This window comes from Dermacentor variabilis, chromosome 4, assembly GCF_050947875.1.
Source record: "Dermacentor variabilis isolate Ectoservices chromosome 4, ASM5094787v1, whole genome shotgun sequence".
In the NCBI taxonomy this organism is placed as follows: Eukaryota; Metazoa; Arthropoda; class Arachnida; order Ixodida; family Ixodidae; genus Dermacentor; species Dermacentor variabilis.
Window position 1 is genome coordinate 21,761,194 of NC_134571.1, and position 72,089 is coordinate 21,833,282.

At 45.1% G+C, this 72,089-nt stretch overlaps 2 protein-coding genes across 2 annotated transcripts; both read left to right on the top strand.

Annotated features, from left to right (window-relative positions):
* Positions 1 to 4,044: 4,044 nt before the first annotated feature.
* On the top strand, positions 4,045 to 32,271 carry LOC142578777 (alpha-galactosidase A-like). Its single transcript, XM_075688344.1, has 7 exons — positions 4,045 to 4,340; positions 7,129 to 7,303; positions 9,748 to 9,922; positions 14,996 to 15,090; positions 15,588 to 15,749; positions 28,992 to 29,189; positions 30,573 to 32,271. Exons 1-7 carry the CDS (start codon positions 4,180 to 4,182, stop codon positions 30,870 to 30,872), a joined length of 1,266 nt encoding a protein of 421 aa, XP_075544459.1. The 5' UTR covers positions 4,045 to 4,179; the 3' UTR covers positions 30,873 to 32,271.
* A 25,013-nt stretch (positions 32,272 to 57,284) lies between these two features.
* On the top strand, positions 57,285 to 67,554 carry LOC142577873 (alpha-galactosidase A-like). The gene is made up of 3 exons (XM_075687305.1): positions 57,285 to 57,428; positions 61,514 to 61,648; positions 67,279 to 67,554. Exons 1-3 carry the CDS (start codon positions 57,285 to 57,287, stop codon positions 67,552 to 67,554), a joined length of 555 nt encoding a protein of 184 aa, XP_075543420.1.
* The last annotated feature ends 4,535 nt before the right edge of the window (positions 67,555 to 72,089 follow it).

Below are 72,089 nucleotides of genomic sequence, written 5' to 3' on the forward strand. Positions count from 1 at the left end.
TTAGAAGACACCAGACAGTATGTATTAGTCAGCCCACATTATATTTAATGTCCATTGGCTCTGTTTTCATACGCCACAAGTGGTTTCTGCGTAGGCACTACTCGAGCCCTTGAATGCATAAAAGTCTACTACCGTCTCTCTAGAAATCATTTTTGATAACATCTACCCAAATAATGTAAAATATTTATGTGCACGAGTTCTCAATAACTTACTGGATGATCACGTAAGTCATATTCAGACCAACGCTATAATAACTAGAGATGCCTCACAAAGCAACGAAGAGGTAGGGGCACACATTTTTTCTCATTCGATAGATTGGTCCTATTCGATTAGACTTCCTGATTTTATTTATTTATCTATTTATTTTATTTATTCATTTATTTATTTGTACATACTGCAGCCTCGGTGAGGCTATTGCAGGAGTGGGCAGTGAGGGAGTGAAGAAAAAAAAAAAAGGAAAGCGAGAAAACAAAATACAGGCACAAAAAATATGAATATCAAGTATATGTAATTGTTTTCAAAAATTCTTGCGTAGGTAAAGAGCGGACGCTTCCAGGCGGTGAATTCCAGAGTTCAACGGCCAATGGAAAGAAGCTGTGCTTGAACATCTCCGTTCGGCAAAAGAAAGGGGTAAGGTTGAGATTATGAGAACTCCTAGTGATAGAAGGTGGACCAAAGTTCAAATAATTATTAAGTGTAACAAGGCGCTCAGAATGAATCAGCGTGCCTAAAAATTCCATGCATTCTAAGCGGCGGCGAGATGAAAGAACTGTAAGACCTGTAGCTGTATAATGGGGAGAAAGGGAAAAATCTCGGCTATAGTTGCGAAAAATGAAGCGCACTGATTTCTTTTGGACTGATTCTAATATTTTAATATCGGATTTCTTATGAGGATTCCATAAGATGCAGCTATAATCAAGAATGGGGCGGATAAGTGTTTTATACGTCATTAGTTTGGTATCCTTTGGAGCCTTACGCAATGAACGATGGAGGTAACCGAGACGTCTAAAAGCTTTGTTACCTCTGATGTCAATGTGTTCCGACCATGACATGTCATGGGAGAAATGAAGACCAAGGTATTTAAATTCGGTAACTCTTTTTAAATCTTGACCATGGATAGTGTACGCGAAAAGTGATGGAGATGGGCGTCTGGAGAAGGACATGGAAACAGTTTTAGAGATAATGTTCATTTGCCATTCCTTGCACCACCTACAAAATTTTGCAAAGGAGTCATTAAGTAAATCATGATCCATTGGTGTGTTAATACTATGATAGAGGACGCAGTCATCAGCGTAAAGACGAATATTAACGGACACGCAATGCGCAAGTCATTAATATATAATAAGGAAAGAAGTGGGCCTAAAACGGAACCTTGTGGGACGCCGGATGAAACACTTACAGGAGGGGAAATAGAGCCGTTAATGTGCACAGAGTGAGAACGCTAGGTTAGGAAGCTATGTATCCAACCAACCAGAGCAGGGTTATGTAAAATGCAGTTAAGCTTGTAGAGGAGCTCTGTGTGTGGGACGGCGCCGAAAGCTTTGGATAAGTCAACGAAAATGCCGTCAATCTGTCCGCCTAAATCTAAGGACTGGCAAATATCGTGCGTGAATTCGATTAGTTGGGTAGTGGTGCTATATCCGCGACGGAAACCATGTTGGTAATTGGATAGGGTATTGTGGCTTTCAAGAAATTCCGTGATGTGTTTAAAAATTATACGTTCGAGTAACTTGCATTAATGGGCAGTTAATAAAATGGGTCTGTATTTCTGCAGAAGGTGAGCGTTACCGTATTTGTACGTCGGAATGACCGTAGCAAGCTTCCAGGATTGGGGAATAGTGGAGGTGGATAATGATTTACGAAAGATAACGGAGAGGTATCTGCTTGTCCAAAGGGAGTTTACTCCTATCTACACAGCAGACTTCTTAGCTGTAGCTTTAGCATGGCGCAAATTGAACCCCTCTCATTCATCAGTAGCTATTATCACCGACTCTATGCTCATCGCTTACAATGTGTAGTGACTTTAAAATTTTGCAAGCATTATATCTGTTGGCGCCGTCTCATTTGCGTTTGCTTCATTTAGTTTGGGTGCCTGGGCACAAAGGTTTCTCTTTGAATTAGTGTGCAAAGTCATTAGCAAAGGCTTCCCTGGATGGCCCTTTAGTACCTGCCGTTTCCCCAACCGCCTATATCACTGCTGCTAGGTTTAGGAGATTTACAATGATGAATGAGCTATACATTTAGTGTGGCTTCGCACTCTGACTACCACCACCTACTATTCCTATGGAAAGGTAAGTTCTGACCAACGCGCAAATTAGAGATTACATTAACATGGCTACGCTGCCGCATCCCGACCCTAAATTTCTACGCACGTAGGACTGGTTTGGCGCCATCTCCTTTGTGTATACAGTGCGGGGAACCAGAAACAATTGATCACTTTGTGCTTGCATGCCGACATTTCTCCTCATTAAAAAAAGGGCGCTCGAGGATCCTTTAAACAAGCTTGGCCTCAGCATGAACGTGCGCGTCTTGCTTTCATTTGGAGCTTCCACATTGGGGTACAGCTACCAGAATGTTCGCACTGCTATGAAAAACTTTATCCTTGATTCGAATTGGCTGCCTTCCTAAACCAGTCAATTATGATAATTAATTAGAACACCGAACAGAATACACATTGCCCAATTTACTTTTTTTTCGAAACTTTCTTTATTTTTAGATTTCTCTAAACCGCCCAAGTCTTGGCCGATACCCCACGGTGGGTATGTGCCACTTGTACAGAGGACATTTATCATCATCATTAAACCGACGTTCCGGTGGATGATGGCGCAGCAGTCATCGAAAGCACAGTCGCAAGGCGGAAGCCGCGAGTCCCCGTGGGTCCTCGGCGGTCTGGGTCCCTCCTGCCAAGGATCGCCGTCCACATTTCCTTGGTCATGGAGCTCGCTACCCTACCGTCGTCGCAAGCACCGACCTGTAATGAAAACAGTCAAGAGGCCGTCCTTGCGATCGCCTGCTTTACTCTTCCCCGTCGTATTCTCTTCTAGTGACCCCCGTGCGAGCGCCCAAAATTGAGTACCGCTTTTCTTCCTTGCACTCGGCAGCGATGCGACTTGCCACTACAGGGAGGTGCCGAAGATGGCTCTGGCGGGCGACAGTGGCCGGTGCGCTCTGGCTGTAGATCTCGTAAACGATGCGAATCGTAGCCCAGAAGAACAGCGGCTAGCGACGCGTTCGAGTCGCCACAGCACGACTAAATACCGCGTGCTGCCGTGTCGTTCATGTCTGAAGTTTGCATAAGGGTCATATGCTTTAAAGTTGGTCTCTGGCGCCTCTCTTGCGGTCTCTTGCGGTATTCTCTTGCGTACGTCTCTGGCGCCTCTCTCGCGTCTTGCGCGTCCGTGACCTGTTGAGCATCTTGCGCGTTTTGTTCGTCTTTAGCGTATGCGAAGGCCACCGATCATGATGACCTCAGCCGTGTTAGTCGCCTTCGCTTCCGTCAGCAAGACCTTGCTCAGCGCTGGGGGAACGGTCACACATTCGGCCAATGACTGTCGTGCATTCGGCTGATGAGAGCGGAGCTCCGGACAGGTCAAGAAGCATCTCTCTACTGTTATCCGTGGACAGGTTGGGCTCCTGAAGCGGCTTGAAGCCTGAAGTACTAAAGGAGCTGACGCCTCCATGTTCCCCGGCGTTGATGAGTTTGGGAGCCGCTTCGCTTACTGATGTGGACGGCAAATGGTCTCGGTCTCTGGAAGTGAAGGTGTGGTGTCGGATGCCGACGCCTCCTTCCTGGGAACGCCGTCCACGTTTCCATTGGTAGGGAAGTCCCACCAGAGTCCACTTCCCACCAGAGCCATTGTCCAAGGGGCCAGCGTTTCCCGGTAAACATTACGGTTGCATAAGCTGCAGTTGCCGGGAAGCGCGAGAAGCAATCGGGGACCTTTGAATGCTATCGCGTTCCACTCTTATAGGGGAAGCTTAAGTATCCTCCAAATTGTTTGCTTTGCGATAGCGAGTGAGGCGCTGCTGTCTCGTTCAGCTCGCCGACGTATATCTCGAGCTGCTGGCTCTAACGGATATCGTGCACTCGTACTACAGACATAGTCTCCGCTACAAAGGCATCGGTTCGTCACTACGAGCTTCTTGCAGGTCGATCTAGCTTCTCGCTGGGACTCTCCAATGTCGATCAATGGCGCCATCCTGTTGTGCGCCACTCTGCTGGTGGCGGGAGTGAATTGCCTGGACAACGACCTCGCCCAGACGCCTCCCATGGGCTGGCTCACGTGGAGCCGGTTTATGTGCAACGAGTGCGCGTTGGGTCGCCACGAGAACTGCCTCACGTGAGTGGTTGCATCAGCAGTACAACGTCGTGGGCATTGTTGTCAGTCGACCAGTGTTACCGCAGAGAAATCAAAGGCTTTTCCAGTGTTATTGGGCGCACAAGAGACAGCCTGTGCGCCTGGTATATGTATCTGCCGGCATATTTGTCCCAGTTTGTACCCTTCAGTGACAAGTTGATGCGTTCTAAGAAAAGTATTTGTACGTAGTACTGATAGGCTGAGACATCGGTGCGCGAATAAATAGTAGTCTTGGGAACCAAACTGTGCGACAGGAGATTCTTTCATTGCCCGTGCTACGCATGAAAATAATAATAATGGATTCTGGGATTCGACTTCCAAACGTGCGCAGCGGATTATGAAGGACTCCGTAGGGGGGACCTCCTGAATAATTATGAGCACCTGGAGTTCTTCAACGTGCACACAATGCACGGCGCACGAGCGTTTTTGCATTCCGCACCCATTGCGATGCGGCATCCGCGGCCAGGATAGAACTCAGGACCTATGGCTCAGCACGCGCAACGCCATATCCTTTGAGCCACCTCACCGGGTGACTCATGAAACATGGCTGTTTTCTGTTTTCTTCGAGAAAGTGTGCACTTTTTATAAGGGCTACTCTTGAATCTGACTACGAGATGAGAAGACAAGCCTCTATGGTTATCATTATATTTTTTTATGCCGTGACATGCATTACTTTCACTGTTATTTATCATTTAGGCCGTTGAATTTAATGTATACCAAGGTTTGTGTTCTTAGAATATTGACGAATATAAAGATCGCAGCAGATTCGTGTTTTACAGATAGCGTGAATAACCTGCTACTGCTTTTAAAGTAAAAACGGAAAGGGTTCAACCAGAAGAGAAAATAATACGCAGTGCTCGGAATTCGTGTTTTTGTCTTACGGGCGTAAGACGGAAACTTGCGCGAAGGCTCTCAGCTATGAATGTAGTCACTCGAAACGTTATCAGAGAGTGAGCTATGACGTGAAAGTTGGATAAGTAATGCGTGAAACAGCAGTCCTTCGGAGAATCAGGAGGCCCACGTTGTAAGGTTGCGCCGGATGAATGTGCATACAAATCGCGACTCGAGTATTTGCAAGTACACTTCCAGCTCGAAATATGACGACATTTACTGAGGATAACGCTGTTTGCGTTCTATGCAACTCGCCAAGACTGAACCTGTTGACTGATATGCCACACGCTGCAGAAGTGCGTGCCAACGAAAGTTCTTGTATTTACGATATCAACGTTAATTTCTAATACGAGTATACTTTACGTATCGTGACAACGGATGACGCTATTAAATGTACGTTCATGTAAAGGCTGCGTTTGGCCCAAGAGCTTATATGAGGCAGAACTCTTTCGCCTTACGGTGAGAAAAACTGGGAACATTCGTTAAGAGAATGTTATGCGAATGTCGACTAAAGCTGCCTGCCTTCAAGAATTCGTCATCACCGCTTAGTCACATGTCAGTAAAGTAATCAGTCATTTGCTGATATCTACTTCGTATTCATTATTGTTGTCATGCCTCACCTTGTCATATCATGTAAAATGTCGTCGTTGCTTCTTGTCTCTTTCTCTTGTACTGATCCTGGGTTACTACACGTGACTCCGTGTGTCAAGAAACAATAGGGCAGAACAACATAAAGACTACATCAAAGCCGACCTAAACTATATGGGTAGCTGCAGTCTGGGTGGTTCAGCCTGCATGGGAATTATGGGAAGTGCATGGATTTGTCTAAACTTCGTCCGTCTGGCTTCAAACGGCTCCGCGGCCTTGTAAATTTGTCATTTACAACAAAGTACTGTGTAATTAATAATAAAGCATACGTAATTAAAATTGTCCCACGGCAGGATTCGAAGGCAGTACCTCTAGCACAGAATCCACATATTGAAACCATTACGCCACGGACGCTTCATTTTTTTATTGCATTAGGCCACGGACGCATGCAACGACAAACGGCATAGAACGCTCTTACGAAACTCTTGGCGCGTTTCGACAGGTTGAGCCGCTGTACTTAGTAGTGACTGTACGTGTTCGCAGATTATTCTGCACTTAGAAAAGCATATATCGCTTTGAAGTTTAGGATAATGAAGACAGTAAAGCGCAATAAACAAAGCCACAAGAACGGCTGAATCCATACGAAGATCAAACAAATCCATGTACTTCCCATGATTCCAATGCTAGCTGAACAATTATAGCGCCAGAGTTCCCTCTAGTAATTATTGTATGAAACTATATGGGCCTAAGTCAACAACATCTGCCACTCAGATAGTTGCGTAAGCGACAGGTGTTTTAACGTTACGTGGTAAATGTTGTCTGGCATAAGCACTGTGTGCGTATACGTCATTTAGCGCGGCGTAAAAAAAGTTCGCGCACGCTTTATGTTACGTCTACTTTACTCAATGTTACCTTTTCATCGCTTACCCTTGCACATTTAAAGCTCGTGTCTGGAGAGCACGTACATCGCTTCCCGTGAGATGAGTCCTCAATCATGCAGCTATCCACGGACAATCGCCAATACTTCTTTGGGTTTGAAATGCCCACAGGTGGCGCGAGCTATGTTTCAGCCATTTTTTTTTTCACAGTGTCTCCGGCCTTCAAATTAGTGTGCCTCTAAATGTCACCGACTTTCTTGAAAGCTTAGCTATGCCCAACCAAAACACACGCATATAAAATGCTCCAGTGCTAGCTCCTTTTCTTTTTTTTTTTTGTCTTCAGTTAAGTCATCAAATGCGTGCAAGATTTTTTTTTGACGATTACATGAGAATATTTTGTGTCCGTGTTTCAGTTCTGAGCTCATTCTTCAGATGGCAGACAGGATGGTCGAGGATGGGTATCTGGCTGCCGGTTATGAGTACTTGATAATCGATGACTGCTGGAGCCATACCGACAGGGACCGGGAAGGAAAGCTCTTCGCTGACCCTCGCCGGTTCCCTGAAGGAATGAAGAATCTCGTTGAAAAGGTGGGTAACTTATTGTCTTTGCTGAGGCTGAAGCTCAAGACCAGCGCATGCGCTTAGTAGATGTCCAGCACAACTGCTAAAATACTGATTCCTCGGGATAATTTCCTGAATTTTGCGGTTTTCGTAAAACGCATTTTGATTGTGTGTTCAGAAAGTAGCGCTGACCTTGCAGTGGAATCCTGTATCGTTTGAAGAAGACATAAGTTAAGCTAGATTATTAACCCATACAAGAAAGGAGCATTCGCATGGCAAAAGAAGGTGACAAAACTAAGAGATGACGCCTTGTGATGGCGCTTTGTGATAAGTTTGGTGGGACCTCCTTGGTTGTCTATTATAAAAGAAAACTTATTCGGAGATGAATGGAGACTCAATTTCGCAACTTTCGTAGACTTTTCGTGCAATAATCAAACGTAAGCTGACAAAGTAAAAACGAGCTGTGTTGCTAGGGGTCCTCTGTTTGAATCCTGCCAACGGACAATTTCATTTATGTTTATTGATTGAAGCCAACGTCTTTTAATGACTTTACCACCACTTTGCCGCATCGGGTAATATTTCAAACGTCTTTCCTGGGTCGAGCCCGAACGTAATGCACAGCCGCGGCAATAAAATTGCATCATTTTCAGGTTGAACACTGTTATTGTTTCGCACCTTTAATATTTAAGCCTGAGAAGATTTACGATGAAATACATGCACTGTCGGTGCCTTGTTTGATGATATTTGTTTGTGGACTGCCACTCTCAAACTTCTGAGGAATAATATTGTCAAGAATATAAGACCTGGTATGAGCAACTTTAGTGACATAGAATGATGTGGCAATATAACCCTGACATAGCACATTTCATATAGCATAGTATATCGTATCACATAAATGTACATAAATATATACAGAACCTCACGGTGACGCTGACGGCAAGAATTCGCTTGGAGGGTCCATATAAATTATTATCGCAATAAAACGAACTGCTCAAATAAGTGAAATGGCTTTACCGGATTCGCGGTTTGGGCACGAAATTTAATGCGGGAATTAAGAAATTCCCGCAAGAGTTTAGAAGGAAGACTACATCAGCTATCTCATTACTCACTTTTCTTCGAATCCACGTGAAATAAAGCGACTAACTGTACATAAGCTGTTCGTTATCCTAACGCATTCGTATAAAATTGTCACTCTTTACTCCAGACATGAAGACAAAGATCGTACTGTTGCACCTCTACAAAGAGCGAGATAAGCGCGTTCATGTAGAATAAATATACTATCCTCTTCTGTATCACTGTTTCTCGAGGAGCACAATTTAACAAATCGTCAAAGGGAGGACGGAAGCAGATGTGCCCGAAATTACTTGACAACTATAACCATTGGGCGACGAACAACTAATTTTCGAGACATTGGTGCTGTCCCTGCACGATGTAGAGCTGTCCATAGACTTCCATGGGATTTTATTTTACTTTCTTACAGCGGAGCTGTTTATGGCTAGGGTTCTGCGCATTTTTGTTCTGCGTCAACAAAAATATCGACCGACCCTAGTGACCGTGCAGAAAGGTTCCAAGCGCAATGGCACCCCTGTGGACTCCGAGTAGTGGGCTCCGGGACCTGTAACGCGCCCTTATCTACCATTGTAACACCTGGGATCCAAAGAAGTCCCAGGCACAAACGTAAGAACCGACACTACGATCGGATCTTAGCCCAAAATGCCGACCCGCGTCGGCCATGCCTACGCTCGCACCGCCCTCTCCTTGTCGACGTTGCAAGCGCTTGCGTATCCAGTTCCCTTTCCTTCTGCTCTCACGTGGTGGCGGCGCCGTCGAAACGTCACGCGTGTCTACGTTTCTCCGGCTCCTCGGGGCGGCGGTCCCGTCGCCCGCGCGAATGAACATAAAAACACCAGAAAGACAAATTGCCGTTCTCCATTTTTAATTTCACATTATCTTCTGTAGTCGTAATGGGAAAGCCGCGTATAGTCCGGACTCCCGAGGAGCAACGTGCGTACGAAGAGCGACGTCTCGCATGCGCTCGGCGTTTCGTGCACGATCTTCGACGGTGGTGCTTGCCGCCCGCCGGCGACGATTGCATTCTCGTCTCTGTTCCTGCCGTCGCTCTTCGTAGGCGGGTTGCTCCTCGGGAGTCCAGACTGTGCGCGAATGTGATTGAATTAGTATAATAATAACAGAGGTGATACGAGAATGTGTGTACCTGTCGTCACGATTACCACCGATCAATCAATAAATGTGTTCGTAACCTTGTTCAGAATGATATGTGACCTCTGTGTAGTGTGCTAAACAGCTCCGCCAGTCATCCACTTTCACAGAGTGGAATGACGGATGATTTATTATGTCTTGATGCAAGTCCTCCAAATTAGAAAAAGAAAAAGCAATACTTATTCATTCAATACTTATTCAATACTTCATTCTTATTGGATTTGTCCGCCTTTGCTTTGTGTAACATACAGGTTCACCAGAAGGGGCTGAAATTCGGAATCTACGCTGACATAGGCGTGAAGACATGCGGAGGTTTCCCCGGCAGCTACGGACACTATACGACCGATGCTGAAACCTTCGCTGATTGGGGCGTGGATTACGTCAAGGTGGACGGCTGCAACGCGAAGCCTACAGAACTGGACACGTGTACGTAGAAATCGACTTTGCAATTGTTCCTGAAAGGTTGTGTAATATATGTTCTCGACTATAGTAACGAGTGCAAAATAGAAATAATCAAGTGGAAGGTATACTTCAGAGAAACAATAAGTGACTTTAGACTGATCAATTATCATTTAAAGACTATATTCTTGTTAGGTTGCGGTACGCCGCTGGTCAAGAGGTCAATTAAACGTAGGTCAAAGTTTAATTTTTCTTTAGTTCGCGCCAGGGGGGGGGGGGAAACCTAGCGCCGGTACGTCAGTGTGTCGTAACGGATTTAAAGATATTTTCTGATATTTATGCCGATTACAGCGTAGTAAAAGTTTTCCTAAGTTCAGCCTTTGAATCCTTTATAATAGAAGTCCGCCTTTGCCGATAAAAAGAAAGTAACTACGCCTTAGCGGCTGTCCTGTGTGTGACCTCCCTTTTTTGCCGTGTCTCGTGTTTGCGCCTTAAAAATATCTGTCAAATATAGGCCCACCAACTAGGCCCACAGGAAGTTATTCCAAGCTCTAGCGGTCGCCGTCAAAAACACATGACGTCCCGGTGAGCTGGTGTTGGAACTTGAAAGTGGCCTCTTTTATTGCACCTTTTTTTCCGGCTCGCCACGCGTAAAAGCCACTGTTAACACGAGAGGATTCGCGCATCCTCTCATGTTAACAGTGACTTTCTTTTTGGTACTGAAGATTAATAATATGCGAATGCAGATAAAATTACTGTTACAGCGAAGCTGTTATTACGGATCCTGTGCCGTCGTCGGAATTCGCTAAAAAGGGCCACGTGACCCAGAGAAAGAGGAAAAAAAGAGCTCAACAGGGGGAAAGGGGTTGGAGTGACCCCTTTCCCCCTGGGAGAATGCTGTGTTGTACGCAGATCTTATACGATTGTCACGCGGTTCACATTCGGCGACCCAGCCAGATCGGCATCGAATTTATCGACGAGTGATTCCACCCTGCCGCGAAAGAAACTGTTATGCTGGCGGTTTGTGGGCAACGAAAAATGCCCAGCTATTGAAACCCGATACTAGGATACTGGATACTAGTGCATTGGGCGCAAAGCCCACCACTGGGGATGCGGGCGATTCAATCGTTTTGATGATTAGTTGCATTGGCTTGACGATTGACGTGGCACAACACAGACAGAAACCTTACGCGCGAAAAAAAAAATACACCGAAAGAACTCGCAAAAAAAAAAATGCACTCCTAAAGCACGCTCACCATGCGAAGCCCGCAAAAGTGAAAGTGAAGTGAAAGGATGGCGGAACAGAATATTTGCAATATAGACTGCTTGCGAAGTTTGATTTGCATAGTGCAACATTCGGTGTAACTAAGACAGCTTCGCTGTTCGACCATCTTCACGGCCTGGAGGGGACGGTAATTTTTTGTTTGGCGTCCCTTTAGGTTAGGTTCATAGACCCCACTTCCATGGCGTTGACAAATAGGGCAGTCTTACTGCGAGTAGAGGCCTGTCAACCAAGTGCAAACTCAAAAAACAACAGAAAGAGTCGCTACGCCACCGTTAATCTCACGCACCAGCTTCCCGCGACGTCATAGATTCCTATAGCAGGCACGGCGCAGGTCGGTAACTTAACATATATTAAGTAAGCAATCACCCAACAAAAACAACATGCCTCATCGAACAAGGCAATAAATAAAATAATCATTTTAATACATAATCGGGAAACAAACAAGAAACAACGCAGAAAACAATACTGGCAAAAATTGTGGCACTAAGCCTGACAAAATTTTTTTTATGCATTACAGAGGAGAATTGGGCTACATGTGCAGATTTAACAGGAAATACAGCAGTTTAGCGTGAACAAAAACATATACATTTCAGCAGATATCTCAATGTACTATATAAGTTCAGTGCATGAGTAAAAATATATTGCGACATACAGATTCTTGTTCAGTACTGAATACGTAGCAAAGTACAATGAATCAATCAATTAATTTTATTATCACATAAAACGCTTGATTGACATAAACTTACGTATATAAGCATATACGCACAATATATATATATATATATATATATATATATATATATATATATATATATATATATATATATATATATATATATATATATATATATATATATATATATATATCAAATTCAATTCTATATACATCAAGCTGCTTTGCTGACACAATGGGGATGGGCAATCTCGACTTGTCTGAGGAACACATGGGTAAAAAAACTGGTCTGTCTTACAAAGAATGTCGCAGTTTCACCCGAAAGGCGTAACAGCGATAGCGATAGCAAATTAGTAGATCGCTATACGAAGTAAGGCTAGTGGAATTTTCGGCCATATAAAGTTGTAAACATTCACTTACAAAATAATTAGTAAGCATGGTGTCCCGCGAGCACAGGCAAGCGTGAACACATCTCACTCGAGGACCGCGGCAACTCGCTGTTAAAACGCTGGAGTGAGGTAGCGCGGCAGAAGCAGCGAGCGAATTGACCTTCGCCCTGCCTCTCGCTTCAACGCGAACTAAGCGTAGAAAGCACAGCGCACTTTGTCTACCATCGGCTACCAGCACCGGCGCACTTTGTCCACATCGCAGATGTCGTTGAAGATGACGCCCGCGTGCAAGCGTTCTTTGCCCACATGGCAAATCCATTTCATGATAGGGCGCCCGTGTTTCCATGCTAAAATGTGTGCGTATGAATTCAGTGTACTAAGCTTCAAGCACAAAAGTATATGAGATACTACGGAGCTGGATAAGATACTCGGTTTTAAATTTTGTAAGAGCTCATGAAATTAAGGACATAAAGGCTTTCTTCGCGGATGTTAAAGATCCCTTACTCTCTGCCACATTCAGAATTACTAACCTGTATTAGCAGTTGCATTGACGAGTATGGCGCCATTAGGTTTAGTAAGGAAGCGGTTACACCCATTAAAAGTTCTTTCAGACTTGCTTAGATTTCATTTGTCGTTAACGCTTTCAAAACAATGACGCCCTGTATTTGCAGAAACAAGGAATGTGTATAGGTACTTGCCTAGCACCAATGCTAAGTAATCTGCTTTTAGCCAAAACAAACAGGGACTGGTCAGAGCGCCTTCACAAATCTAACGTTGTAAAAATATTTAGGTATGTTGATGACTTTTCAGAGTTTGTTGGCTGTAGATCTGATTGTATTACTAATCAATGTGCTTCCGTTTTCACCTCTATTCAGGAATGTCTTAACCCACTGAAGTGACCTTTCAAATGCCATGTGACGGGGGATTAAATTCCTCGACCTTAATTTTGTGCTACCCGCCGTGGTTGCTTAGTGGCTATGGTGTTGGACTGCTAAGCTCGTGCTTAGCAGTCCAACGTCGCGGGATCGAATCCCGGCCACGGCGGCCGCATTTCGATGTGGGTGAAATACGAAAACACCCGTGTACTTAGATTTATGTGCACTTTAAAGAACCCCAGGTGGTCGAAATTTCCGGAGTCCCCCACTACGGTGTGCCTCATAATCAGAAAGTGGTTTTGGCACGTAAAACCCCATAATGTAATGTAATTTTGTGCTCACTGATAACAAAACATGCTGGTGTTACGAACCTAGGACAAATAAGTCACTTTTAAAACTTCATTCCGCACAAATTAAACTTGTGAAGAAGGGAATCGCGAAGATGTGCTTCAGCGAAGCGCTGAAGCCATGCCAGCAGAAAATGCACGATAGGTTCGGACGGCAATTCTTAAGTTTAAGCGGTGCTGAATACCTGAGCCACGTGCCCGTGTCAGTCGCAGAAGGATTGCTTAGGAAAGCGCAGAAAAAAGGTTCCGATCAGGTAGATCGTACAAGCACCAACATAAACAAAAGAACGATTGCTGTCATCCCCTACATACAATGCTTCTGGCACAGATTAAAAAAAAAAAAAGATTGCTGGAAAGAGTGACATAAACTTTATTTTTTCGGCGCCTAATAAATCGGTAAACCTGTGTAGGAACACAAGCTCAGAACGAATGACAGATAGTGCATGCGAAAAGAAGCATAAAAGCAAATTCATTGAATGTATCGCATGTGTTGCATACCGCAGTCTTCTCACGTGTGGAAAGTCCGATATTCGTCAAAATGGTAAATGCGTAAATAATAGGCTACGAGAACACAATAACGAAGTAAAAAACGTGGCTGCTCACGGTTTGCTTGCCCTCCATTACCAAAGATGCAACTGCAAACCCATATTTAAAGCAACTGTTATCATGAGTAGAAGCAAGTGAGAGATAAAACGCTTGATAATGGAAGATAGAAACAAACATTTGGTGATGCATGCGTCAGCAAGCCATGGATTTCTTTATCGACAAAAGAGCTCGATTATCTTTCTTCGCCATTAACGTATACCTGTCTAACAATCGTAGGGGGGAAAATGGCTGCGCCTGGTGTCCCGTTTTTTTTTTTTTAGTTTGGTTTTCATGTTTACCGAGCTATTTACACGTGTCGTATGATGTTTCGAGGGTATAAATAGCAACGGGAACTGGAAATAAATCTGTTGCTGAAAGTTAGCGCTGTATGGTGGTCAAATGTGCCTTCCTGTTGTCCCTGTCGTTCAGCTTGCGCGAGTAGAAATTAGGAAATTGCTGGTGCAAGACAGGGGTAATTGGCGATCTGTGTGAGAGGCCTTCGTCTTGGCAGTGGACATAAAGAGATAATGATGACGATGATGATGATGATAATGAGGAGGAGGAGGAGGACGACGAGGACGACGACGACGATGAAGACGACGAATGGCTCTTATATGTTAGTTCGGCTGTTCTATTGGGGTTAAATAGTCCAGAGTTCACATTTCAATTCAGTATAGATGCATTTGCTTTGAATGCATCTAGTTTTCTTCCTGCCAACCATTTATTATAAACATCCATGGCCAGCTTATGCCACATGTGCAAGAAAACGTGCCTTATATAATCGATAAATTATCAGATGTGTGGCCTAGCGTTGGAATACTGTGCTGACAATTCCTGTTTATCGAAATATATGGCAGGCTTTGAGTTGCAATGCGTCATCGCGAACATTTTCACATTGTGAATATTAAGGCGTATAGTAATATATTGTGAAATGCTCTTTGCGCAGTGTACCCCCAAATGGGAGAGGCTCTGCGCTCAACAGGACGCGACATGGTGTACTCTTGCGAGTGGCCCTTGTACCAACTCGTCGCCGGTATACTGGTAAGACTTGCTCACTGATTAAAGTGTGGGCCTCTAAAATATGGAACCAGACTCCTGCGTATACATTTCGGCGGACGCACTTGGCAGTGTCAGCAGTGTCTCGTTTGTAAACTTAATTTTTAATCCTTGTCATTAATAACGCCTATGGTTACAAATAGAAAATAAATTTCCTATATGTTCATGTTATAATGCTTAATCACTTCGATAGCACCGTAGTATTGCCGTCACTGTCGCGAAGGCGTCCCACCCATATAGCTTTGCGCGCACTAGATATATCGCACTACGGCTGTGCAAGTCACATCTGTAAAGAATATTTATAGTTTACAAATATATGATATAGTGTCCAAAGATTAGTACGTTTCATTACTGCGCGTAGATTATAGTTGACAAAAGTGAACACTTTGTGAAAATGCTGGGAGCGCTAGATATATGTTGAAGTTCTGAACTTTTTTGCAGTGGTCCCTTTTAGACTCGATGTCTGCTTTTTTTGCTTCCAGCCTGACTACAAGAACATATCCAAGAACTGCAACTTGTGGAGGAACTACTTTGATGTAAACTACACCTGGGAGAACGTTTATAATATAATTAACTTCGAAGCATCTATACAAGACCTTGTCACGAATGTGTCTGGGCCTGGTGCTTGGACAGATCCTGATATGGTAAGCTGCATGCATCGTCTGGTTTGCCGAAGGTGGGTCCCCGTGCGGGTGCATTAACGTGACAACCCTTTAAAGCGAATAGCTTTCTTTGGCTTTTGCGCCCGTTCGCGTGGTCAGCGGCGGCCGGCCTTTTCTCTGCTGAAGGCGCGTGCTCTCTCGTAGCGAAAGAGCAACGGAGTTGCGACGCGTTCGCTGGCTGTGGCTCGTGAGGTGCTTCTGCGCAAGATCTCTGCGGCGCTTGAGGGTTTAAATGTCGCTGTCGGTCATGGCGCCGTGTCGCGCTTCTCCGCCACCAGGGCTGACGCTTTCGCGGCGCTTTCGTCGCCGAAGTTCGGTGAGCGTCTCTTGTACAGGGATGCGCAGTTTCGTTTTGCCGGCTCGCCACAACTTAGACACACCCACGCAGTGCGTGTCAGCTGCACGACCTTAGAGCGAATGATAGCAGATGTATCTGGCTTTCGTGGAGTAAACGAACGGATCAGGAAACGTGGGTGCGCAGCCGTTGTCGTGCTATCGTCGTCATGCTGTCGACATTCCGTTGTCGCCACACTGTCATGATTCCGTACCACTGTCAAGACGCCATCTTAGTGGAGCTGCCGGTTCCGTCGCACTGCCGCAGCCGTAGTCATGCCGTCTACCAAAACAAGCGGAAGATAATTTGTGTCGACGTAGGGAGCATAATTCGGAAGTATTGCTAGGGTATGCAAATCACTGATGCGGTTGGCATAAGGCCTACTTTGAGAATGATCTGCTGTGGTTTATGCAGTTTCTTTCCTTTTATTTGGTGTGGGTGTGTGGGGGGCGGGGGGGTAGAGGTGCTTTTCATTGGCTTGAGCTTGCCATAACTCTTCGCCATTCGTTCTCGTCGTGACACGTTCACAGGTTTTCTTAAAAACAACGCCGTAGTGATACAGCAAAGGAATCACTCAACAAAGTTCAACAGAAATCATCGACGATGACTGTCAATGCAAACTAAGAGCGGAACGCATTTAGAAAGATATTCGCTTTATTAAAGGAATGATGTGCCTGAAGGCGCATATCTGTTGCAGTGAGGATATCTACGCAGCATTTGTTGCCTCATTGCGTAATTCTGCAGAGGACAGCGCCGTTAACCAGAACATCTGTAGCGGTAGCGTAGGTGACTACACATATAATTTCAATCGCAAGCAATACGTGTGTTATTTCCATTCTCTTGCGCTTCTGCTAGAGAGGGAAAAGGACGCTCTCGCACGTACTTGGCGCTCTTGTATCGGGGCTTCGTTCAAAGCGGCAGACATTTTGGCCCGTTCGGCGCCGCCGCTACGCCTCCCCGCCAAGCGCGTCCAGGCATGTTCCAATGCCACGTGTCTTCATGTGCGTGTGTGTGTGTATGTGCATGTTGGTGCCCACGCTTGTCGAAGCGCGGCAGCCGGGGAGAGGAGCTCCCCCAACTGTGAAGCGAGGGGGTCTGACCGGCGCCGACACGACGTATGCGCCACCTTCTCTTCCCATTGTGCCCGAACGGCGCCGGCACGACGGCTGCGCCACCTTCTCATCCCATTGTGCCCGAGCGGCACAGTCACGTGCTCGTCTATAGAGGGGTTCCTTCTTGCCCTCAACTGAGAGAGTATAAAAGCAGCTGCCCCCGGACGCCAAGAGAGGCTCCGATTTCTTCTGTTGAGTAACGTGCACTCCCGTCTCTCTACTTCGGTCGACCTGACCGCCAACTCTTTGCGATGTTAGAATAAACAAGTTGTTTTGTTGTTACCTGTCGACTCATGCTTTGCCGGGACCTTCGGATGCTTCCAGTTGTGCCCCAGGCCGCCAGGCCAACGCTACCCTTGGGGCTTGCGACCCAGGTGCAACAACGGGCGTCAGCGCCGAGTTCCCAACAACTCGTCCTAGCGGTGCGATTCCAACAACTGTCTGCCAGCGGTGAGATCGCGACAACGGAGGCCAGCAGCGAAGATATGCAGTTGACTGTATGCTGAGCAGCACAACGACCATCCGGGAGCAGTGCAACGAGCCCTGTGTGATGACTGGTTGCCTGCAGCGGAACGACTGCGCTGAATTCTTGGCTGCGAGGTTTGGTGAGTGCGGGACTTTCTTCTTCTGAGCTTTGCCAGGCTTTTGTTAGTGTCAGAAACAGAGCTGGTAATTGTGGTTGTCGTTGCTGCCGGGTTAGTTTGCGGCAAGACAATAGTAGGCAGTAGAGAAAGCAGCATTCAGAGCAGCCATGGATTTGAAGTCGTTGCGCAAACCGAAATTGTTGGAGCTTGCAAGAGAGTTGGGTCTGGATGTCTCGGACAAACTCAGAAAACCAGAACTGCTAAGGGCTATTCTTGAGTTAGAAGCTGAGGATGACGAGCTGTCGGAATGCCTTGAGACCATTGAGGAGAGGGAGACTGCAAAAAGACAGGAGCGCGAACTTAAAGAACAGAAAGAGAAAGAAGAGCGTGAACGTAAAGAAGAGAAAGAAAAAGAAGAGCGTCAACACGCTTTGGAAATGAAGCGTCTCGAGATAGAGATGGAACGCGCTCGTAATGGAAGTCAGGCACACGGTGCAGGAGAACGAGTATTGCTCAAAATGACTGACCTGATGCGGCCGTTTAAGCTTGGAGAGGACATTGGTTTGTTCCTGGTTAACTTTGAGCGAACGTGCGAGAAGCAGGGGTTCTCTCGGGAAACGTGGCCACAGCGCTTGCTCACTTTGTTACCCGGCGAGGCGGCCGACGTAGTCGCTCGCTTGAATAGAGAGGAGGCAGAGGATTTCGACAAAGTGAAATCGAGTCTGCTAAAGAAGTACAGGCTGTCAGCGGAGGCGTTCCGTCGGAAGTTCGGGAAAATGAGAAAGGCAGAAGTGAGTCATACACAGAGTTTGCGTACAGGCTTATGTCAAACATGCAGGAGTGGCTCAAAGAAGAGAAAGCGTTTGGTGACCACGATAAAGTTCTGCAGTGCTTCGGGCTGGAACAGTTTTATAGTCGGTTACCTGAGAACGTGCGGTACTGGGTCTTGGATAGGCCAGACGTTTGTACGGTGGCTAAAGCCGCTGAGCTAGCCGAGGAGTTTGTGACGCGTCGGGCTCGCGGAGCTAAGGACGGTCAAAAGGGTGAATTTGGCTCGAAGTTTGAGAGGCCGAACTTCACACCCATGAGAGCAAAGGGGAACACACGTAGTGCGGATGCGAGTGAAAGCAGTGCGACCGAACCTAAGGAGACGGCGGCAGCCGAAGCCGAACGCAGAAAGCGGTTCGAGACGAGGCAAGCGCGCGTTTGTTATACGTGCCAGAAGCCGGGTCACTTTTCGGCGCAGTGTCCGGAAACAACACCAAAAGTTGCGTTTTTGTCATTATGCAGCACTGACGAGAACATGAAGCTTCTCGAGCCTTACATGCGAGACCTCCTCGTGAACGGGAAAGAGTGCCGAGTGCTTCGCGATTCCGCAGCTACAATGGATGTAGTTCACCCCTCTTACGTAGAACCCCATATGTTCACGGGCGAGTGCGCATGGATCAAGCAAGCCGTGGAAGCTCATAGCGTGTGTCTGCCGGTAGCAAAAGTGCTTATTGAAGGACCTTTCGGAGCGCTTGAGACGGAGGCGGCAGTGTCATCTATGCTGCCCCCCCCAGTACCCGTACCTATTTTCGAACAGCTCCGATCGCCTCCTGCGCGAGAAGGGGCTTTTGTTTGGTGAGGCTAGCGTTCAGGCCTTAACCAGATCGAAGGTTCGGGAGCTCGCTGCAAAGGCGGTAGTTGCGGGGCCGACGTTATCAAACAATGAAAAAGGGTCAGAGGCGCAGCAAGCTGATATTCAGAGCACGCCCGAACTGAATAAACTTGAGTCTGTAACGTTAAAGGCACCAGATACTGGAGAGGAAATGCCCGATAAGGGAAAGTTAGAAGAGCTATCTGCAGATTTGCTCATCGCGCCTACGTCAGACGGACTTGATAGGTTGCTAAAAGTCAGCCGGTCGGCTTTGATAGCCGAGCAAAAGAAGGATGGCAGCTTAGAAAACGTGCGCTGCAATGTCAAGGAAGGTATCGCCAGGAAAAATGCGCGTTTTGTGGAAAGAGGTGGAGTCCTGTACCGGAAGTATCTAGACCGCAGGGGAGTGGAGTTCGATCAGCTGATCGTGCCTCAATGCTATCGTCAGGATCTGTTGCGCTTGTCGCATGGGGGTTCGTGGTCCGGACACCTAGAAGTTAAGAAAACTAAGGACCGTCTCTTGCAAGAGTACTATTGGCCAGGGTGTTTTCGGGACGCAGACCATTTCGTGAGGACATGTGACACCTGTCAGCGGGTGGGCAAACCAGGGGACAAATCGAGGGCGCCGTTGAGATTGGTACCTATCATTACGGAGCCTTTTAGACGGCTCGTTATTGATACAGTGGGACCTCTGCCGGTAACAGCCACGGGGTACAGACACATTTTGACTGTGATCTGCCCAGCGACAAAGTTCCCTGAAGCAGTGCCGCTTAAAGAACTCAGCTCAGTTGAGATAGTCAATGCACTACTGTACATATTTGCGCGAGTTGGTTTTCCTGCGGAAATCCAATCAGATCAGGGCACAGTGTTTACTAGCGCTTTGACGACAACTTTTCTCGAAAGGTGTGGGGTAAAGCTGTTACACAGCTCAGTGTACCACCCACAGTCGAATTCCGTTGAGAAGCTCCCCTCCGTCATGAAGCGCGTGTTGAGAGCATTGTGTTTTGAACATCAAACTGACTGGGAGCTGTGTCTGCCTGGGGTGATGTTTGCATTACGGACCGCGCCGCATGCGGCTACGGGGTTTTCGCCAGCTGAGCTGGTGTACGGTCGCTCGCTGCGATCTCCGCTTCGCATGCTTCGAGAATCGTGGGAAGGCAGGGGCGACGACCCAGTCGTGGTGGAGTACGTGCTTAGGCTCCTCGAACGCTTAAGAAGGGCACAGGAGTTGTCAGGTGAAGCAATGGCAAAGGCCCAGCAGAGGGCCAAGGTTTATTATGATCGGACAGCCAGGGCCCGTCGTTTTGAGGTGGGCTATGAGGTCATGATATTGCGCACATCGCTAAACAACAAACTAGACGTGCAGTGGGAGGGCCCAGCACGAATTGTTCAGAAACTGTCGGACGTTAACTACGTGGTGAGTCTGCCAGGAAAGCGGAAAGCACAGCAAGTTTACCACTGTAATCTGCTCAAACCTTATAGACAAAGGGAAGCAGTAGTGTGCATGATGGTAAACGTTCCTGAAGAGCTTCCGGTCGAGCTTCCGGGACTAGGCTCAGTGACGAACAGGGAAGACACCGGTCAAGTCATTAGTGACCTTATCAGTAAAGCACCGCTGTCGCCTGAGCAGAAAACCGAACTACACCAGCTCTTACAAGAGTTTCAAGGTCTGTTCTCTGAGAGGCCTGGTAGGACTTCTGTCCTTACTCATGATATAGAACTTACCTCCCCAGAGCCAGTACGATCCAAGGCGTATCGGGTGTCACCCCGCCAGAACGATATTATGGAGGCTGAGGTAAAGAAAATGCTACAGCTCGGTGTTATTGAGGCAGGTGAGAGTGATTATACCTCCCCTTTGATTTTAGTTGAGGTACCGGGCAAGGAACCTCGTCCTTGCGTCGACTACCGCAGGCTTAATTCCATCACTAAGGATCAAATTTATCCGATCCCTAACATCGAGGAGCGCCTTGAGAAAGTTAGTAGCGCTCAGTTTATTTCCACCCTAGATCTTGTCAGGGCTTATTGGCAGGTTCCACTTACAGAAGAGGCTAGTAGGTATGCGGCGTTCATTTCACCAATGGGAACATTCCGTCCTAAAGTGTTGAGTTTTGGTTTGAAGAACGCGCCATACTGTTTTTCAAGCCTCATGGATAAAGTGTTGCGGGGACAGCAAGAATTCGCTTTACCGTATCTAGACGACGTAGCGATATTCTCCGCATCCTGGTCTGAGCATATGGCACACTTGCGGGCAGTGCTAACCCGCCTGCGCGAAGCGGGCTTGACAGTCAAGGCTCCTAAGTGCCAGTTAGCACAGGCCGAGGTTGTCTACCTCGGTCACGTGATTGGTCAGGGTCGTCGCCGCCCCTCTGAAATAAAGGTGGCCGCTGTGCGAGACTTCCCGCAACCGCGCACGAAGACCGATATTCGGTCGTTCTTAGGTGTCGCCGGCTACTATCAGAGGTACATCCCCAGGTACTCTGATATCGCGGCTCCCCTGACGGATGCTCTAAGAAAAACAGAGCCCCAAACAGTCGTATGGGACGAGACAAAGGAAAGAGCTTTTAGCGCCCTAAAGAGTGCCCTAACAAGCCAGCCTGTGCTACGATCGCCAGACTATACAAAAGGGTTCGTTGTTCAGTGCGATGCTAGTGAGCGAGGCATGGGCGTTGTACTGTGCCAACGGGAAAATGGAGAAGTAGAACACCCCGTCCTGTATGCTAGTCGTAAGCTGACCAGTCGTGAGCAGGCGTATAGCGTCACCGAGAAAGAGTGTGCGTGTCTCGTGTGGGCCGTTCAGAAATTGTCATGCTATCTAGCCGGCTCAAGGTTTATCATTGAGACGGATCACTGCCCTCTCCAATGGCTGCAGACCATCTCTCCCAAAAATGGCCGCCTCCTGCGCTGGAGCCTCGCTTTGCAACAATATTCCTTTGAGGTGCGTTACAAAAAGGGGAGTCTCAACGGTAACGCCGATGGCTTAAGTCGAAGCCCCTAACGCAGGAATCAGCCTCAAAATTGTTTGTTACTGATGTTTTTCTTCCTGAGGCAGGATTTTTAACATATTGCTTTTGTTTAGTGTTTCAAAGTGATGACATGCTTTCTAGTGCAATTTTCCAATTTGTGGACGCGTTCTGAGTGCTGCTAGACTACTGTAAGGAACTAGGCAGTGGTATAGAAGGGGAAAGAGCCTGGCAGGGCTTAGTGAGGGTTGTCCCGTGCTTGCTGACTAAGCGGTTGAGTTTCAGCGTAGTTCTAACGCTTGCCGGGAACGAGAACAAAAATGTGAACTCTCCCGAAGTCACTTTGCAGTGTCCCGTGCGAACCTGAACGAGAGAACGAGGCCTTCTCTGTGCGCTGCGCTCAAGAAACGTCGAGGGACGCCCGACTTCGGTTATGAGCATCATCGAGCGACATCCCTCCGGACAGCGGATGCAGTCCCCTGACCATCGGGATCTCCTTCCCCCGGCGGGGCGGTCTGTTACGTTTCGCCTACGACGCGCGGTATAGACGGCGCGGATGCAACGGACGCCGGGGCTTCGTTCAAAGCGGCAGACATTTTGGCCCGTTCGGCGGCGCCGCTACGCCTCCCCGCCAAGCGCGTCCAGGCATGTTCCAATGCCACGTGTCTTCATGTGCGTGTGTGTGTGTATGTGCATGTTGGTGCCCACGCTTGTCGAAGCGCGGCAGCCGGGGAGAGGAGCTCCCCCAACTGTGAAGCGAGGGGACTGACCGGCGCCGACACGACGTATGCGCCACCTTCTCTTTCCATTGTGCCCGAACGGCGCCGGCACGACGGCTGCGCCACCTTCTCATCCCATTGTGCCCGAGCGGCACAGTCACGTGCTCGTCTATAGAGGGGTTCCTTCTTGCCCTCAACTGAGAGAGTATAAAAGCAGCTGCCCCCGGACGCCAAGAGAGGCTCCGATTTCTTCTGTTGAGTAACGTGCACTCCCGTCTCTCTACTTCGGTCGACCTGACCGCCAACTCTTTGCGATGTTAGAATAAACAAGTTGTTTTGTTGTTACCTGTCGACTCATGCTTTGCCGGGACCTTCGGATGCTTCCAGTTGTGCCCCAGGCCGCCAGGCCAACGCTACCCTTGGGGCTTGCGACCCAGGTGCAACAACGGGCGTCAGCGCCGAGTTCCCAACAACTCGTGCCAGCGGTGCGATTCCAACAACGGAAGAGCCAAAGTAATATATTCGCTTCACTACATTGCGGGTTTGCACCGATGTAGTAACGATGCCTGCTTGATAACCGTCACTTCCGGTGGGAATGATACATTCACCTTCGATTGACGTGTGGTAAATGTTCATTAACCCCAGAGTCACGAAGTGTTGGCGTCATGATTCACACGTATCCTTTAGTAAACGTACGTGGCGTGCGACGCATGGGAGGGGCAACCACGTCTTTAAATGTAGGAGGCTCGGCCGCGTGATACATCAATCCGCGTCGTACAACTTGTTTGCTATACGGTCTTGGAGGGGCGCTGTGATTCGACACAATGCAGAGAGCGCAAAGTGGCGAGAGTTGCGCCTAGGTCCGTTATCTGGTGCGCCATAACTTAAAGGTATCCAGGAAAGTCACTCCTCTTGACTGCAGGAGAGACGCTAGCCCTAGCGGCGACCGTGCCCTGTCATTCACTTCACGTCGCTGTGTGGCAGCAACTCATGTTTTTAATACATAAAAAATAAAGGTGTTGAGCATGCAGCGCCACAACAGATCCCCGTACTTACGGAGGGTGTACCCTCCTATACAAATGTGGACCCTTTGGGGTGCATATTTGCCACACAACGATAATCGTCATCTGTTTTGCTTGCGTTTCCTTCCTTGAAAACGCTGCGCTCGCTACATTCCTGTCGAGAATGCTCTGTCATGCTGATAACGGGCATGCCTTTCGTGACTTGGAATTACCGGGTTCTCCGTGTTAAAGGAAGGAAATGCGGACAAGACGGATGAAGATTATCGTTGTGTGGTAAGAGGGTGTAATTTTGCTTAAGAGTGTAATAACTGGCTTATGCAGCTTCACTGTCCTTTGACATGCACTCTAAAGATGTTTACACCCTTTGGCGTGTATATCTGCCACACAACAATAATCGTAATCTGCCTTGCGGGTGTCTCCTTTCTTGAAAACGCCGCGCCCGCTACTTTCCTGTCGGCAATGCTGTGTCATGCTGATAACACGCATGCCGTTCGTTACTGGGAAGTACCGGGCTCGCAGCGTTAAGGAAAGGAAATGCGGACAAGTCAGCTGACGTTTATCGTTGTGTGGCACGACACGACTCAAAGGGTGTAAACTTAGAGTGTATGCGTTGCTCTGATTGGCATACGTCTGCGAAGTTCTTTTTTTGTTTTTTTTTTTGCTCAAACCCATTAACACGTCTCCGCGTGCAGTTCATAACTTCATGTACTTTTAATAATAATAATAATATTTGGGGTTTTACGTGCCAAAACCACTTTCTGATTATGAGGCACGCCGTATATAGTGGAGGACTCCGGAAATTTTGACCACCTGGGGTTCTTTAACGTGCACCTAAATCTAAGCACACGGGTGTTTTCGCATTTCGCCCCCATCGAAATGCGGCCGCCGTGGCCGGGATTCGATCCCGCGACCTCGTGCTCAGCAGCCCAACACCATAGCCACTGAGCAACCACGGCGGGTCATGTACTTTTCGTATTATTCTGCTCAAGCTATGTGGATTCCCATCAGAGTGTCGAACCGGAATTTGTTTCGTTCCAGTTTGCGTTCCGATTTAACCAAGGCGGTTTAGTCCCGTTTCAACTGCGGAGCAAAAAAAAAAAAAGAAAAAAAAGAGAAAAATGCGGTTCTGACTGGTTCAAACCAGTTCATATTCGTTTGCATAACCGAATAATATTTACTCAAAAACAGCCCAAACTTATTTTCTACAGAAACTTGACGGTGCTTTAGAGCTGCACAATAATGAAAAATAAAGAAAGACATGCGTGCTTTCATTCAAGCCACCGATAGATGCAAAAAAAGTTATGCCGGTCCAACGGAGGTGTCCTACCGAACAACTAAATGGCACGTGTACAAAACTGTTTAACGTCGACTCAACAAGGCCACAAGGAATTAGGCTGATGTCCGATGGCCGTCGAGGGGCGAGTGGTGATGAGAGGTGTATGCTCAGAGAAGCACGACACAGTAAATGCACTTAAGGATTCTATACCTCTTGTGGTGCCACAGTGAGACATGCCCCTTTCCGAGGAATGGCCAAGAATGGGGCCATATGCAGTGGCACCTACCAAACTGGCCAAGAATAGATCATCCAAGTATAATAAATTTAAAAGAAGTCAAACAAGGACCTAAAAATTATTCAGAAGTATCTTTGCTTTAAAGATGCCTAAAATCCGACGTTGCAGTTACAGGTTTTATGTCGTGATTTGTTTTACTACGCAGAACAAAGATGCGCTCATTGGCTTTACTTTATCTGTGAAAATTTCTCAACAAGTTATTATATAAGATGGAGCAACCGGTGGCAAATACACAGCTGCCCAGGAAGTGCGTAGGTGAAGTGACTTTAGTTCTTTATCGGACAGTACTCACGATGGGAATGCGTTACGTTATTTACCCACGCCAATAACACCCTCGACATTTATTTGCCCCACAGAACAATCTGAGGTAACCAATGTTTTTATGAGACTTAAAGAAAGTAAAAGCAAAGACATTGACGGCATAAAAGTGGAGCCGTTTATTTTTGTCATCGATTTAGTAGTACCTTGTTTGACCCATATATATAACCTTGTTTTAAACACAGGTCTGTTCATCAGCGTATGATAAAGGCCAAGGTCGCGGTACTTTACAAAAGTGGCAACAAAAATGAAATGAGTAATTACAGACCAATATCGGTATTGCCAATTTTTTCAAAGGCTCTGGAAAAAATTATTTTCACTTTCAAAATTTTTGTACATGCTTTCTGCGATTACGGCGGCACAATACGGTTTCAGGTCAGGTGTATCGACAGAGACAGCACTTCTACAGCAGAAAAAGATCATACTCGGCAACATTGAAGCAAGAAAGCTCACACTAGGCGTATTCGTAGATTTTACAAAAGCGTTTGATAGGATTGATCACCAAACATTGTTAGAAAAATTGCCCTATTATGGCATCAGAGGCATTGCACTTGACTTAATAAGGGGCTATCTTAGCGATCGGTACCAGTGTGTCTCAATAAATAGGGAAATATCTATGCCCCCCAAAATTAAACGTGGTGTACCGCAGGGATGTATATTAGGCCCTCTTTTATTTAACCTTTATATTAATGATATTGTAAACATAGATTGATCAATAACATACATTATCTGTGCAGATGACACGAGTTTATTTTTTACAGGAACAAACGTAGATGAGTTGATTCAAGCAGCTAATGAAACTTTACACTAATTATCCGAATGGTCTTGTCGTAATTCATTACACATCAACAGCTCTAAAACCAAGGCCGTTCTTTGCCGCGCGAAAGGAACGCCTTGCAAGTACGCGCATAAACAGCTCCTAAATAATTTTGAAATTGAACTTTCAGAGACTGTCAAAACATTAGGTATTATCTTTCATCAACATATGCTGTGGAATTCTCACATTGAATAATTATGTATTAAGCTAAGAAAAGCCCTAGGTATGCTAAGGAGGTGTCAGTCGTTTCTGCTGGTTCCTCAGAAAGTTCATAATTTTAATGCGCTTTTTAGTTCCCACCTGCGCTACTGCCAGTTGGTATGGGCATCTGGAACTCAAACGTCAAAGAAAAAGTCATATACACTTCAAAAGTGTGCTATGCGGGCTGTTGCAGATTTAGGCTATAGAGATCATACATCTAATTTATTTATTAAGTTTAAGGTTTTAAAATTTAGTGTTGCCTATGGACATCAATTGTTGTTGTCGTTGAGGTCTGAAATTCGCAGAAATAGCCTAAACTTAAGAGCTTTAGCGCATTTACAGCCGAACATTTCATTGCGTCCCACCAGAAATTCTGAACACTGGCACATTCCCCGAACACGAACGAATTACGGTCTCCAAATGTTAAAATTCACCATTCCACACGTACTCAATACGTTCAAGCTTACAGAAGATCCCTTACATGTCCTTTCAGGAAGGGAGCTATTCAACATGTTCACATAATCCGCTACAAGCCTACAAATATTCTGCCGAAATAAAGCAGTCCTTTCTGTTTACAGTATGTCTTACTGTCATGTTACCTCGCAGTAATTTTCTTGTCATTGGTTTTGGTTTTTTGTGCGTGAATGATTGATGTACTTGTAGTCGCCCAAGGGCGCATATAATTATGTCTACTTGACAATTATCGGACAAGTTTTATTTTGTTTATTTTTCTATCATACGTTAAGACTGTATGAAGTTTGCTGTGCTGTCGTTCTGCTGCCTTGTACGGATGGGAGGTAGGGCTAGTCAAGCTGCATCAGCGCAGCTTTTTTCCCACTTTCCACGCCAGAAATGGTCTGTGTAAAACACACTGTAGTGTTGGTGGTGAAATAAACTTCAACTTCCACTTCAAGTGTAAAAAAAATTTAAGAAATCATACATGTCGTTGAGTATCACACCCTCGTCCATTAAGAGACCTGTGGGCTTTAGGGATTCACATCAGCCGACATTATAGTTATACAACATTTTTATCGTGATTTCGTATTTATATAGGCGAAATGCAATTGTTCTCACTGGCAGCGTCTCTTCTTTTCCCTCCTACATTCAGTTTTGGCCCACTTCAGGCACCGAAGCCCGCAAAGAATGACCACCACCACACACGGCACTCCCATTCCACGTTCAGATCTACGATAACCATACAGTCAGCATCACATACCGAGAGGGGATGTGGTACCCGTTTAATAAAAATAAACATTTTCATCCCCAATCCAGAATAGTGGGCAAATGCACTTGGGTTTAAACATCACATTGTCAAAGCACTCCTCAAAACCAATCACTCATTTCTATCGGATCTATACTTGTATTTACATAACAATGCTACCAAAATTAGCGACCGCCCAGCTAAAACAATTCTTAACTGGATACTATTTGATGGTCATCAATCTCAAGCATTCACAAGTTTATTATTAACATCCTTGCCTCCCGACCCGAGATGTTGAATATCATACTATAGCTGTGCTATTACTTCTGAAATCACAGGAAGCTCGTGTGCGTTTACAACCGAAGTAGCATATTCGAGCCATAATTGCAGATAATGCATGAATGAAAAGTTGCAGTGAAAGCACCTACGCCCACATGAACCGAAAACTGTCATTTTCTCTTTTCGGTTTCACTTTGCAAGTAAAAAAAAAAAAAAATCTTAACCTTCCTGTTTTGTTCCGGTTCACGCAATAATAACGTGTTATTACGATTTTTGGTTTTCAGTTCATTTCAAGTTCAATACCCTGATACCTTTACAAATGCTGCATTAATTCCATCAGAAAAATAAGAAAAACGCGCGAAATTACAGGACTGCATACGGAAGAATTAGGCATTGTATATACTTAAAGCAATTTGCACCGAAAGTCCATGACTATAAAGCGTGTTTATTGATTTATCGCTTTCCAGCTCGTTATTGGAAACTTCGGTTTGACAATTCAGCTACAACGTGCACACATGGCCTACTGGGCCATCATGGCTGCACCGCTGATCATGTCCAATGACCTCAGAGACATTGCACCGGAATCGAAAGACCTGTTACTCAACAAGTTCATCATCGCCATCGACCAAGATCCGCTTGGACTGATGGGAAGGCGCATCTATAAGGTGAGTACACATGAAGGTATTTATCATCTTCGTGTTGTGACTCTGCGGAAGTGGCCATTGACAACGCAGTGTGGTATTTCTGCGATACAGATACCAAAGAAATCAAACAAGCTGTTGCAATATACGAAGGTATCATCATGCTAAAGGCACTCTTCTGCCATTATAGGTTTCGTTCACTTTAGAATACTTAACTATTGCCAGATTTTTGCCCTGAAATTCTCATATATAGAGCATAACTTGGTTACTTACGGAGTCTGTGACACTCTGCTCTTCAACCCTCCCCGAGCGTACTTTCTTCTATTCTGATGATATTTTGATGATGATGATTATAATGTGAACGTGATGATTATGATGACTGATGATGATATGAATTAAGTATCTACGCACATGATTTACATCATGTTCATGCTCCACTTGTTTGTGAGAAATAAAACTAAACTCAACTTTAAAGGTGTCCCTGCCCACTTGCTGTGCGTTCTGATTTCCAGTGTCATAATCTCGGCAAGTGACGATCAGACTTAGCCAATTTAATCTGTGCAATCACCACATTAGTTTGTCTTTTAGAAACCTTTCTCAGCACTGGCTCCCGTGTATATTCCTTATCTAAGGCCATCGCTTGTTTGGTCATCTGTGTGCGTAGGTTAATTTCACGCTGTTTCACTACTGAACATGGTATTTACATTTACTGTTGCACTTCGCCAGAGTAACTTTCTGATCAGCGATCACGTTTATTTTAGTACGCACCAGAGGGAAAGTATTCGTATGGTCGCATATCCATTTCGAGAACTAAGCGCAGAAACACATAAAAGACGTAAACAAAAGAACGCAGCACGAACGCTGACTGTAAAACGAAAGTTTGTTTTAGAGACGTGCCTTCACGTATGTACAAGAAAGAAGTTGGCGTTGTGTCACGTGTGGTCGAAATTGTAAGAGAAGAACAGACACATTCGTCAACGTAGCTAAAACAAAATGAAGCAAGAAGATATCATAATGGAAAAGCATGTGAGTGTCATCCCTCACCAAGATGTAACGATAGGTATTTCTGACTACGTACTGCAGAGGGTTGGCTGACATAGCTGGTTTTTCTTCCCTTTAATATTATGCTATTGCTATCTTGTGCGTGCTTTAGATCCGTTCATTTAGCCGTTGACAGGTATACTCAATTTTTCTGATAATTAAATTCAGAGACAAACGCAAGTACAGTTAAAATAAAAAAAATATTAGCGCGTTTCCGAAATAAATCATCGGTGCGTAGTCAGCGCTTGCGTGACACCCTTTTTTATGTCTTTGCTTCTGCGCTTAATATTTTGCGTTAATATCCACCAATTTGCCAAGCCTCGCTCTTCACACTGTCTCTGTGCATCCTTTCGTCGTTTTCCTCAGGGCAACAACCTCGACATCTGGGCTCGCTGGGTGACTCCGGAACTCGCCGACAGAAAGCTGTCCCTGGCCGTCCTGTTGTACAACACGAAAGTCCTCGGTGGCCCCGTCCAGGCCTCCGTCTCGCTCAAAAGCCTCGGCCTGGACAGTCCTATGGGCTACCTCGTCACCGATCTCATCCGCAACAATACCGTCGTCGGAAAGTTTTATCCAGAGCACAGTATCAACGCTACGATTGCGCCCATGGACGTTTTCTTCTTTAAGGCTACCGTACTTAGTGGCATGCACGACACAGTTTTATAAGCAATTTGTTGTTCGAATTGAGTACTTCTCCGAGCTCTCAATTCAAATTACGTGACTGTAAGCTGAGAGCACTGCACACAATGTATGCTTCTAGTATTGTGAAGGTAAAACATTTGTAAGTATCTGCAATCGATTAAATATCTATATTTTGATTAAAGAAGCGTGAACCTCGCCTGATCAAACGTAGTGAAGCGAGTAATTAGAATGCGCCAGGCACCTACAGGTCTTGCAAACTAGTTTGTTACACGGACGTCAGACCTCTCGAATTTTCTAATTGAATCACTACGAAAGGTGCTGGAAATTCAGATGCTGGAAATTCTGCAAGGCTAGAAATTCGCACTAGGTGTTTATTACGTTCAACACACAAAACAAAGTATATGAAGAACGGCGAACTTTGAAAATGGTGTGTGCGACGGAGAAGTGCAAGTGATTGGTGAGAAAAATTATATAAAGGAGATGAGGAGGATTATCAGCACTAGAACTTGCTCTACTGCCTTCATTGTATCGACGCGCGGAGAAAGGCAAAGAAAGCAAGCGGTGGTAGAAACTAAGAGAGCACAGAAATAAAACGCCTGTGGAGGTTAGAAAACACATGGCGCACGTATACGGTTGGCTGAGCAGGACTTGGGAATGGGAGCAAGTAATGCGATTTCGTTTCTTTACACGTCGTAGTTGCTCTGGCAACAAAGCAGTTGTAGTAGTAGTAGCAGAAAACTTTATTTGTTCTGGAAGTCCCAGAGGGTGGAGCCCTCAGTCCACAGCCCCACTTGCTGCTGCTGTCTGGCTGGCCGGGTCAATCAGGTATCCCTGGTCGTCCAAGGCTGTGCTGGAAAGAGTGACTTCCCACCGGGATGGGGAGGCAATCGGTATTCTAGAAAGACCGCGTGGTTTGGAGCATTCTCACCTAGAATGGTAGAGGTTTGGATTTTCTTCACAGAAAGGGCATTTGTCGGAATACTGGGTAGCATAAAAAGTGTGGTAGAGAGCAAGGCTGGGGAACGTATTAGTTTGGAGCTGGCGCCAAGCGGCTGCATCTGCACGCTTTAGTTTCACGTGTGGTGGAGGGAACGTTCTACGGGATAGTCTGTAGTGTTGTATTATATGCGTGTATGTAACGGGTATCTTTTCCACCTTGTCTGGATTTGACTGGCCTTTCACGGGTAAGACTGGTTTTGTATATAGCCTCCTTGATATTCAACAAAACGATTGACATGCCTTTTAATGTCACTTGTTCTTCACAACTGGTCTGATACGAACCTGAAGAATTACTCCCTTGATCAGGCGGCACGGTTTCGTGCTCACAGCAGCACCTCCTTATATGTGGAAAAAATCGATTACTCCAGTTTGTTTAGATATATTCGTCTTTTCTTTGCCTAAATACATAAACACAAGCAGAACATCACGTGGCGGTTCATTGTTTTCACTTTTCATCCTGGAATGCGGCGTCACTTAGTGGCAATTGTAGTGTACTGTACATTCATTTCCCGTCGTCAGTAACGGTACGTCTCAAACAAAGTATAATTTTTTCCGATAACCGCTGTGCCACAACAAAAGAATTCAGCGTTAGACATATAGTGCCACCTTCATTTGGCCTTATGTTACTCCAATTATTTAAGGGTTTGTTTTCTGCTTTAATAGTGAAAAGGATGAAGAGCGGTGTCAGCGACAGTGATTACAGGGTCTGAGGAGAATAGGAGCTAGTACTCCAGCTGATATGGTGTTGCTGCAGCAGACGATTAGCAAGAAACACCATAAAAGGGGTAAAGTAACAAAGTCGGGCTTGTTGATCTTGCCTCATCTTCAAAGAACTTTTTCAGCGCAAGAAACGACGGCAAAGAAGCACACACGGGCAACGCGAACTCAACTTAATTGAGAACAGACTGTCATGTTGATTTTATTGTTTTACTTTACTCAATATGAATGCAAAAACATTAACTTCAAATTTTATGTAATATAGCATGAAATTTGATATTAACGATTAGTATTCATTTAATACCGTTCTTAAACTACAAAATTTCATTTAGGTATTATTCCATCTTTAGCTACTGCCGCCCGATTCATGGCCGATCCCTCGTAGCGGGTTGAGGCATATCCTTAGGCACCAAACCAAAGCAAACCAAAACAATTGCGTGTTTACCGTACAAGGCAGGTTTGCCAAAGGAGAAACGCGCATGCGTAACAAAAAAAAAAGAGAAAAAGAAAAAGCGAGAAAAGCGCGAAAGGCAAGGCGATCTGCTTAGCAGTTGTACGTGTATCTTAAAAATTTTGTCACCTTATCACTTGAGGAGATAGAAGGCTGGCTGATATACTGCGGACTGTTCATGCTAACGCGGTGGGCCTCAAAACTACTATTTTGATCTTGTCGCTGTTCCTCTCTGGAATTAATGTGGTGGTAAACAGTGGCTCGCATCGATACTTCGTGCAGGACTCTACAAGGTGTGAGAATCGATAATTATTTTCCATTTTTCTCTGGTGTTCACTTAACCTGACGTTAGAGCATATTCCAGTTTGTCCATTATATATCTACACTGCCGCAGGACAGAGGCACCTGATAACATATGTGGCGCAGGGAAGGAACGGGCTCCTGCATTTGACAGTGCGCTTTTCCTGCTTTTTAGAATCGCCTTCAACCTCATGTTTCACACGCGCGCAAATGCTTTCCAGCTTATTCACGGCTGCGAACACAACGACACTATAGGGGGCGCGACATACTTTAAGTTTTGTGCAAGCTTATGAACATATGGCTGTGCGGCGAGCTGATTTTGCACCTTGATTTTGCACGAACATTTAGTTTCGGTGAGCACTTTTACGCGGGACAGGTACGTTTAGCTACTACGGCCTCGGGAAAAAAAAAAGATTGAAATGTTCACGTTTATATTGCTTGAGGGATTTCTTGCTCTTGTTAATCAATCACCACTTCAGATGCATGTTGACGAACGTCCGCTTTCAAGTTTCAGACACCACGCGTTCTGGTGAAGTTTCTAAGCTTAATGCAGCTTGGTATTGTTGCGCTAATTTGAGATGTATACTTAACGACGACTATTGTCTCCGAGGTATTGCTGGGAGAAGCGAGAATATTGCGTGATAAGACACGGCGCAATTCAAAGAGGCTTCAGATACGTTGATACAAACTGGAGCTAAGACTACATGTAAATTTATATGGAGAATAAATGTTTTGTGTAGTCGCACATCTCAGAGGCACACATGACACTCAAGAGGTTTCAGACAAGAGGCTTCACAAATCAGTGCAAAAGATTAAGTAAATATTTTCTTGCAAGAGAAAGGAGAGTAATGTGAAATGGTGCGCGCAAACTATCCATCGTCGTTGAAACAATGGAATGAATTAGTCTCGGACAGGTATTCCTGCAATCGACAAAATTCACAACGATTCGGGACTAAAGAGCAGCCGGGACCGAGTCGCCACCAGCACTTCCTTTTTGCCACTTTGCCTGATCCACTAAGCTTCCGCTCTAGTATGAAAGTCACGAATTTGTCATCGTCAGCGAAGTGTAATGGTCATAAAAAAGGAAGAAATGAGGTTTTTTCGGCAACCCTGAAAAGGCTCCGGTCGCGCAGGGGCATCTCAACGTACCAATTTACCGTGGCTGAGCAAATGCACTGCTACATTGCTTTTCTTCAAATCTCCCAGTGTTTCTTGTGAGGCGAAACTATGATTCGTTAGCGGAGAAAATCTCGACGAGCCGAGGGAATTTTAAATCTGCCACCAAAACAAAGCTATACAGTGATGTCATCACTGACATGACCTGTTGACACTACAGAGCTCTCGCAGTACTTTAGTAGGCTCCAATTCTATAAATAATGCATATTAGAGCTTAAAGCTTCCGTTTAATTACCAGCGGTGATTCAGCTCAGACTTCCGTTGTCAGAACTGGTAGCGCTGCGGGGCCGCATTTCGATACGGCCGCAGTGCAAAAACGCTTGCGCACTTGTCCGAACAGCGCGTTAAAGCACCCATAGTGGTTATGAGTAATCTAAAGCTTTCCGTACCAGCTTCGCTCATAAGTCATTGTGCATCCTCGGGACGTAAATACACACCAATCAATTTTATTTTACGAAATACGTCGTCAATCCTGTTTATTTCTTGCGTGGATTTCTAGCGTACCACGCCTCTGCTTTGCGCGAAAGCGGCCGCGTTTCTATTTCGGAAATGCAGTGCGTTTTCCAAGATTAATATTTATTTTTGTCGTGCTCCCCTATAGCGTAAAAAACAAAGGCTATATCCTCATAATGCAGCCGTCAAAATTCAATTAGTGATTGTCGTAACAAATACCGATTCGCAAGATCGTAGTAAATGAAACGCCTGGCGAGGTTTAATACAAGGAGAAGAAAAAAAAAGCAAGACGCTTCCTATTGCGAATGCGCAGTTTATAACCGGAGACAAAAATATCTTACACTACAAGTTTGCGCAGCCTATAGAGTGCGCAGTCTTCACCGGTCCTTGTTAAAGAAGAGTGCGCGATTACAAGAGGCAGCGCCTGATAGAATTGGACTTCCGCATCGTGCTCATCGATCGGGAAAGCCGGCTTCCAGTCCTTTTATTATCCGGCTGAAATGACGAATGGCACGAGATGTAAGAAAGGCGGCACAGCGAAACAGCAGCTAAAGGCTGCTGTTTTGCATTGACTCCAGTTTTGCACTGATATACAAGGGAGTCGCTAACTCCAAAATTAAAGAAAGAAAGAAAGAAAGAAAGAGAGAGAGAGAGAGAGAGAGAGAGAGAGAGAGAGAGAGAGAGAGAGAGAGACTTATGCAGGTCCAACGCACATCATTGAATATATGTGAAGCGAAGCTTTAGTAAGGCCCCGAATTAAGTGCCTTACAACTAAGGGCGATGCGTACAGTTTTGCTTGCTTTCATCCTATGCAACGAGTAATATCATGAAATGTTCTTGTTTATCCACCACAAAGATCAGACATTTAAGTCATTCAATCTTTATGTTTATGCACTGCGTCGTTTGCAAGCTATTGCGAAACGCAAAGTCCAACTGGGACGTGAGACGTATACGCAGCGACGCCCCATGGTGTTAGGATTGGGGGCTCAATCCCATCGCCCGTAACCCGTTGTCAAGATTGGAGTCCGGCATGAATTAGGAGGTAGCTTGCCCATGCCGTCGTCCAACTTATCCACGCTGAGGACGTTGATGAAGGGAAGGACTGCTTCTCATCGAGAACGAGGAATATGGGTTTATTTACAGTATTTACATGCAGTTCATCAGTCTAGCATGACTGCGAGAGAAAGTACGTGTCTAACATGACTGCTTGAGAGAGTGTACTGAGCATCCGCACAACAGCGGTTTATAAACGGCCGCCTCTTTGCGCGAGGGCTTACACACACAACACACAACACACACACAACACACACACAACACACACGCACACACACACAACACAGACACAACACACACACACACACACACACACACACACGCTCACGCACACACACACGCTCACGCACACAGGTTCACGGAGCCCGCCCAGATCCGACTGTCTTCGCAGAACTCGGGGCTTACTTCAAGAACGGTGCGTGGGAAGGGGTCTTCGTCGACGTTCCCGCGGCACTTCCCCGCTCGCGGCCGACCAGGGCGGCAGTGGCGAGTGCAGGCACAAAGCCTGCTTCGTCGAACCCGGCTCCAGCGACTGAGAGTGGAGGACGCGCGTATTGCTCTCGACACAAAGTCGACTTAGTGACGCCGTGGCTAGAGGTTTGCGGCGACGCTCCAGGAAAAGATGACGCCCGCTGTCGCAACTGGTTGGCAAAACTTGCACGTCAGCGGGCCGTTCTTAACAATGGACGAAAGCCATGCTTAAGATGCTTGTTCAAAGAACGAAAAAAAAATGCACGAAAATGTACGACACGTATTAAGTAACATTTAGGGACTCTGTACCTCTTGTGTCACAATGGGACATACTCATTCAGAAGAATTGGCCAAGAACGGGCATATTACCAGTGGCGTATACCGAGTGGCGTAATGAAAAAATAAAATAAAGAAGAAACGAGTAAATTGATAAATACGCGAAATATAATTAACCGTTTTTGAACAAATCGGGGTGCTTTAGAGATAACAGCGAGCAGACATGAAATGTTCAGGTTTTATATAAGAATCACAGTAGATGTCCATTCTGGAGAATTTGCCAAGATCGGGCTAGCGAATTTACTTAGTTGTTAAATAAAAGAAAATAAAGCAAATCCATGGATCCGTTTAATATAATTCTCAATTTTTTTAACAGACAAGCCTGGATTACACATGCCTGCGAGTAGGCATTATATGTTCGAGCTTTATGTAAGTAGTTAATATGATAATTAATATAATTATTATCTGCATACTTGGCTAGCACACAATGATTGTATAAGCCACTTCGCTGGTAGTTTCATATAGCCATTGCATATTGCAGCAAAGCTGTATATGACTAGGGCACTTCTCAGGCACGTACCCAGGATATTTTTTCGGGGGGGGGGGGGGGAGCCCAACCCAAGGTAACTTTGCTATGCAAATGACGGGAGGTGCTTTTACTAGTATAAATGTGAATAACGCCCACCATTCGCCATAAAAACACGTAAACCCACAACAGAGAAATGAAATAAGGTGTATTCTACAGGTACGCCTGTGCGATACACCTCTCCTTTACTTGGCAAACAAAGAACCACGTCGAATGAACTCGCGCAGGAAAGTAGCGCAGGAAGAACACTACAAGAACGAGTAAAGAACAGAAAGTGTAAAATACAGATTACTTTCGTAGAATAGAACCTAAATAATCAGCAGTTGGCAACAAAGGCACACGGACCGTGCGGAGTTGTGTTACACCGCCAACCAATCACAGAAGCAAACAAAATCGTCGTCATGCGGCCTTTTCAAAATGGCGTCGTACTTGATACCTCCGGAGCGTCTGCTGTTCAGGAAGAGTCTTTTCATCGGCGGAAGCAATGAGGTGTGCCACAGACATGGACAAGATGTACGGAGTCTGAGCATTCCGCTCTTCAAAAGTCTGCGGTGCAGTTCATTTCACTGCTGAACCCGTTTTACTCATGCTTCACTGCCAACTGAAGTGAACCTTCACAACAAATAGTTGTAGCGAAGAAAGCATGTTATTTCAGTTCAATAAAGAATTAGGCATTCGCCATTCCACTGTAATAGGCAAGGGAAAAGGTATAAAATTACGCGTTAGTAATTGTGCTTTTGTAATTACCGCCTTATTTGGGTAACAGAAAAAGTTTGAAGTACGAATTATTTGCAGCCTCACGAGAGGAACAGTGGCTGGTGGTTATGAGGGCGTGGGCGGGGATTCATTGCAGACTTAAGATGTATCCGACTATAGTAACGTTTTTTTGAATTACCTGTGGAAGAATTATACAGAAATATATATTTGCGGAAGAATCACAGTTCTTTTGGATCCCTCGTTTACTGCTCTAACAAGTTAAGTGCCACAACCGACTCGTATTGTTATATGTGAGGTTACGTAACGATGCGTGGCTGCCAGTCGCGTACAACCGTGAATGGCGCAGGAAGCTGCGATTCTACTCGTACTCTGCCCAAAGCGAAAGGTTAGAAAAACACCTACGTAAGCACAGCATAAAAGTGGCTACGTTAGGCGGCTCGAATGATAACTGTAGAAGCGCCATTCAGAACACACGGAATTGTCCTTCACTTTTGGCGGCGTTTTCTCTACTTCCTTTTTAAATAAAAAGATGCTGATCCAGAAATATTTTCTTAAAGAACGGTTAAATTTGTTATTTTCGTTTTCCTTCCTGTTGGGCTGTTGCGTTGGATCTCTCCCTTAGTAAATCGCTTAATTTCTCGAATCCTTGCGACTCTTGTTTCCAGTCGGCAAATTTGCACGAAAAGAGCTATACAATTAGGAAAAAACCAGACGAGTTAACGGGTGACAGTCATATTGCCTATGAGTTTAAGGGTTATTGCAGGCTTTGATGATGGACGCTGTCTCGTATTATTATATTTGCCACCTTATCTAACCCATATCACGTGTATATGGTTCCGAGGATCTGTCAGCGTCGCGGCGAGCCTTCACTCGAGAAAATAATGAAACAAAAAGAAAGGTTAAACGCAATTGGCATTTTCTCTGGCCGCAACTCGTTCCACGTGCATACAGACTGGCTGACCACGAACTGAATCCCTTTCCTGGTCCCTGGATCAGTCTGAACGAAGAAGGTTGAACTAATGAAGCAACAACGATGCGCGTGACCGTTGAATAGACGGTGACAGCTGAATGCATCTGGAGTTAATCGCGCGGGCACCGAATTGATGAGGAAACTGGCCTTCACATCCTAGGAGACGCCAATAGCTACCGCCATCCAAAAGGATTGAAAAAGGCAGCAAAATGTTGACCCCCGAATAGCTGTCAAGTCTCAACATTGATTTGGCGGCGCTTTAAGATGTGCGTGAGAAGTGGTGGCGTGGGCGGGGATGAGGGGGGGGGGGGGGGTATGCGTCTTAATTTCAATCCCCGGCCGCGGAGGCCACCCTTATATGTATGTAGGCGAAAGACAGAAACGCCCATGTGCGTTGTTCAAGTGCATGTATTTAAAGAAACGCACGAGGTAAAAACCATTACGGAGGGCTACACTACGCCTTAGCGCCAGTGTTAGTTTGGGACGTGAAACACAATCAATCAATCAATCAATCAATCAATCAATCAATCAATCAATCAATCAATCAATCAATCAATCAATCAATCAATCAATCAATCAATCAATCAATCAATCAATCAATCAATCAATCGCACAAGGAAAAGTTTTTTTAATACTTACGCTCGTTCACAACTATAACATACGCATCATCACTGTGGTACCCATACATGGTTACCTTAATAAATAAACTGGAAGCAGTACAGAACCATTCAGCACGATATATTCTGAATAACTGTAACAGAACAGTCAGAGTTACACAAATGAAAGCACTTTAAATCTGTAACTACTTTCAAAGCGTATTAAGATTGCTGATGCTTGCATGGTTATATCATAAACTATTTTACTATTCTACTCGCTATCCTATCTCTGTATACAAATAGCAGCTTTTATTTCTTCGCGTTCAGATCATCCCCTAGAAATAAATGTATCTCGCAGCAACACTAAACCTTATCATTCTTACAGAAAAAAAAAAACAAAAAAACGGTAACGGCTGGAACTGCCCTACTTTCTCTTGCACCGGTATTTGTGACCCTGACCTTTTTAGAGACGCCGTAACTAACTTAATTGTGCAGTAGTTCTTTATATCATGAGTTTCTGCTTTGAAGCTTTTTGTTCACATTGTACTGTTCTACTTGCCTTTCTATTTATTGCATTGCTCCTCCCGTCTGAAATGTATACATAGGTATGCCCGGAGGCTACCACGAATAAATAAATAAATAAATAAATAAATAAATAAATAAATAAATAAATAAATAAATAAATGCACTGTCCTTACTGTGCAGGGTGCCATCTTTATTTGGCCACGGTTTCATGTACATGCATTCCCCAGCTAGCTGCATACACAGCTCACCGTTTTCCCCCGCACGCAGCGTAGGAGAGGAAACAGCTCCGGAACCTCTTCGTTCGGATGCTTACAGCAGGCCGGAGTGTCGCATGTCGTCGCTGAGATATTACACCACTCGACGCTGACGCGAGCGCTCCTTCCGGTCATCAAGCAGCGGCATCGTGAAGTAATTTCGCTGTCTCTCGCGCAACTTCGACCACGCTGCGTATGCTTAAATACCCTCCCATGACGTCAATCCTTGCCGCGCTCTGGTGCCTGGACCACGGTCTCGCCCTGACATCTCCCCTCGGCCGGATTACGTGGAGCCTGTTCATGTGCACCGAGCGCGCACTGGGTCACCCCGAGAACTGCCTTACGGGAGTGTCGAGTGGATTAGCATATTAGGTTTGCTCTGTTCTACAGTGTTTCGGTAACGTGGCAAAGATTGCGCCGTGAAGTCTTTCCGTATGGTATGGTATGAAGAACTTTATTTAGGTCCTGAGGGATCAGTCTGGGACTGATGCGGGCCGCTCCCACGTCGGTACAGAGAGGCCGAGCCCCTCTGCCATCACACGGGCTCTCTGGACAGCCCTGAGTTGGTCCGCCAGCACTTCACTGTGCAGCATTCGCTGCCACCACTGTTCACCTCGAGAACCATCACCGGCAAACGCCAAGCAGTGCCACAGCATGTGTTGTAAATCGAGCAAACCCCCACACTTACTACAATAGACTGAAACCCCGCAGTCCGGATTAATTTTATTCATGATGACCGGGTTAGGGTACGTCCGTGTCTGCAGAAGCCTTAATGTAACCGCCTGCGGCCTACTTAATTTCGGATGTGGCAACGGGAATGCCCTGCGCCCTAAGTAATAATGCTTGGTGATTTCGTTGTAGGTTAACAGTTGGTCCCTGTACTCAGGAGCGGGAGATCCAGCCCCTTCAGGGAGTACACGGCGCACTAATCCTCGTGCCTCCCTGTGCGCCACCTCGTTGAGGTTACGCGGGGCTCCCTCCACTGTCCCCATGTGCGCCGGGAACCAAGTAACGGTATGCGAAGTGATATCCCTACCCTGCAGCAGTCTGTTAGCCGGTTCCGCAACAAGTCCTCTCGAGAAGGCTGTAATCGCAGATCGCGAGTCGCTAAACACCAAAACTCTTCTAGAATCAAGTAGTGCTAGAGCAATAGCCACCTGTTCAGCAACCCCCGGGTCTTTGGTATAAATGGAAGCAGCATTTCTAACGCTCCCTTTGCCATCTACTACCACCACCGAATAAGCATTTTGACCATTAATCCATGCGGCGTCAACAAACGCAGACTCCTCCTCCTGATCCTTTGCCTCTCGCAACAAAGCCCTAGCTCTCGCGACCCGCCTCCCTACATTGTGCACGGGGTGCACATTCCGCGGAAATGGACGAACCATGATATTTGCCCTAAGGTTCACGTTCAACTCGTGTAGGGGCGCCCTATCGTGCGACACAGCCACCGATTCTTCAATTGACTGTAATATATACCTACCCGCTGGTGTACCTAGCAACGGCTCCCTCTGTGCGGTACGTTGAGCCTCAGCAATTTCATCTAAAGTGTTATGCAAACCCAGTCGTAACAACATATCGTTTGACGTAGTCATAGGCAGACCAAGCGCAGCCTTGATGGCTTTTCTGATTAATGCTTCCAATTTATTTTTCTCGCCCCTATTCCAATTTAGCATAGCTGCCACATACGAGAAATGACACATAATAAATGCGTGAACTAAGCGCATCACACCTTCTTCTCCTAAACCCCTATGCCTATTAGAGATCCTTCTTATAAGTCTTATGGCCTCCTCCGTTTTCTTGGTAATACGCTGAATGGTTCTAATGTTCGATCCATTCGCTTCAAGTACAAAACCCAGGACCCTGATTGCTTCAGCTTTGGGTATCACCGACCCTTCCCTAGTATGAATTCTGATGCAAGGCTCAACTTCCGGTACCCAACCCCTCGGCCTACGACCTAGCTTCTTAGATTTGAAGATCAACAACTCCGACATTTCAGTGGAGCACTTGAGCCCCATGAGACCCAGGTACTCCTCCGTAAGCGTTACCACCTGCTGCAGCCTAGCCTCAAGCTCTCCATCACTACCACCGACACTCCATATAGTAATGTCATCCGCGTAGATAGAATAGCCAATATCCTGGACAGTGTCCAGTCTATTAGCCAACTTCGACATCGCCAGATTGAATAACATATGCGAGAGTACGGATCCCTGCGGAGTACCACAGCAACCCAATTTAACGACTTCCGATTTTATCTCCCCAAACCTGAGACATGTCTTTCTATCCTGAAGGAAAGCCTTGACAAAATTGAAAAGCCGCTGCCCCATATTCAAGTCCGATAGCACCCGTAGAATGAAAGAATGTCGGATTTTATCGAAAGCTTTTTCTACATCAAGTCCAATTAGTGCCTTAGTATCCCTTGTTCGCCGGTCAAGGATCTGATGCTTAATCCTGATCATAGCATCCTGAGTCGAGAGGCCGGGCCGAAATCCTATAATCGAATGCGGAAAGACCCCATTGCCCTCAACATAACGCGTTAGCCTATTTAAAATGGCATGCTCAGCGACTTTTCCCAAACACGACGTCAGGGAAATGGGTCTGAGATTTTCAAGCCCTATGGCCTTGCCCGGTTTGGGTATCAGAACAGTAGTTGCCAGTTTCCACTCTTCCGGGAAAGAGCCTTCCTTCCATAGGCAATTGATCTGCCGCGTAAGGAACTCAATTGACCCATCGTCTAAATTCCGTAGCATTTTATTCGTAATGCCATCCGGCCCTGATGCCGATCGACCATTAAGATTCTGCAGCGCCATCCTGATATCACTTTCAGTAAATACCGCGTCCATAGCTGCATTTTCGTCTCCACTATATTCCAAAACCACATCAGGTGTATCGTGCCAGGTCTCCAAAGGAAGGTATCTCTGAGCCAAATCCTTTAGCAACTCCTGCTCCGTGGAGTCCCGACACGCCTGATGGACCAGCTTACCTATCACAGTCCTCTGATTAGACTTAGTGTTTGTCTCATCTAGTAAATGTCTGAGCAAACTCCATGCGCCTCCCCTCTTAATGCGACTATCAATAGAATTGCACACTTCATCCCATTGCTGCTTGCACAGTACCCGACAATGGTCTTCAATTTCCTGATTAACGACTGCTATACGCTTTCTAAGCCTTCTATTTAATCTCTGACCCTTCCATTTCGCTAACATCGACTGCTTTGCTTCCAACAAATGTGCCAGGCGACTATCCATGTGTGCCGTGTCAATATCGGTCTGAACCTCTTTAGTGGACGCCTCAACGTCACTTTTAAGCTGACTAGTCCACTGTTCCAAGGTCAACTCATTTCCTTCATCATCGATTCTCTGCGCTCTTCTTTTCCTAAATGCATCCCAGTCAACCATCCTGAATGTGCGCTCCTTTTTATTAGCCACTGCCAAAGTAATCATAAGTATGTAATGATCGCTACCAAAATCTTTATTAGAATTGGACCAGGACGAATCCACCACCCCCGGAACAAAAGTGAGATCAGGTGTCGAATCTCTACATGTCGACGTGCCACATCTGGTGGGATACGAGGGGTCCGTAATCAGAGTTAAATTCAAGTCTAGTGCCTGCTGCCATAGTCTCTCCCCCTTAATAGTGCTATAAACATACTTCCACACATGATATGGTGCATTGAAGTCCCCTCCAATAAGCAACGGTGCATCCTTAGCCAGATTGGTTGCCTTGGTCAAGAGAGATTTGAAACTCTGCTTCGTGTCCCGGGGGCTACTGTACAGGTTAAGCAGGTAAACGCTCCTCTGACATGACCTTTGCCGACCTAAGATTACTTCCACCATAATGTATTCAATCTTGCAATCTGCCATGTGAAGATCATGTCTAATATACGCCAACCTCCTATTAATGAGAGTAGCGAGTCCTCTGCCCTGTTCATTATTCTTAACTTCCGCTTTGAAATTCGTTAAGGTCACGTTAGACGTCAGTGTTTCCTGTAACATGATAACTTGAGGCTTGACACCATGCGTTCTAACAAACTGCTGCAGAGACGCCTTCTTATGATTTAACCCCCTACAATTCCACTGCCAAATACTAAATGAACTATTTAATAGAGCCATCTTGACCACGGAAATTTGGTGAAGTAGTTTTGAGCTCAAGTCCACTCGGCGACTTACCCTGCTGGGCTAGCGGCCGAGTGCACTCCCGCTCCATAACAGGGACCACTGTCTCGTTTAGATATATTTCAATTTTGCCTAATCTCTGATCCGTGATATTTTCCCGTTCTTCTATCCGCTCCAGTCTACTAATGATCTGATTTACACTTTCTTGCAATGTCGCCATCATTGCTTTAAGCTCGGAACCGACTTTACCCTGAATCCGTACGGTCGAGGATAAGGCCCTCTTTTTCGGAGCAGGCGTCTCTTCGTCCGCCATGTTCTGTTCTGCGACCTCCACAGACCTTGGTACCTCAACCGAGTCATCATGTTTCCCAGTCTGTCTTAAGCTATCGTTGTTACCGGAATGCAAGCCGTTCCTAAGTTCAGCTATCTCTTTGATAAGCCCGTCAATGGCTGCTTTTAAACTACGATTCTCTCTCTCCAATTGCGCAATCCTATCCCTATCCTTATTACCATCCACATGCTCCTGGCGCTGCTCGGGCGCTCGGCCGGCGCTGATGCCACCCTTGACCTTGTCAGCCCAGGTGGTCTGGCTCCCAGCTGCGCCGCCGCCGCCACCAGCTGCAGGAAAGCGCACCCGCGCCTCCATAGAAACGGATCGGCTCCTGGTCGTACGAGTCCCAGAAGATGGCCGCTGCCTCGACCTGGAGCGGCTCCTAGAGCGCGAGCGTCCCTTAGAGCGTTGGCGGGTGCTCACCAGCTGCACCATCTCGGCTGCCTCTTGTTCCGCCGTTAGCTCCGCCCTGGCTCTCTCCTGTCGTCGAACACGCACGACGTAGGGAAGCTGGTATTGTTGTCTGCATTGTTTATCCGCGGTCAGGTGTCGTCCGCCACAAAGCTTGCAACAAGGCACACAGTTGTCATCCTCTTCAGGGTTCCGAGCCCCGCATCCTCGGCATTCAAAACAATCGGGGGCTGGGCAGACGTCCGCCCGATGTCCAAGCTTGCCACACACATAACATACATCCAACTGCTTTCGATACAGGAAGCACCGTACCAGAGTTGGCCCATATCTGACGAAATTGGGCACCTTTAACCCATCGAAAACAATGATGACTGATCCTGTGTTTTTGATGCGTTTGGCCGCCATAGCCAGCGGATTGCGATCGTTAACAATGTTCCGCTCAAGTGTCGCGGGGCCATCCATAATGTCTACATTGCGAATGACCCCCTTACACGTAGTGTGTGGGGCCGTCTCGTACGCACTGACTTCAAAATCCTTGTCTGACACTCTGATTGACCGGAGTCTCACATATCGTTCAGCGTTGCTCCTTTCTGGCGTACTAGCCACCAAGATATTTTGCATAAAGTTCGGGCAAATAACATCTTCCCGAATCTGTTCAATACCGAGGCCGGCCGCCTCTACGATTGCCTTGCCCACCGCTGTAGAGCTAACTTTCTCCAAATTCAGTCCACCCCGTGGACGAATGACTATTTTGATGTGTTCTTGTGGCATCGGTGGCATGCGCGACGCCTTCACAATGCGATTCTTGATTGCCGAGCATCCGCGCCGTTCACCTGCGCCGCGTCGTTCAGGCATCTCACTTGGCGAACCGCCATCACCTAATCCATGCCTCATCGTAGTTCTAGATTTTCGGTTGGACACTGTCCGCCATCCCAGGTCTTCAGTAAAGTCCTCCGCCGGGAGCACTTCCCCTTCAACGTGCATTGCTGCCATGCCGCGCTAGGTCTACCAGACGCTAGCTCTCGGCCAGTGTGGCGTGAGCACAAAAGTTCCAATGAAGTCCAAAAAAGGGGTGGCCCACCTCAAAATCAGGTATCCGCTGAATCTTCTCTTCTTCACGGATCCGATGATATCAAATTTACACCACTAGGTGACCAAAAAAGGCTCGGAAGCTTCGAAAAAGACGGACCCATAAAAGCCCACAAGCCTCCTTCGAACTTCGTCGTCGTCTCCAAGTCCGATACAATATAGGACAAGGTTAACGTACTACGAGTTTCATTTTGTAAAGGGCAAAGTGATGAAACTCCTCTTGCGGCAGCAGTTTTTTCAGTCAGAAGGCAGATATCGAGATAAATAATCAGCACAATCATCAGCCATGCTTCTACAACAACACTGCTTCTACAAGAAAACTCTAATTACCCGTTTTCCACGTGCAAAATTAGCGCTCGATCTGTCATTTCATACTCTCCCTACCCAAGTCGTTATTTTGCTTTTTGGCGCAACAATGTATTTAGTGGATAGAGTGGACCACTTAATACTACCTAACTTCATAAGCTCATCAATCCACCTCAATCTACGCCCCCCTAAAGTGTCATTGCCTTACCCTTGGCAACAATTATGTTATTATGATAGGCCACCGGGTATCTGTTATGCGCATCGTATGATTTTTCTAACTCGATGTCATGGCGTACGACAACAGATACGAGATAAAATACATGAAACACAGATAGCGAGGCTACCTGCCGACTTATGGCTCATTTTGTGAACAAGGCTCCCGCGTGGCAGCCGAAACGTTAACCTTACTAAATATTTTGTGGTCTCATTTTATTCCATCATATTCCATCCCGACTTGGCGGAACCACAACAACACAGCGCTTTATGTATTGCGTGAACCCTTTTTATTTCTTCCTCGTGACTTTTAAGCGATGCAAGTCTGTTACAAATAGTGTCCCCATAGAGGTTCTTAAAAAGCTTACCAGAGGGAACTCTGACGCTATAGGTTCAAAATACAAGCATGGCAGTCTTCCAGTACGAAAATCACAGTTATTAATTACATGGACTTGTCTGTTTCGTCCTTCTGTCTTCAAACGGTTTTGTGACATTCAAAACTGATCATTCGGAACAATATATTGTGTTACAAACGTAACAGTTCGCAATAATTGGGCATGTAAGCAGTCTTATCACTTCTACGTTTAGAAAAATCGAACTGCTTATAAATTAAGGTCAACAGTGGCAGACGTGATGTAGTAAATTGAAAGCACAAGGACGCCGCAAGCCACAACCACGAATATATATATATATATATATATATATATAGCGGAAGGGTGGCAGCTCCAAAGTACGCTCTGGTAATTTTAGGAAGAAGCTCTACGGTTGGTGCAGCTTCTGATACCGTTGTTACGCGCCACCGCTTCATTTGGCAGTTTGTCATGTAGTCTGCCGAATAGAAGGGTTTCGGGTGTCGTTTCCAGCGTACGTCTGCCCGTGCCGCCTACAAATGCGCCAACTTCGTTTCCGGCAGAGAGGCTGCGACCACGCAGCCTGTCTGGCGCATCGATACCGCGCATTTTCATTTAAATAACTTAGAAGCATCTTATCGAGGCACCGTGGATTTTAATTGCGGGATCTTATATGTCCAAGAGCTAGCAGGGTGGGCTTTGAGGGACGCTGTATACCGGAGAGCTGCGGATGGATTACGTTTGAACATGAGCGGTTGTTTAACGTGCACCCAAAGCACAGTGCACTAAGAGAGCCCTCAACTAACCCGTGGCTCTAGATGCATTCGCCTATTTCTTATCGAGGTCTCTGACAAGCCACTATTGGAGGCGAGGAGTTACGGAGTCGCCATCTCTCGGAAGCGCCTCGCTGGCGTAGTATGAGGGATCACGCGGAGCGCTCCTCAGAGGTTTTGCTGTCAGCGCTCACTGAAAACACCACGCGCGAGCTCTCCCGGACATTTGTGCAAGTACTTTCGAAACGAGAGAAGTTGTTTACTGTCTAAATAATAATCTTGGGCAAACTGAAAGCACACAATCATTTACAGACGCTATCTTTTTACCGAATACGTACAGTGAACGCCACTGCGCGCGGTCGCCGCGATGGAGTCTCCCGAACCGGCTTCTTGCGTGAAAGGTAGGTAAACGCTGAGAGCAAACTATGTGAAATATGTTCTTATAGTGTTTGTATAACTAAATGGAGCGTAATAGAAATAAGCCTCAATGCAGCGATCGCGCAGATTCGCAGCGACCGACTGCGCGTCTGCATGCTTGTCCGCGCACTGTTTCGCTTTCTCCGCGCGCGCGTTCTCGCACCATGCCATGAGCTTTAGGCCGCAGAATATGAGCATATGACAGTATACAAGAAACCATTGTTGCGTGGGAGCTATCAGAGCTGTTCAAAAATAACTTCATTGTAGAGACTTCGACGCCTACAGGGACTATGATGTGCCGTCGCGACGATTCAATCTTTTTTTTTCTTCTAAATTCTTTGACATTTCAATATTATTTTTCGAGTTGCGTCGCACTGTATGTTTATCGGTGTTCTCAGCGTGCAATTTCCCGCTGCTCCTTTTTTGTAATCCAGTGCATTAATTCATAACACAAACATGACCATATGCCATGTTTTTTTTAAAATGTGCTTCTTACCGCAGCCTTTCCACTCCACTGAACTTGCCAGTATCTATAGCATCGACAAATTGATAGACCAAACCGCCATAACATTAGTCGTGCAGCAGACTCGGGCGAGCGTCTCAGTGCGCGTTTTCAGAACATCGCAGACCGGGCGCCGTAGCAGAAATCTTCCTCGCGTCTGTGCTTGCTGCATACCCACCAACAAGCCTACATTGCAACCCTCGTGAACTTTATTTCTTACAGTTAACTTATTTATTTATTTATTTATTTATTTATTTGGGATACGCTCAGAGTCGGAGCAGTACAGATGGCAGTAGTTAACAAAAAAAAAAAACACAATCGAAATAAAAGGCAATTATACATAATACAGGAACAAAATAATTATGTCTGATGAATAGGGAAAAAGAAGAAACAAAAGTAAATCCTATTCATACAATGTTAGATATAGGGCCATTCTAAGAAAACAAGATAAACATGAACGATAACTAATGCAGAAAGAGGAACAGGAGCAGAAGTGGATTCTTTTCTTACAATGTCAGGTGACCCGCCGCGGTGTAAGCGCTTAGTGTCTATGGTGTTGCGCTAAGCACGAGATCGCGGGATCGAATCCCGGCAGCGGCGACCGCGTTTCGATGGGGGCGAAATGCAAGAACGCCTGTCTCCCGAGCATTGGGGGAACGTTGAAGATCCCCAGGTGGCCAAAATTAATCCGGAGCCCCCACCACGGTGTGCCTCATAATCAAATCGTGGTTTTGGCATGTAAAACCCTGAGATTCAATTCAATTCAATGTTAGGTATAGGTCATTTTTGATGTAGTTGTGGTTTTGAATCGTTGCAAAATTCCGCGGAAAGGCAATTCGATTTTAATATATCTGCGTGTACTAAAAGAACGTGAAAAGGAGCTCGTTCTGTAAATTGGCATGCCGATCTTGTTATCATAATCTAATATAGATATGAACTACGGCGACAAAAGCAATTCGCTGTGTAGCTAAGGAGGACAAAATATATTATGTAAGAGGCATAGATGGAAGTTGTCTGTGACACGATGCGAGAGAAGGTAGATTAAGAATAGGTTTCATTGTGGTTGTACTTGCACTTTTGTTATAATTAGAAATAATAAGACGAATTGAGCTATTCTGGATCATTTAAAGAGAATGCACTAGGTTTTCTTGACCAGGATTCAAAACAGACGAAGTGTATTGTAGTTTCGGACGTATTAATGTTTTATGTAGCATTAATCTCAAGGAATAATTGGATAGTGAAAATTTTCGGTGAAGGAAACCTAATGTTCTGTTAGCATTGTTCACAACATAGCCACAGTGAGTCGTCCAGGTTAGGTTGCTTCTAATATGTACATCAAGTCATTTGTAGCTAGTCACGCGGACCTAATGGCATGTTATAAAGATAATATAAGTGAGCAGTGCGTGATTACTTTGCGACATAAGCATGAATTGGCAATTGTTAATGTATAGGTCCATACACTATGTCTTGCACTATCTTCAAGCAGCATTAATATCATTCTGTAGAATATTTATCTCATCTTGAAATGTCATTTTATGAAAGATTACATAATCATCAGCAAATAAATACATATGTGAAGAAATGCAAATTGGCGACTTATGTGCAGATAAAGAAATAGGAAATGACCAAGTACAGAGGCTAAAGGTAAAGTAGAGAAAACACGACTTCGCTCCAAATCGGTGCTATAAGCCTAAACGTACTGGGAATGATCGACATCCTTTCGGATTTCCTCCACGGGAAGCTACGCTTCTCTGTCACCTGTGGTTAGGATATGCCTTCACAAAGACGTACTCTACATTAATTTGAGTGACCGACAGTACAGCATGCGAGGTATGCGGCACCGAAGAAAATATCGACCGCCTGCTGTGCCACTGTCCACGATATGCCCCAGAAAGACAAGAACTTGCCAACGCTCTCCAAAAACTGGTCAACCGACCGCTTTCTGTGCAGGTGCTGCTGGAACACCGCCCCCATCGCTCGTCGGCCCTTAAAGCGGTGATGGCGCTCTTGTGCTTCTTGAGGACGACGGGCTTGTGCGAGCGTCTGTGACTATTAATGAAATTTCTATTATACCACACGCGTCAGCGAACTCAGCGCTAATTTCCTTCTTTCCTTCCCTCCTCTCTCTCCCTGTCATCCTTGTTCTCCCCTTTCCCGTTCCCCCGGTGTAGGGTAGTCAACCGGACGTTATTCTGGTTAACCTCCCTGCCTTCTTCTTTCCCTCCTACCGGCAATGATTAATTTTAAAAACGCTCAAACCATGCAATTAACTTACTATTCTAAATGCCTAAATAACAAATTTTATGCATTTCATAAAAAGCCAGAGACACCAAGGACAGCATAAGAGAATTTGCTTGTACTTAAATATTAATTGAACTTAATGATAAATTGATATAATGAAAATGCACGAAAAAACAACTGACCGCAAGTGGGATACGAACCCACGTCCTTCGCATTACGCATGCAATGCTCTTACCAATAGAGCTATAGCGACGCTGTTTTCCCGTCCACTTTCTGAGATATTTTCGTTTATCTACTAGAACTAACCCTGGGAGTGCTATCCAGCGCCACCACTATAACACCTTGGTGGCGGATGTGGAACATCATTTCTGCTGCAGGCGTCACGTGTACGCGAACTATTTGGGGGAACGTGACGGTTCAATAAACCCACACATGCCACCTGAAGATATTAATGCTGCCGTATTCGAGACCATCGCTATGTAATGAACGAGTAGAATGGGAATAGAGGGACCAGATTTACATTAGTCATGTAAGAAGCCAACAAACAGAGACACCAAGGATAGCATAGGGGAAATTACTTGTACCTATTAAGAAGTGCAACTTTGCTTATACATTAGTAGCTCATGACTTACCATATCGTGTGTTTTTGCAAAATCTAAAAATATACTGTCCGCTTAAGAAGAATGATTGAGAATGAAACTTGTTTGCGCGGGAAAGATACTACTTCTCTTTCGCATTAGTAAGTCTTCCTGAAGCAGTCCTGCGCTTCAGTGAAAAAGGAGTTGAATTCAAGAAGTGAGAGAGATTAGAGATCATCACCATCACAACAACAACAACAACAACAACAACAACAACAACAACAACAACAACAACAACAACAACAACAACAACAACAACAACAACAACAACAACAACAACAACAACAACAACAACAACAACAACAACAACAACAACAACAACAACAACAACAACAACAACAACAACAACAACAACAACAACAACAATAATAATAATAATAATAATAATAATAATAATATTTTATGTCCACTGCAGGACGAAGGCCTCTACCTGTGATCTCCAACAATTACCCCCTTCCTGTGCCAACGGATTCCAACTAGCGCCTGCGAATTTCCTAATTTCATCGCTCCACGTAGTCTTCTGACGTCTTCGACTGCGTTTTCCTTCTCTTGGTATCCATTCTGTAACCCTTATGGTCCAACAGTTATCTAACCTGCGCATTACATGACCTGCCCTGCTCCATTTTTTTTTCGATGTCAATTAGAATGTCGGATATACCCGTTTGCTCTTCGATCCAAAGCGCTCTCTTTCTGTCTCTTATAGTTATGCCTAGCATTCTTCGTTCCATCGCTCTTTGCGCGGTCCTTCACTTGTTCTCACGCTTCTTGACAGTCTCCAAGTTTCTGCCCCATATGTCAACACAGGTAAAATGCACTGATTGTACATGTTCCTTTTCAATGATAATGGTAAGCTTCCAGTCAGGAGCTGACAATGTCTGCCGTATGCGCTCCAACTCATTTTATTCTTCTGTAAATTTCCTTCTCATGATCAGCGTTCCCTGCGAGTAATTGACCTAGGTAAACGCACTCCTTCACAGACTCTAGAGGCTGACTGGTAATCCTGAACTCGTGTTCCCTTGCCCGGCTATTCATCATTATCTTTGTCTTCTGCATATTAACATTCAACCCCACTCTTACACTCTGTCTGTTAAGGTCCTCAGTCATTTGTTGTAGCTCGTATCCGGTGTTGCTGAACAGGACAATGTCATCTGCAAACCGAAGGTTGCTAAGATATCCTCTGTTGATCCTTACTCCTAAGCCTTTCCAGTTTGACCGATTTAATACTTCTTCCAAGCACGCAATGAATAGCATAGGAGAAATTGTGTCTCTTTGTCCGACCCCTTTCTTTATAGGTATCTTCTTACGTTTCTCGTGGAGAATTAAGGTATCTGTGGAATCTCTGTAGATATTTTCCAAGATATTTACGTAAGCGGCCTGTACTCCTTGATTGCGTAATGCCTCTATGACTGCTAGTATCTCTACTGAATCAAATGCCTTTTCATAATCTATAAAATCCATATAGAGAGGCTGATTGTACTCTGCAGATTTCTCGATTACCTGATTAATGAGATGGATGTGATCCATTGTAAAGTATCCTTTCCTGAGGCCAGCTTGTTCCATTGGTTGACTAAAGTTCTGTGTTTCCCTTATTCTATTGGAAATTATCTTGGTGAATATATTATATAATACTGGGAGTAAGCTAATGGGCCTATAATTTTTCAAATTTTTAACGTTTCCCTTTTTGTGGATTAGTATAATGTTAGCATTCTTCCAGTTCTCTGGGACGTTTGCAGTCAATAGACACTTGGTATACAGAGCCACCAGTTTTTCGAGCATTATGTTTCCTCCATCTTTGATTAAATCGACCGATATTCCATCTTCTGCCGCTTTTCCCCGTTTCATGTTTTGCAATGCCCTTCTAACCTCATCGTTTGTTAGAGAAGGAGTCTCTGCAACCTGTTCAATACTGCTTCGAATGGAGGTATCATGGCTCCTCTGGGTACTGTACAGGTCAGTATAAAATTCTTCCGCTGCTTTTACTATACCTTCGAGATTCCTGGTGATATTACCCCGCTTATCTTTTAGTGCATAGATCTTGGTTTGTACTATGCCAAGTTTCATTCTCACTTATTTCATGCTGTGTTCATTTTTTATCGCTTCCTCAGTCTTTCTCACGTTATAATTTCCAATATCCCTTATTTCCTCCTTGTTGATAAGTTTTGACACTTCCACGAATTATATCTGAACCCTTGAGTTAGACATTTTCATTCTTTGTCGTTCCCTTATTACGTCCTTTGTTATTTGGGAGAGCTTGCCTACTGGTAGCCTTGGTGCCTTACCTCCCACTTCAATTGCTGCTTCTCAAGCTGCCCTATAGGTACGGTTTCATTCATTACCTCTATGTCATCTTCATCTCTCTGTTCTAAGGCTGCATGTTTGTTGGCAAGTAGCAGCCTGAATTGGTCTGCTTTTACCCATACTGCGCCTAGGTTAACCGGTTTCTTCCTGACCAATTTTACTCTTTCTCTCTTCAAATTGTGGTGAATCCTGGACCTCACCAACCTATGATCGTTTCACTCTAACACTTCAACATTCTTCATTATGCTAGGATCGGCAGAAAGTATGAAATCTATTCCATTTCTTGTTTCACCATTAGGCCTTTTCTATGTACACTTTCTATTGCTACGCTTCCTGAAGAAAGTGTTCATTACTCGCAGCTTATTCCTATCCACGAATTCTACCGCCATCTCTCATCTAGCGTTCCTAGAATAGACGCCGTAGTTGCCAACTGCTTGTTCACCAGCCTGCTTTTCCCCCACTTTTGCATTGAAGTCGCCCACTACTACAATATACTGAGTTTGCGCTTTTCTTATCGCTAATTCAATAGCTTCATAAAACGGATTTACTTCATCATCATCATGACTGGATGTTGGAGCATAGGCTTGTACTACCTTTAATCTATACCTCTTCCTAAATTTGATTACCACTACTGCTACCTTCTCATTAATGCTGTAGAATTCGTCATTGTTGCCCGCTATGTCCTAATGGATTAGGAATCATGCCCCATATTGCTTCTTATCTGGGAAACTTCTACAGCAGAAGACATGGTCGTTAGTCAGCATTGTATAAACCTCACCAGTTCTTCTAATCTCACTAAAGCCAATGATATCCCAAACAATGCCTGACAGTTCCTCAGAGAGTCCTCCTAAGCTAGCCTCATTCGACAGAGTTCGGGTGTTAAAGGTCGCCAGGATCGGTTTCCATTGGCGGCCTGTCTTGGTCCAAAGATTCTTAGCACCCTCTGCTGCGTTCCTGGTCTGACCGCCGCCTTGGTCACGTGTTCCGCAGCTGCTTGGGACTGAGGGCCATTGGTCGATCGAATGAGTCATTTGGGAGGGAGCGGCCGAATAGTGCATCAGGGAGGCCAATTCCTGCTCTGGTGAGGGAGTGTGTTTTGTTGAAGCTTAGTGGGTCTTCCTAATTTGGTTATACCTGGATTAGTGTAGCCCCACTAGCTCTCGACTAGCTCTCGACACCAGGCGTCACTCGAAGCCTGGTGACGTCGTGCAATGGAGAAGGTGAAATTCGAGCGCACCATCCTCCAATGAAAAAAAAATTACTTTTGTCATACGAGCATTCGAATTTTCGACTATGGCAACCGAGCAGCCGGCATGGCTAAGTCAGATAACCCTCTAGGCGGCGAGGCTACCTTATCGCGGAGAATTCGAGCCCAGAGGTTCTTACAAGCCTAATAGATCCCTTGATTTATCCTCCATTGGCGGGTAAATGCACAATATAGTGTCATTTCACAATGTTCCTAACATCATGGTTCTGGAATCTCATGTACGCATGCGGCCATGAATGCGACCAGGTACACGAAATATTTTCGGCGAATTTGAACAGATGTGCCCTAAAATGTTACAAGAGAAGGGATATTAGTAAGTGAAATCGGGTGATAGTTAAGTGAGGAATGCTTGTTACTGTATTTGTGGAATGCAATCACACTAGAAATTTTCGACTCTGGCGACAAAGAACCTCTGTCAATTAGCTGTTAAAAAACCTTGTTAGTAGCAGAAGAAATAACCGCGATGCTTTTCAAGAACTTCGGACTATATATAATCGCAACCCGGAAATGAGGACGATTTCGTTTGGTTATTAACACGTTGGATAACAGTTGGCTCGATTACTATTAGGAACAATAAAGGATAGCTACAAAACTGCATAGCAGGTAGAGAAATGTCGGAAATACCAGACATGTTCTGTACGAAAAAATCGTTTGAAACAAAAGCTAATTTCTTCGATGGAACAGCGTTTTTTGAGCAGTCGAGCAAGCCTACATCACCGAGATCGCCGGAGTTTATAATATGCCTAAAGTTTTTGGAATCTGTTTTTAGTATAGATGGCAAAGTGTGTTGAAACACATTGTTTTGGAATCTTTTAGTGCATTAACCTAAGCTTCAGAGCCAAGTTTGTAGGTTATCCAACGAGTGACGTCCGAACTGGCTTTAGCTGCTCAGTACAAACGTATTTTTCTTTTTCACGCTTTTATTTTTGTCACGCTCTTCTTTCCGTCTTTACTTCCTCTTTCCCTACCCCTAGTGCAGGGTAGCAAACTGGAGATTTTAACTCTGGTTAACCTCCCTGCTTTTCTCTCATTTGCATCTCTCTCTCTCTCTCTCTTGTTCGAGACCTGTTTGATATGGGTGTTGTACGACGGCGTGTGAAAGGGACTGAATTTTTTTGTTAATCCATAAAGTTTAGTTGAGCAAAGAACAAGTTCCAGTTGGCCTGGACATCGCGGTGTTCAAAATCTCTCGCGAATGCTTTAAAAAAGCTCGCTTTGAAGTTACCGTGCCTGTAGTTCTGAAAGATTTTTGATTTTTTTTTGCAGCTATTAAACACAGAAAAAAGGTTTTATTAAATAAGAAAAGACTGTGATAACTCAGAGCGGGCATATAAGTGATATTTGAAACGAAGTCTGGGTGAGTTCTTGAAATCAGGTCAAGAATGTTGGCAGTTAATGAAATTGTTCTTGTGGGCTCCTTATTCAGCTGCGCAAATGAAGAAACTGGGCAGAAACCAAGAAATATTCGATTAAAGTCTCGAAAAGCCATAGAAGTGGGGCACCAGAATGTCAATAAATGTTTGGAATATTAAGGTCGCCAACAAAAATAAAGCTAAGGTCGGGTTTCGGGATGAAACAACGTTAGGTACAACGTGCAGAAAACTGATGCAGCTGCATGAGTAGTCAGCGGCACAATAATAAGAGCCAACTATTATTGCTTAATATATTTAGCTGAATACAATGTGAGCAGATTGCGTTGCGATATACTTGCATACAGCGAACAGTTTCTGTCTAATGTTGCATTTTCCTGCTTGTTTATATTTCCGCATTTCTGAACGTTTAGTCTACGATGATGCGGTAACTTGGCCGATTATATTGAAGGCAAGTGATCTTAATTACAATAGCTCCTTGTACTGCTCCCCTCGTTACTGTCACGAGGGCGTTCTTTTTGTTTTTCAACTCTCTTTCAGCTCCGAGGTCATTTTGCAAATGGCAGACAGGATGCTTCAAGACGGGTATCTGGATGTCGGCTACGAGTACCTGATCATTGAAGACTGCTGGAGCAACTCGACGAGTGACGAAGATGGAAGATTGTTTGGTGATACACGACGCTGCCCGGCAGGCATGAATAAGCTCGCTCAAAAGGTCTGTCTAATTTGCCTTGTGCTGTACTAATTTGGTCAATAATTACCGGTTGCTACTGTACTTTGGCTCAGTTAACAAGCCCAAGTGGTCTTTCTTGTCGCGTGCACAGTGTGTTGTTCTCATCACAACGTCCTTTACTATCGTGTCAAAAAGATTGCGAGGAAGGCATACCAAACCACAAATGGCACAATAGGGTCTGATCACGTCGTTGTAACTAATGCGGTAGATGTAGCTGCAGATCCGGGAAATATAACTATTGTAAACGACACATGGTGAAAACGTTCGAGTCCCACAGGGACAATGTACATTCACGGGACATCGAGCGCAGCCCAGCCACAGCGTCAGTTCCCAAAAGCGGAATCAAAACACATTCACTGATTTTATGTGCAAACCAGCGGCTACATCGGCGGGGTCATTTCCGCTGATATCGCAGTGTCCCGGACACCACTGAAAAATTATGTCATGTCCCTCATCATGGCTGCGATTGTAGGTCTGTCGAATCTCCGGGACCATGGAGTTATTCCTTGGGCCCTTTTCGCATTGCGCTTTGTATGCCTTAAACGGCTGCCTCAGTCGCAGAAGACTGTCGATTGTTGCGGTGGCTCCTGACTAGTAAATTCACGGGCAGCATGGAGTGCAGCAAGCTTTGCACCCGTCGATGTGTATATACGTGACGTCTTCAACCTGACTTCTCTACATTTCGCCGGTATGATGATTACAACCGCAGACATCTTATGCGCACGTCATACGACGACACTAAGAGTAATTACAATGTGTAGCGCCTAAATCCTTTCGTCTGTATTACGTGTGCTGTCTGCCGTATAATGGTTTCTCATTAAAAAAGGTTTGCATATGAAAGACAGGGTTTCTTGAACAGGTGGCTCCGACAGCATATATAACAGTTTGCGCCCGAAAAAAAAAAGTTTCAGAAGCGTATGCGGAGATCGATAGGAAGGCTTGGCAACAACGGACGTAAGGGTCATTCATTGTAATGTGTAGCACAGAAATCCTTTCGTCTGTGTTACATGTGTTGTCTGTCACATAGCCGTTTCTTGTGAAAAGGATTACACTAGAAAAATAGAGGGTATCGCTTGAACAAACGGCTCCGACATCATGTGTAACGAATTGAAAGGTACGTCCAGCTCACATCTGTCTGCCCATTGTAGGTCGTGTTAGCTCAAGCCTTGATGTGAGCTCACACGTAGCCAACTAGACACCAAGATCGGGGGATTGCGGAAGCATTGTGCGTCAGTGGAAACTGCGATATTTGCCTATCAGCGTTGGCTATTTTTTTCTTCTGATTGTGAAATATTTTCGTTGGAGGACGCCTTGCATTGAGTATATGCGCGCGTAGGATAGTATTTTGTATTTTTTCTCTGTTTCTGTTAAACTGGTATTTAGTCCGCGCTTGTCCTGCCCCATTATTCTGTTTGATTACGTGTCCTGTTGCACTGCAATCAAATTGAAATAATTTATCATTTATTTTAGAGGCTCGACCAAACCGATCTCGTTTGGGCGTCGTCCCATAATCTGGCGCATGATGACAACGCTGCGATTATAACGATGGGCGCAGACGGAAGTTCAAATGAACGGGCGCTTATTTTTGTCGCACGCCTAAGCGCGCATCCTTAGTAGATAACTTTTGGGTATACAAATACTTTTTCGTGGCGTGATTCTCGGCACAATGCCTCATAGAGCGAAGGGAATCCTGGTAATAGTTCCCCCAACACAAATTAAAGCATGATTCTTCAGAAACTAGATTAGTGGCTTAGCGTTACGTCATCAGACGAAAACAAATGTGCACATGCTGTGTAGAGCGGTGGAAAGCTATCGCTAACAATTACGCGTTGGGAATTATTCAACGCAAAACCCTAAGATTTATCGTTTTCGAAACTCCGCTGCGAACAAAGGAGGCGAATTGTCGTATAGGTTCAAGATGATGGACTGGTGGCGTAGTTGGTACTGCATATAATTTGTGGTAAAGCGCAATAACCACGTAGGACAACACAAGGGTTGTCCTTGTCCAACAGAAGTTGTCTTTCTGTTGTCCTACGTACTTTATTGCGCTTTCGAGGCCGCGGGATCGAATCCCGGCCATGGCGGCCGCATTTTAATGGAGGCGAAATGCGAAAACACCCGTGTACTTATATTTAGGTGCACGTTAAAGATGCCCAGGTGTTCGAAATTTCCGGAGTCCTCCACTACGGCGTGCCTCATAATCAGAAAGTGGTTTTGGCACGCAAAACCCCATAATTAAATTTTTTTTATTGCGCTTTGCCTCAAGGTATGTCGTACACATGTATAGTTGAACGCTTTCACCAATGAACGACAAGATGAAACTTTGTTTCGATACATCGACGGCTACCACCTGCTCAAAACATGCTCGAAATAGGATGATCCCACCGAAAAGGGGTTCTGGCTATAGATAGGGTACGCTAGCTAACGTTAGCTAAGCTGCACAACTAAAAATAAGATTGAAAAAAACAAAACACGGTGTAAGATAGAAACTTAATACCTGTGGTGTTGAGTCGACAAACCTCCGATAACTGAACACTGTCGTTTTTATAACTGTATCTTGCACCGTGTTTTTTTAAAATCATTTGTTTCGTTGAATACCTTGGCTAACGTTAGCTGGGACACATGGTAGAATGACCATATTCTTGATGTTTTTGGCTTATTGCTTATTCTTATACATCTTTAGGGTGCTCGAAGGCATTTGTATTTATTTATTTACGTATTTTTTTATTTACTTATTTACTTATTTATTTATTTACTTACTTATTTTTTATTTACTTATGTGTGTTTTTATTTCCCATAAATCGTGCCGGTTTGCAATCCTTGAGCCTTCGTCGAAAACATTCCCGCTTATCACTATTTCATAAAATTTTCCACCATTCCTCACTTCGTGATGATTTCTTTCAGTCACCGCCGATTATATTTCCTCGCCGCGATCACCCTAACAAAGTGAAACGCATTTTGTGTCGGTCATTAACTTTCGCTCAATCCTTCGTACCACGCACTATCATCGATTGGAACGATTTACCCTCATACATAGCCATGGAAACTGACATAGCCAAATTTAAGGAAACAATTTGCACTACTGTGAGAAGCTGTTAAAATGTTGTGTTTCCTTATTAAGTGTGTTTCCCTGATAATTTTTATGCTTTGTGACTTGCTGCTTGCTCCTGACGTTTCTATGTAACGTTTTTTCTTTTTTTTCTTTTTTTTTGTTTCTTGGTTCCTTATGATGACTACACTGCCTTGTTGAACGAAAAAAAAAACACATGTCTTGTAAATGTTTTTCTTTTTATGTATGCTGTACCTGCATGTACACTTGCTTTTCTTGTGCCCCCCCCCCCCCCCCCTATGTAATACCTTCCTTCGAGGGCCTTTAGGGGTATTGTAAATAAATTGTAAATAAATAGAAGATAGCGGCAATCAGCAGTTTGCCACGTTTTTACCGAATATTCCGTTTCGCCCTGCTTTGATAGATATAGTTTTACAACTGGTGTGATCGATTAGTTCTGGTCGAGTCGCTCACATAAACCGCTCACTAAGGCAATAAACAGTGCACACTTCTCCCTTGTCGCAATTTGTTGTTTTAATCATCCTTTGGGAAGTTACCCCCTTTTGCGGTATGTCGGGATATATCAGTGTATCTATATATGTTGTTTATGCTAGTGTCTAACCTCTGTCCATCCAAATTTGGTGACTGGATAGTCCATTGTCAATTGGGTAAAGCATAGGGCTGATGTGCTGAGGGGACTGGGTTCAAAGCCAACCTTTGGACCAAGTTGGGTCACTGGCTATGTAACACTGGGAATGTTGGGCTCTTCAACGAACTTTTATGACGCCTACATGGGTCACTGTATATATGCCACTGGATATGTGCCGCTCTTCAATGAACCTCTTTGTCGCCAACTGGTGTCACTCAATATGTATCACTGGATATACGTGTCGGCTTTCACAATGATCAGTATATAAAACATATCATCAATCATTACGCTGTACCCATCAGATCGTTTGCTAATAGCACTGAAGTCGTCAATCACAGGATGGATACACTGTCAATTTTTTCAACAAAGGTTGAACAGGAAGGCCCCAAGTTTGGCATCTACACGGATGTTGGCCCCAAAACTTGCGACGGATGTCCTGGAAGTTACGGACACTACAAGGCCCACGCTCAGACATTTGCCGCCTGGGGCGTGGACTATGTCAAGGTGAACGGCTGTAACGCGAAACGGAGATGGATGCGTGTACCTGCAGATATATAATAGGATCTATTCATGGAAGGTAAATACACCTTTAAAAGCACAGAATTTGCGATACGGTAATGAAATATATACATTTTTTTTTTCAGCTCGACGCGTTAAGCTTATTTGTTGCTTCCATGTTGGAAATCATTCTGCACTATTAAATTTTAATTCATTCCTAGAAAAGGACATTTCTTCTTAGGAATGTGTAACGGCCCTTCTATGACTTTGGTCATCAAGTGCGAAAGTGAGAGGCGTGTTTAGATTCTTGAAAATACGCTAGTGCACTCAGCGGCCTATAACTATTTATGGTGGTGAAACTACGATTTATCTAATCACGACAGCTCTTGGTAGCACCACGCAGTTTTATGGGCTGCCACGCCACCACCGCTGGAGCAGTGCTGGGCAGTATCGAAGATATATGTATCTTAGATACTATCTGATATACTTTTTGGGCATCTTGTATCCGTATCACGATACGCCTGGCAAGACGTGTATCAGTATCTGTATTTCCGATACATGAAATAATGTATCGTGTATCTTAAGATACAAGGTAATGCTATCACAACATCATCGTGGGAAACTATAGACATTGGCTGAACTACGCTTCGCAAGCTGACACTGCTGCCACTACGCCACCTGAATAAAGCTAAAAGCAGCGACATTCTTTTATGTCTCCGCCAGAGCCCTCCAGCGAGGGCAGGCGATGAAGTCTGCGCGTCCCTATTGGTGTAGCAGAGTCGCGTAGTAGCGCTCAACAATGGTATTTCTTTAAAACTCCACAGCGGTATTGCGCTATCATGCAGATGCTTCTTATTAACGTTCTTGTAATATGATGGCCAGCCGCTAGCTGGTCGGCAAGCATAGCGCAACGACGACTCTAATCAATTACAAAAGTGACAAGCAAAAACCGCTGACAGAGCCGCGTATAAAGAGCTTTCATGTTAAGCAGCTAAATCACATCATCCCCAATAAACTGTTTCGGAATGAAAATATTGTACTTCAAGCAAGAATGACAGAAATTTTGAGTTACTAACAGACATCTCATTCAAATAAAAGAAGGTTGGTCAGAATGGAGAGAATTCCAAGCCAACAGTTTTGTGCATACGCGTTTTCTGCTACATTACATTGATGCATAATAAGAAATTTGCAAATGTATCGCAGTTTCTTAAGATACAAATGGAAAGTATCGTACCGGATAGAGTCATCGCGGTTGTACCTTGTACCTGTATCTCAAATACTTGTTGCCCGAGTATCTTGTATCGTATCATGATATAATTGCAAGGTATCTTTGCACAGCTCTGCGCTGGAGCCCGTGCAGCACCTTCCCGAGAGTTCCTTCTTCATTTGGCAAAGGATATTCGCGCAATCGCTCTGTGAGCTTAAAAGAAAGGTTGGCTAGTAATGATGCATTAGAAAACGAAAACTTAAGCATCGAAACAAACCGCTATGGAAACTGCCAAGCTTACTCGCATGCAATGCATAGTTGCCAAGATTAGCATGAATTAAGCTCGTTGTCAAATTGGTATTTACAAAGCAGCTGGCACATTCTTTCAGTTTCATGCATTATGTGCTGAGAATGAATCTAAGAAATCAGGAACAAAGAGCGAGCTGCACAGTAATCGTAACTTTAACAACGCATTTTCCGCCGTACAACCGGAGATTCTATATTGCGGGAAAGCCAGCTTTACAGCTTTGAAAAGTGTGAGTTGCGACGTGCTGCGTGCTTTCGCACATATGATCACCATACGACTCGAAGGCACTTTGAGATCCAGGCGTACTGTAATGCCGTCTTTGTAAAGTGGGCGCACAAATGGACAACGCGGAACGGTTGTAACACGAGTGCGAAGGGTAACGGGGGAGTTCTATCAAATTGGTAAAATAAGTCTGCTCCTCTCGTCGTATGCGCAGCGCGTCCAGCGATCGGTCTTGCTATTTTTGACTCTGGCTGGAACATCGTGCACTCCTGCCTGCGAATGGCCGTTTTATCAAATGGTGGCCGGAATCAGGGTAAGACACTCCGACTGCAACAGTACGACTGTGTAGAGGGAGCTCGCAATTATGTTTCCTCAGCATTTCAACCCGTACACCACCTCCACAGAGGCGCGTATGAACTTTGTATGGCATAGTGAAAAGTGCCTGCAAACGCGAATATTGCTCTAACATTGCCAGCAGGACAGAAAACTAAAACTAAATAGGCTAATGACATCATACGATTGAGTTAAAACAAAACGATAAAAAAATAGAAAAATAAAACTGCCATGAACGAGGCAGCTTCTGCTGTCACTCCGGTATCCTCGATATCCGAGTGGCGGGTGTGCGGAAAGCAGAGCCGGCATTTATTCTGACATAAAATCCCACAATACATGTTAAAGGCGGCTTGAAGTCGGGTCGCAGAAACAGGCATAACTCGCGGATAATGCACACTATAATAAAAAAAAAGAATATTAGTAGCGATTTAGCGGTAAATGCGAGAGAAGTGTGCTAGAATTACGGGGCACTTCTTTAAGGACCCGGATCCGTGATTAAGACCGCTTTCACCGCAGTGCAAAGCGTTGTTCAGGAGCTCACTCGACACACGGCTTGTGTATCGAGTGTCGGGGGCAAAATAGTGGCAAACACTTTCCGATTCACACACACACACACACACACACACACACACACACACACACACACACACACACACACACACACACACACACACACACACACACACACACGCACACGCACACGCACACGCACACGCACACGCACACACGCACACACGCACACACACACACACACATACACACACACACACACACACACACACGCACATATATATATATATATATATATATATATATATATATATATATATATGACTCGGAAAGTGTTTGCCACTATTTTTTATTAGTCAAAATAAGGTACATACGGGCAATTACAGATATATGTACTATTTTACATACCTTGCACTGTTTTCCCCACATAGTACCCACATAGGTCTAGACATTTGTCGCATCGCACCACTAAGTTTGGGGTGCCTCTGTGTCATGTTGCTGTCAGTCAGCGACGTAGGCTGCCTCCCCAAACGCTCATTGTCATGCAACTCTCCATGGCCTTTTGCGAACTCACAATACCATCACCTTACAGACCGGGGTATTCCCCCATTTAGAGTTGCTAAACGCCATGTATACCACTCGTTATAGGGCCAACTGTCCTTGGTGCGGTGGCATACCTACCCTAATACATATAACCTGGGAGTGCACTAAGCACCCTCATAGGCCGAATACCAGTAAAACAATGGAGCAGTGGGAGGCACAGCTCACCCGCTTCGACCTGGCAGGACAAAACTCCTTAATTAGCCAGGTCAGGCAGGCGGCAGAGGCCAGTGGGGCCCTGGACTGAGAGGCTCCGACCACCCCTCCTTCAAATCTTTTCCATTGCAATAAAGTTTCTATTCTCGAAGCGAGCAACATGGTCATCTACGTGGCCAAAATTACATTTAGGATAATTCAACGGGGAAGATGTTACATAGAAAGTGTTTCGTGAATGCATTACCGAGCCTCACACGATAAACTGATGCACGACAAAAAAAAAAAAAGGCTAGTATTTATTTTTCGCGAGATATTAACTTCAAAGCACGAGTCAATCTTAAAGAAAGCAACTTAAGATAGATTATTTCAATCAGGCCATGCCATTTTGCTACCACGAGCTGAAGGTCGCCTTAATATATAGCGCAGTTCGTCTGGATGAAGTATCGATATTAGGATCTCTTGGGATTTTTTTTCTTCAGTCGGAGCAGCGCTAATGTCCTTGCTCTCCAAAGCATTAAAGCACTTAACGTGCAACATGAGACACACTACACGGCCCACAATAGGCCTCGGTCATAGGTCAATTAAGCTGCAAGGTTTGAGAAAGCGTGTGCATGAACAAGTGCGCTAAACTTGCATTGATCAGTTTTCTATTTCTTACTGTCGAGTTGATTGGACGGAAGAGAGAGAGAGAGAGAGAGTGAGAGAGGAATATAGGAAGGCAGGGATGTTAACCAGTGAAGAGTCTGGTTGGCTACCGTACACGGGGGCAAGGGAGAAGGGGAAGGTAGAGAAGGGAGAAAGAAGGTGTAGAGACGTGTATGGACATCACTTGAGTTAAAGCCGCTCGCGCAAACCAGACGTTCTGAGAAAGCACAAAAGTGCCTTGTACTTTAAGGAATATACAATAGGGTAGCTATTAATAGTCCGAGTCTGTACTGGTCCTGTGTTCATCGTATACCATTTATTTGCTCCGTTTTTAGCCAAACTACAAGAACATACCCAGAAATTGCAATTTGTGGTGAAAGGACGAGATAAATTACTCCTGGAACCATATCTTCAGCGCAGTTAATTATGAGGCAGCAATCCAACACATAATGGTCACTGTATCTAGTCCTAGTGCGTAGTCTGACTCTGACATGGAACGTTGTACGCACCACTACTACTGTAAAGATCATGACACATGAGTAAGAAAAAAATATTAATTAGAAGTCTAAAGCTCTTAGGCTGTTTAATGTAATGTTATTATTTTCTGGCAATGTTGCTATACATCGAGGTATCATTACGTGCTATCATTATGATACTCCTAAATTTCGTAAATATTTCGAACTAATTATATATCTGTCTACAAAGTGGAAATATTCTCCCTAATATTCCATTGAAATATCAAAACTATATTGTACAAAAATTTGTTGATTTTTGCTTTATATTTGACCAAGTAGCTTTGAGCCAAAGCCTAAGGCAGCCATCGGTAAAAACAGCGCTGAGGATACCTGACTAAAGCTTGGAAGTGTATCTACGTTTTATCGTGATATAAATTTGTTATCGGCAAAGAGTGTGTTGAGTTATATGACCCCTGAGTACAGAAATACACCTTGCTTTCAGTCATATAAACACTTAACGTAATGTAGAAGCTCGCGACATATATATTGCCAACATTTCCGATGTCTTATTAAATGAGTTGGTCAAGAAGATGCATATTTTGTGAGCTACTGAGTTGTGAATAACATTAAAGTGATTGTCATGAAATTCTGTGCGTGTAGCACCAATCTAACGGTATTGAAAATTTTTTACAGGAATTGTGGGAGTGATGCAAGAGTTGCGTTGAATCTAAGCTCCTTTCAAAGCTCTTGTGAAAGACACAATGTAGTTTCGATTTCAGCTTATTACGGCTAACTTCGGCTTGACTAAGAACAACAGAGTCAAGACGTGGCATATTGGGTCATCATGGCTGCACCGCTCATCACGTTTAATGACCTGCGAGACGTACCACAGGAACCTAAACAACTGCTTCTGGACAAGTACGTAACCACTGTCGACCAAGGTGAACTCAGGTAGATTCTAAAGGTTTTACATTTTGGGGTTGATACCCCAAAATATTTTGCGTGCAGCAAAAAGCAAGTTGTCACACAAGATAAATCAGAAAGAAGTCTGAAAGCAAATAATAAACGTCTTCTCACGCCAGCCCAAACACTCCTCACGTGATCGCTCACCGTACCTACAAGAAGTGTCTCTGTGATCTCATTCGAGCTGTTCATACCTTGCGCGCACTATTTAAAACTCGTTTTCTGTCATTCTTTTCAGATGAACAACTTGGATGTGTGGTCTCGTTGGGGGATTTTTCAACTTGCCAACGGAAAGAAATCTCTGACCATGCTGGTCCACAACACAAAGGGGCTGGGTGGTCCAGTCGAGGCATCTATCAGCCTTCTGAGCCTCAGCCTCAACAGTGTTACCGGTTACTTAGTCACCGACTTCGTGCGCAACAACACTATTGTGGGAAAGTTCTCTCCAGGAGAAAGCGTAAATGCAATCATAGCGCCTATGGATATTTCCTTCTTCAAGGCGACTATACTCTAAATCGTGTTCACAATAAATCGTTAGGAAGATTCCCCTCCTCGTTGAGCTAGTATATAAACGTTTTGCTACTGAGTATAAGCACACCCGATGGAGATGTTCGGCACATGATGCATGTCGTCAACAAATAAAGGGGCGAGGAGGAAACAGGGCAAGCTCTTCTCGAGCGTTTGTCGGCAGTGTATAATCCGACTGCTTATAGCACCGTGTCACAGAGTAGTGTTTTTGCTGCGAAGCGGCGATTTCTCTGTGCGCTTATAAAGAGGAGCACACGTGACTAACTTGAGTAACAACGATCCAGCTTTTACTATCGGAATGAAATACTGCTTAGTTTATGTCTAGACGACACAAGCGCCTTATCGCTCGAAATGTCGCGCATAACGAATGCTAACGTTCTTAAAATAGCCGAGCGCATTGCACGTTTTGATCATTCGCTGTTAATAACAGACGGGAAGCGGCCGCACAGCGGAGAAGCAGGAAAATTCGTTGTTAGGTGGTTTCGTTGGAGATGCAGCTTATAGTGCACACTTTCCTCCCGTCTCGCCCGATTATATTTCTCCAATACGCAGTGGCACCACAACAGCACAACAAGAACAACGAACTTGGCCCAAACAAAGAAGTGCTGGCTAAAAGAAAAGAGACGTCACTAAGGATAATAACAAAAGAGCATTTTGTTTTCCACATTGGGCCTTGTCAATCAAATTCGTGCTGCAGTTGCAGACTGCCTGAATGTGCGCGCGGACGAAGACAATCGGTCAGACTGCATGAATCTATACAGGATATCAGTTCTGCCAGAATCCGCTAGCTGGAGGACGTTTCAAGGAAAATAAAATTTGTCATTCACCGTGGAATTAGGGCATATTTTTTTTTCTCAATTGCGACGCTCTCTTTCTGATGAACAAGTACGTGATAGATGCCTTTGTAACTTTTTGCTACTCTCGCGTTATTGGCATTTCTTTTTCTTTGATTAAATCATTTATGTTGACTACGTTCCCTGCTCATCTATAGCACGTCCTTGCGAGACATTTGCTGCAACAAAAAAGATAAGGAGCCTGCTTGCTCTTAAGCTTAGTCTCAACAAAATCCGCGCAAATAAGAGGAGCAACCCACAGGTTCAACTTATCCCAGCGTACAGTAAACGAGAACGCAAATGATTACATAAAGCGAGCGAGATGCGCCTTTCTTGAACGCATCGTGTGCGAGTAGTGCGCGCGCTGCGCGCACCAACCTCTGCGCGCGAGAAACGCGCGTCCTGCTGTCAGCACTTCATGAAGGACAGTTATTTGCTCGCGTCCGCATCCCGCCGCAATAACCATTACCAGGAAGAGGACGGCGGCGCACCCCGAGCATAGAAGACCGCAAGTGTGAGTCCTCGAGAGCGCAGCGCGTACTAAATCTCAGGGGCCTCTCGCGTTGTGCACCACTCGCGAGCTCATGTCTGCGCAAAGTTAAAAAAAAAAAAACTGAGTTTGCACCGGCGAAAATTTGCAAACTGGGTCCACCGGGCGTTCAAGGGCCTAATCATCAGGCAAGAGTCCAAATGGAAGCAGGTTTTTATTTTTTCATTTTACAGCGAAGCTGTTAGCCTCTAGTTGGTCAGGATTTTACGTGGGCTCGTGCTTACCTGAGAACAGTACCATTACCTAGCGGCCACGGCCACTCAGACAGACCTGAAGCAGCAGCTGGAAAGGGGCTTTGTTTTTGAGTTTCCGTGTAACAAACCTATCTTTTTCTGGTATATATATTCGAATTACAATCCGAAGCTGTGTGTGGAGATTGTGTGCAAATCGTACTTTACAAATTTTCTGACTCTGTTTGCTTTGGAGAATTCAATTCGTTGAGTAGGAACTTGCACTTGGCCGAGGGCCTGGAAGAATGAGTATGCATGCTGCACTTCCACGAACACACGTGCGCGCGTGAGGTATGTCGCTTGTGGCGCTGATACTTGTCTAACGTCGGCAACAGCTTCGCTGTACATCCACTTTCACAGGGTGGAATGGATAGATGGATGGATAGATAGATAGATAGATAGATAGATAGATAGATAGATAGATAGATAGATAGATAGATAGATAGATAGATAGATAGATAGATAGATAGATAGAGAGAGAGAGAGAGAGAGAGAGAGAGAGAGAGAGAGAGAGAGAGAGAGAGAGAGAGAGGGAGGGAGAGAGAGAGAGAGACTTTTATTGTGTCCGGATGGTGTGGAATGGAGGCGGATTTTTTTGCCTGGGTATAATCCTGAGCTCTCAGTAACTTAGAAAAAGAAGCATATTTTGCGTTATCGAACAAGCTGTTTAGTTCAGTCGAGTTTGCTATCGGTAGAACGTAGCACCGTATTATGTAAGGATTTTTTAAATATTCTCTTCGTTTTTGCAGTAAGAAATAGAGTCCCCGCTATCGCTGAGATTGGCAACTCAGCGGGACAGACGTTGCGAAGTAAAAATCAAACGAATGCGGCCTTTGTTTATTTTCCGTTATAAACGAATTGCTGTGGAGGCGCTGAGGTATAAAATACCTTGGCTAATTTACTTTTTGTGTGTATCCTACACAAATAAGAGAAAAGGAAGAAAGTAAAATAAATAAATAAATAAATATTGGGCGCGAAATGAGAGTTGTTCGTGGCTTTACTGTCGTCAATAAACATTTGTGCGCCGTTACACCAGCCACGCAAGTATAAGGAGACAGATCTCGTATGCGCGAGCCAATTGGTCTAGGTTTCTGAATAAGATGCAGCTGCAATCAGCGGGAGTACATGCCGCGTAGAGCATGGCTATACAAACTCGTAGAGTGGATGGCTTGGATGTGTCGCGTAGTACCAGGTGTCTTAGCGCCACATGTCTTGACACGTGGTCACATCGCATGTGTTCTAGGTAGCATGCCTTGTCTGTTAATGTATAATCTGTTACAAACACATCTCAACATTTGACTGTTGCACTTCATGAAAGCTGCAGTCATGCGGGGAGTAAAAGTTACTTCCTTAATGAAATAAAATATCTAGGTATTGTTTTCTGAAAACTACAAGAAAACAGTAAGCAGATAATTTTGGTTAAATCACAGAAAAACAAGCTTAACTTACTTACTTGTCTGAAAAAAACAAACAAGCGAACAAAAGCTCTATAGCTTTGCTGGATTCTTAGAAGGATACAATTTCTGGCAGGAAGAAATTTTTAGCAGGATACAATGACCGTTTCGCGCAACGGGCACAACATTCACAGTGATAGCTAGGTTTAGCGTTACGCCTGAACTCCGCTGACGGTGCACACAAGGCCACTGCTGCTTGCCAGAAGGAACAGCGCCCCGGAAGCTGCCGGGCGTCTCACGATGGGGAGCGCCGTCAGTAGCGTCGCAGGCGTCGCAGCTCGATGGTGCTCGAGATGAGTCAGCGCCCAGTGACATATTAGGTAACGTGAGCTCCACACCAGTGCGTAGACGCAGCAGCTCATCAGGAACACTAATGTGCTTATAGTGTACGGGCGCACAACGCTCGTGCCAGGAGCGGTAGCCACAACGCTGGCCAGGCTCCACCACCGAGCCGACTGAGCGAAGCGCTGACGGTGCTACCCCTTAGCTTCGTCGTTGTGGCAGCTAAACATACTCCGCATCTCTGGAGGCTCTGAGCACCTTTCCTGAGTCATAACAACCAGGACAGACTTGCAGCCGGCCAAATGGGAATTCCTCTGCCACCAACTCTCTCCTCCATGCTGGCCTAGCTGGCTTCTTGTAGACGTCAACACCCCACCATATCAGTCCACCTGGAATGGATGCCAAGTCACTCCTCCTTCTTGGCCAAAGCCTAGTCTCACGCCAAGCACAAAGTACCATGGGGTCCGAATATTTGCCATGGTTGGCCTGCGATTGGCCAGCCGGCAGCGGACAGTGCAGAACGCCATAAGGAACGAAGGGTACGCTTCTAGACCTTCCGTATAGCCAGAAGAGAGTCTCCCAGACAGCCTGATACTTTTTCGAGAAAACATGCCGTGCCCTTGAGATAGGCACAGTCACTCTACCAAATGACCTTTAATCTACATGAAGTACAACAAGCTACAAATACGTCTCATTGCCAAGTATACGGTTCTGTACCGACACTAGCGCACACCTCTTGGCACTGCCCAAGATTCAACAACCTCAACGTCGCTCACTTTATCCTAACATACATACATGGAAGCCCTGGGTTGCCAACCTGGGCAAAACGACCTCGTCGTGGACAGCTCTCCTCCGCCATCTACTGACCATCATCGGGGAGGGCTCTCAACCCTCGCCCTAGAGCACAGTCCCAGACATAGGTTTTGAAAATAAATATATTTTCTCTTTCTCTTTCTATATAATATATATTAATAAAGGGCAAATGAGACATTCACCCAACCATAGCAATTGTTACAAAGGAAACCCATATACGGGTTCCTCGAAAAAAAATCCTCGCAGTTGAAGAAAAATTCGTCCTGGGTGGGGGCACGAACCCGGCCCAGGACCAGGATACTTGGCCCAGGATATATATATATATATATATATATATATATATCTGACAACCTTGCAAC

Bases quoted from the DNA above. Each gene is read 5' to 3' on its own strand.
- LOC142578777 (XM_075688344.1), top strand. From the start codon at position 4,180: ATGTCGATCAATGGCGCCATCCTGTTGTGCGCCACTCTGCTGGTGGCG. The intron at 9,923-14,995 runs GTACGTAGAAAT...CTCTTTGCGCAG, and splicing joins GCCTACAGAACTGGACACGT to TGTACCCCCAAATGGGAGAG. The intron at 29,190-30,572 runs GTGAGTACACAT...CGTTTTCCTCAG, and splicing joins TGGGAAGGCGCATCTATAAG to GGCAACAACCTCGACATCTG.
- LOC142577873 (XM_075687305.1), top strand. From the start codon at position 57,285: ATGCTTCAAGACGGGTATCTGGATGTCGGCTACGAGTACCTGATCATT. The intron at 57,429-61,513 runs GTCTGTCTAATT...TTTTCAACAAAG, and splicing joins TGAATAAGCTCGCTCAAAAG to GTTGAACAGGAAGGCCCCAA. The intron at 61,649-67,278 runs GTGAACGGCTGT...CATTCTTTTCAG, and splicing joins GGGGCGTGGACTATGTCAAG to ATGAACAACTTGGATGTGTG.